The sequence below is a fragment of the Schistocerca nitens genome, unplaced genomic scaffold (assembly GCF_023898315.1).
Source record: "Schistocerca nitens isolate TAMUIC-IGC-003100 unplaced genomic scaffold, iqSchNite1.1 HiC_scaffold_528, whole genome shotgun sequence".
NCBI lineage: Eukaryota > Metazoa > Arthropoda > Insecta > Orthoptera > Acrididae > Schistocerca > Schistocerca nitens.
The window spans coordinates 3,961,558-4,033,646 of NW_026046061.1; positions in this window are offsets into that span (position 1 = coordinate 3,961,558).

A 72,089-nucleotide genomic window follows, 5' to 3' on the forward strand; every position below is an offset into this window, starting at 1 on the left:
AGGACTTATAACAGCCTACCTGTGACCGTAGGCATAAAAAAAAGATTAATTAAGAAACAATTGTTTTTATTCAAAGTGGTCAATTAGATTATTTCTCGATTTAAATGAACTCTTGTAAATATTAGTATGTAAATCAACTTGTAAACACCGTGTGATGTTATGAAGCGAGAATTTCTTTTAATACACCGTTCACGCAGACGCTCACCACAGTGCAAGTGAAGTTTTAAAGTTCGACGATTTTCAGTGGCAGTATTCTACTGCACCATATGTGTGAAAACTTCGTTGATGTGTGTAGTGTGTAATAATCAGTGTCATTACACACATGCAGCTGCAGCGGTAGCTACCACTTACCTGTGAATCCGTAACTGGATAGTGGACAGGAAGTGATGTGAGGCAGTTTCGGTGGCAGAAGCTCCCTCCAGCAATCTAAAAACCACAAAGCCACGATCCGCCGAACAAAAGCGACGCACGGCACCTCAAGCGCGAAATCAACGCTCTGCAAGAAAGCTCCGGTCACGTGCGCGCGCATAGACTGAAATTCAAGATTGCTCGCAACAGTGGAGGCTGACAGCCACCACGTGACGAAATAATGTAAACGTTCAACCGCCAACACGGTTGCTGTGCGCTACATTCTGTAGCAAAAACATTCACACCCAGTACTGAAAACATTTTGTATGTATCATAAACCTTCCGAGAGACTCTAAGATAGAGAAGTTAACGTAATTAGCATAATGACTGATTGTACACAGAGACAAGTCACAAGGTCACCTCTAAACAATGTTGAAATGTAAACTTTAACGAGAGGTCACGATACGAATGAAAATAAGCACACGAAAATACGGCAAAGGATCCGATCCTTCCTATATCCCATCCCACATGTATATAAAATTAGTTTTGTAAGCTATTCTAATATAAGATATTTTATCTGTTTCATATGTGAAATAATTCGGAGAGCCACACTCGAGCCCTGAAAGTGAAAGATATGGACTTCCTTGTCGAAGCCATCACCTGTGGCCGCTCTACAATCCACGTCTATCATAAATAGTGTATGTGCGACGAAAATAAATGTATAATTAAGTGCGACAACGGACAAGGCAATCAATCGACAAGACGATGACAATATAATGAATACAGTCAAAACAGAAAGTTGTGTACCAGTTGTGATAGTCAAATTACTTTTGCAACGATGAAAATTGATGAGTGACTCTATTTCCTTATAAATTTTGTAAATATGTGTACTTATAGCCTTAACTTTAAGAATCATAAAAAAAAAAAGACTGAATCCATGCAAACACTGACAGAAAAACAGAACAAATTCACAATGATCCACCGTCAGTAATTACAAATTGAAACGTTAATTCTTTTATTATAGAATGAATATGAAATGAGACTTTTAATAACCTGTATGTTACACCCGAAAATTACAAATATTCCAATGGGCATGAGGATGAAAGTAATACCTTCGGTATTCCTTCCCTCCTCATGGGAGGCAGTGTAATATTAGTAATTTTCGCCTCACAAACATTAATATACGCTCAATAGTAAACGCCTGATGGCCTAAAGTTATTGAACAATTGTAAAGTAAAAGAAATGAACCATCGCATAGCAGCGACACAATCTATTATTCTTTATCTTTGCCGTTCTTGCGCGGTGCCAGTAAATCTCTATGTACATGTATCGATTAATGGTGTAAAAAAGAATTCTGTTGTTTCAAGACAAATGAGGCTTTTGGCGCCTCACCTTTTACTGTTTGTATTCCATGAGAGGCGGACGCGGACTTGCTGCGTTCCGCAACTGTATTTTATATTTTATGTGAAAATAATGAGTGAATATGCTAATTGTTATTTTTTTCAATCAGAAAACATGTAGTTTCTTGTAACTGATATCGAACAGACAGCATCAAGAGGACATTTTGACTGTTATGTATAAAGTATTTAACCACAATGGTCATCTATTGTAATTTAATATGAAAAGGTACGTAGCATTAAAAAAAAACGTGTGTTAAAGATAAGTGTGCTTATTTTCGTAAATTAACCTTGATGATTCCATCTCCTTTCTGAATGATAATTATTGTTTGTGTTACTTCATCACCAGAAATTACGATCACGCTGATGGGCCGAACGCAGCATGAGGCAGAAGGAACATTATCGTTTTCCTATTATTTCTGAACCAATTTTTTTTGGTGTAGTGTTGCATTTCTTTTAAAGTCTATAAATCTTCTGGTCCCTTAGTGTTGATCCGGGTATGACTACATCGCGACTATAAAAATACACAGAAATGATAATGTTTCTTCCGAGCGATCTCAAATATATATATCAATATGCTGCTCTTATTCAGGTATTTAATGGTCAACGTATGTTATTTTAATAGCGTAATAAATCCCTGATTCTGTTGCCAAGTGGCCCACCAAAAATATTCACTTTTTCGACATTAAAAAAAAGTAACAATTCTTTTTATTTTCGTCCCCCCAAGAGCAACGCTACACCACTCAAACCACAAACTCTTAGAAGATTCACTCTTCTTGTACTTAAGTCGGCATTGTGCTTTTTATATTCCATTCAGATGTGATTTCTGTGTTTCATCGTCAATGTGAAGGTCCAAGGGATACAGTAAACCTGCACTGGTGCATCGGAATCTAATACTGGTCTCCCAGGAGCCGCTCAATTAACAAACTCTTAGAAGACTCACTCTTCTTGTACTTAAGTTGGCATTGTTCCTTTTATATTCAATTCAGATGTGATTTCTGTCTTTCATCGTCAATGTGTAGGTCCAAGGGTTACAGCAAACCTGCACTGGTGCATCGGAATCCAATACTGGTCTCCCAGGAGCTACTCAAGGCACAAACTCTTAGAAGATTCACTCTTCTTGTACTTATGTCGGCATTGTGCTTTTATGTCAAATTCCGATGCGATATCTGTGTTTCATCGTCAATGGTTAGGTCCAAGGGATACAGTAAACCTACACTGGTGCATCGGAATCCAATACTGGTCTCCCAGGAACCGCTCAAAGCACAAACTCTTAGAAGATTCACTCTTCTTGTACTTAAGTCGGCATTGTGCCTTTTATATTCATTCCGATGCGATTTCTGGGCTTCATCGTCAATGTGAAGGTCCAAGGGATACAGTAAACCTGCACTGGTGCATCGGAATCTAATACTGGTCCCCAGGAGCCGCTCAAAGCACAAATTCTTTGAAGATTCACTCTTCTTGTACTTAAGTCGGCATTGTGCCTTTTATATTCAATTCCGATCCCATTTCTGTGTTTCATGGTCAATGTGAAGGTCCAAGGGATACAGTAAACCATTACTGGTGCATCGGAATCGAATACTGGTCTCCCAGGAGCCACTCAAACCACAAACTGTTAGAAGACTCACTCTTCTTGTATTTAATTCGGCATTGTGCCTTTTATATTCAATTCCGATGCGATTTCTGTGTTTCATCGTCAATGTGAAGGTCCAAGGGATACAGTAAACCTGCACTGGTGCATCGGAATCCAATACTGGTCTCCGACGAGCCGCTCAATCCACAAACTCTTAGAAGATTCACTCTTCTTGTACTTAAGTCGGCATTGTGCTTTTTGTATTCGATTCCGATGCGATTTCTGTGTTTCATCGTCAATGTGAAGGTCCAAGGGATACAGTAAACCTGCACTGTTGCATCTGAATCCAATACTGGTCTCCCAGGAGCCGCTCAAACCACAAACTCTTAGAAGATTCACTCTTCATGTACTTAAGTCGGCATTGTGCCTTTTATATTCATTCCGATGCCATTTCTGGGCTTCATCGTCAATGTGAAGGTCCAAGGGATACAGAAAACCTGCACTGGTGCATCGGAATCTAATACTGGTCCCCAGGAGCCGCTCAAACCACAGATTCTTAGAAGATTCACTCTTCTTGTACTTAAGTCGGCATTGTGCCTTTTATATTCAATTCCGATCCGATTTCTGTGTTTCATCGTCAATGTGAAGGTCCAAGGGATACAGTAAACCTGCACTGGTGCATCGGAATCTAATACTGGTCTCCCAGGAGACGCTTAAAGCACAAACTGTTAGAAGACTCACTCTTCTTGTACTTAAGTCGGCATTGTGCCTTTTATATTCAATTCCGATGCGATATCTGTGTTTCATCGTCAATGTGAAGGTCCAAGGGATACATTAAACCATTACTGGTGCATCGGAATCCAATACTGGTCTCCCAGGAGCCACTCAAACCACAAACTCTTAGAAGATTCACTCTTCTTGTACTTAAGTCGGCATTGTGCCTTTTATATTCAATTCAGATGTGATTTCTGTGTTTCATCGTCAATGTGAAGGTCCAAGGGATACAGTAAACCTGCACTGGTGCATCGGAATCTAATACTGGTCTCCCAGGAGCCGCTCAAAGAACAAACTCTTAGAAGACTCACTCTTCTTGTACTTAAGTCGGCATTGTTCCTTTTATATTCAATTCAGATGTGATTTCTGTCTTTCATCGTCAATGTGTAGGTCCAAGGGTTACAGCAAACCTGCACTGGTGCATCGGAATCCAATACTGGTCTCCCAGGAGCTGCTCAAGGCACAAACTCTTAGAAGATTCACTCTTCTTGTACTTAAGTCGGCATTGTGCTTTTATATCAAATTCTGATGCGATATCTGTGTTTCATCGTCAATGGTTAGGTCCAAGGGATACAGTAAACCTACACTGGTGCATCGGAATCCAATACTGGTCTCCCAGGAACCGCTCAAAGCACAAACTCTTAGAAGATTCACTCTTCTTGTACTTAAGTCGGCATTGTGCCTTTTATATTCATTCCGATGCGATTTCTGGGCTTCATCGTCAATGTGAAGGTCCAAGGGATACAGTAAACCTGCACTGGTGCATCGGAATCTAATACTGGTCCCCAGGAGCCGCTCAAAGCACAAATTCTTAGAAGATTCACTCTTCTTGTACTTAAGTCGGCATTGTGCCTTTTATATTCTATTCCGATCCCATTTCTGTGTTTCATCGTCAATGTGAAGGTCCAAGGGATACAGTAAACCATTACTGGTGCATCGGAATCGAATACTGGTCTCCCAGGAGCCACGCAAAACACTTACTGTTAGAAGACTCACTCTTCTTGTATTTAATTCGGCATTGTGGCTTTTATATTCAATTCCGATGCGATTTCTGTGTTTCATCGTCAATGTGAAGGTCCAAGGGATACAGTAAACCTGCACTGGTGCATCGGAATCCAATACTGGTCTCCCAGGAGCCACTCAAACCACAAACTGTTAGAAGACTCACTCTTCTTCTTTTAATTCGGCATTGTGCCTTTTATAATCAATTCCGATGCGATTTCTGTGTTTCATCGTCAATGTGAAGGTCGAAGGGATACAGTAAACCTTAACTGGTGCATCGGAATCCAATACTGGTCTCCCAGGAGCCGCTCAAAGCACAAACTCTTAGAAGATTCACTCTTCTTGTACTTAAGTCGGCATTGTGCCTTTTATATTCATTCCGATGCGATTTCTGGGCTTCATCGTCAATGTGAAGGTCCAAGGGATACAGTAAACCTGCACTGGTGCATCGGAATCTAATACTGGTCCCCAGGAGCCGTTCAAAGCACAAATTCTTAGAAGATTCACTCTTCTTGTACTTAAGTCGGATTGTACCTTTTATATTCAATCCCGATGCGATTTCTGTGTTTCATCGACAATGTGAAGGTCCAAGGGATACAGTAAAAGTGCACTGGTGCAGCGGAATCTAATACTGGTCTCCAAGGAGCCGCTCAAAGCACAAAGTCTAAGAAGATTCACTCTTCTTGTACCTAAGTCGGCATTGTGCGTTTTATATTCAATTCCGATGCGATTTCTGTGTTTCATCGTCAATGTGAAGGTCCAAGGGATACAGTAAACCTGCACTGGTGCATCGGAATCCAATACTGGTCTCCCAGGAGCCGCTCAAACCACGAACACTTAGAAGATTCACTCTTCTTGTATATAAGTCGGCATTGTGCCTTTTATATTCAACTCCGACGCGATTTCTGTGTTTCATCGTCAATGTGAAGGTCCAAGGGATACAGTAAACCTGCACTGGTGGGCGCATCGGAATCCAATACTGGTCTCCCAGGAGCCGCCCAAAGCACAAACTCTTAGAAGATTCACTCTTCTTGTACTTAAGTCGAAATCGTGCCTTTTATATTCAATTCCGATGCGATTTCTGCGTTTCATCGTCAATGTGAAGGTCCAAGGGATACAGTAAACCTGCACTGGTGCATCGGAATCCAATATTGGTCTCCCGGGAGCCGCTCAAATCACAAACTCTTAGAAGACTCACTCATCTTGTACTTAAGTCGGCATTGTGCCTTTTATTTTCAATTCCGATGCGATTTCTGTGTTTCATCGTCAATGTGAAGGTCCAAGGGATACAGTAAACCTGCACTGGTGCATCGGAATCCAATACTGGTCTCCCAGGAGCCGCTCAAAACACAAACTCTTAGAAGATTCACTCTTCTTGTACTTAAGTTGGCATTGTGCTTTTTATATTCAATTCCGATGCGATTTCTGTGTTTCATCGTCAATGTGAAGGTCCAAGGGATACAGTAATCCTGCACTGGTGCATCGGAATCCAATATGGTCTCCAGCAGCCGCTCAAAACACAAACTCTTAGAAGACTTACTCTTTTTGATTTAAGTCGGCATAGTGCCCTTTATATTCAATTCCGATGCGATTTCTATGTTTCATCGTCAATGTGAAGGTCCAAGGGATACAGTAAACCTTCACTGGTGCATCGGAATCCAATACTGGTCTCCCAGGAGCCGCTCAAACCACAAACTCTTAGAAGATTCACTCTTCCTGTACGTAAGTCGGCATTGTTTCTTTTATATTCAATTCCGATTCGATTTCTGTATTTCATCGTTAATGGGAAGGTCCAAGGGATTCAGTAAACCTGCACTGGTGCATCGGAATCTAATACTGGTCTCCCAGGAGCCGCTCAAATCACAAACTATTAGAAGACTCACTCTTCTTGTACTTACGACAGCATTGTGCGTTTCATATTAAATTCCGATGCGATTTCTGTGTTTCATCTTCAATGTGAAGGTCCAAGGGATGCAGTAGACCTGCCCTGGTGCATGGGAATCCAATACTGGTCTCCCAGGAGCCGCTTAAACCACAGACTCTTAGAAGAATCACTCTTCTTGTACATAAGTCGGCATTGTGCCTTTTATGTTAAATTCGGATGCGATTTATGTGTTTCATCGTCAATGTGAAGGTCCAAGAGATATAGTAAACCTGCACTGGTGCATCGGAATCCAATACTGGTCTCCCAGGAGCCGCTCAAAGCACAAACTCTTACAAGATTCACTCTTCTTGTACTTAAGTCTGCATTGTGCCTTTTATATTCAATTCCGATGCGATTTCTGTGTTTCATCGTCAATGTGAAGGTCCAAGGGATACAGTAAACCTGCACTGGTGCATCGGAATCTAATACTGGTCTCCCAGGAGCCGCTCAAAGCACAAACTCTTAGAAGACTCACTCATCTTGTACTTAAGTCGGCATTGTGCCTTTTATATTCAATTCCGATGCGATTTCTGTGTTTCATCGTCAATGTGAAGGTCCAAGGGATACAGTAAGCGTGCACTGGTGCAACGGAATCCAATACTTGTTTCCCAGGAGCCGCTCAAACCACAAATTCTTAGAAGATTCACTCTTCTTGTACTTATGTCGGCATTGTGCCTTTTACATTCAATTCCGATGCGATTTCTGTGTTTCATCGTCAATGTGAAGGTCCAAGGGATACAGTAAACCTGCACTGGTGCATCGGAATCCAATACTGGTCTCCCGGGAGCCGCTTAAAGCACAAACTCTTAGAGGATTCACTCTTGTTGTACTTAAGTCGGCGTTGTGCCTTTTATGTTGAATTGTGATGCGATTTATGTGTTTCATCGTCAATGTGAAGGTCCAAGGGATACAGTAAACCTGCACTGGTGCATCGGAATCCAATACTGGTCTCCCAGGAGCCACTCAAACCACAAACTGTTAGAAGACTCACTCTTCTTCTTTTAATTCGGCATTGTGCCTTTTATATTCAATTCCGATGCGATTTCTGTGTTTCATCGTCAATGTGAAGGTCGAAGGGATACAGTAAACCTTAACTGGTGCATCGGAATCTAATAGTGGTCTCCCAGGAGCCGCTCAAAGCACAAACTCTTAGAAGATTCACTCTTCTTGTACTTAAGTCGGCATTGTGCCTTTTATATTCATTCCGATGCGATTTCTGGGCTTCATCGTCAATGTGAAGGTCCAAGGGATACAGTAAACCTGCACTGGTGCATCGGAATCTAATACTGGTCCCCAGGAGCCGTTCAAAGCACAAATTCTTAGAAGATTCACTCTTCTTGTACTTAAGTCGGATTGTACCTTTTATATTCAATCCCGATGCGATTTCTGTGTTTCATCGACAATGTGAAGGTCCAAGGGATACAGTAAAAGTGCACTGGTGCAGCGGAATCTAATACTGGTCTCCAAGGAGCCGCTCAAAGCACAAAGTCTAAGAAGATTCACTCTTCTTGTACTTAAGTCGGCATTGTGCGTTTTATATTCAATTCCGATGCGATTTCTGTGTTTCATCGTCAATGTGAAGGTCCAAGGGATACAGTAAACCTGCACTGGTGCATCGGAATCCAATACTGGTCTCCCAGGAGCCGCTCAAACCACAAACACTTAGAAGATTCACTCTTCTTGTATATAAGTCGGCATTGTGCCTTTTATATTCAACTCCGACGCGATTTCTGTGTTTCATCGTCAATGTGAAGGTCCAAGGGATACAGTAAACCTGCACTGGTGGGCGCATCGGAATCCAATACTGGTCTCCCAGGAGCCGCCCAAAGCACAAACTCTTAGAAGATTCACTCTTCTCGTACTTAAGTCGAAATCGTGCCTTTTATATTCAATTCCGATGCGATTTCTGCGTTTCATCGTCAGTGTGTTGGTCCAAGGGATACAGTAAACCTGCACTGGTGCATCGGAATCCAATACTGGTCTCCCAGGAGCCGCTCAAAGCACAAACTCTTAGAAGATTCACTCTTCTTGATTTAAGTCGGCATAGTGCCTTTTATATTCAATTCCGATGCGATTTCTGTCTTTCATCGTCAATGTGAAGGTCCAAGGGATACAGTAAACCTGCACTGGTGCATCGGAATCCAATATTGGTCTCCCGGGAGCCGCTCAAATCACAAACTCTTAGAAGACTCACTCATCTTGTACTTAAGTCGGCATTGTGCCTTTTATTTTCAATTCCGATGCGATTTCTGTGTTTCATCGTCAATGTGAAGGTCCAAGGGATACAGTAAACCTGCACTGGTGCATCGGAATCCAATACTGGTCTCCCAGGAGCCGCTCAAAACACAAACTCTTAGAAGATTCACTCTTCTTGTACTTAAGTTGGCATTGTGCTTTTTATATTCAATTCCGATGCGATTTCTGTGTTTCATCGTCAATGTGAAGGTCCAAGGGATACAGTAAACCTGCACTGGTGCATCGGAATCCAATATGGTCTCCCAGCAGCCGCTCAAAACACAAACTCTTAGAAGACTTACTCTTTTTGATTTAAGTCGGCATAGTGCCCTTTATATTCAATTCCGATGCGATTTCTATGTTTCATCGTCAATGTGAAGGTCCAAGGGATACAGTAAACCTTCACTGGTGCATCGGAATCCAATACTGGTCTCCCAGGAGCCGCTCAAACCACAAACTCTTAGAAGATTCACTCTTCCTGTACGTAAGTCGGCATTGTTTCTTTTATATTCAATTCCGATGCGATTTCTGTATTTCATCGTTAATGGGAAGGTCCAAGGGATTCAGTAAACCTGCACTGGTGCATCGGAATCTAATACTGGTCTCCCAGGAGCCGCTCAAGGAACAAACTCTTACAAGATTCACTCTTCTTGTACTTAAGTCGGAATTGTGCCTTTTATATTCAATTCCGATGCGATTTCTGTGTTTCATCGTCAATGTGAAGGACCAAGGGATACAGTAAACCTGCACTGGTGCATCGGAATCCATTACTGGTCTCCCAGGAGCCGCTCAAACCACAAACTCTTAGACGATTCACTCTTCTTGTACTTAAGTCGGCATTGTGCCTTTTATATTCAACTCCGACGCGATTTCTGTGTTTCATCGTCAATGTGAAGGTCCAAGGGATACAGTAAACCTGCACTGGTAGGCGCATCGGAATCCAATACTGGTCTCCCAGGAGCGGCTCAAAGCACAAACTCTTAGAAGATTCACTCTTCTTGTACTTAAGTCGGCATCGTGCCTTTTATATTCAATTCCGATGCGATTTCTGCGTTTCATCGTCAATGTGAAGGTCCAAGGGATACAGTAAACCTGCACTGGTGCATCGGGATCCAATATGGTCTCCCAGCAGCCGCTCAAAACACAAACTCTTAGAAGACTTACTCTTTTTGATTTAAGTCGGCATAGTGCCTTTTATATTCAATTCCGATGCGATTTCTTTCGTCGTTAATGTGAAGGTCCAAGGGATACAGTAAACCTGCACTGGTGCATCGGAATCCAATACTTGTCTCCCAGGAGCCGCTCAAAGCACAAACTCTTACAAGATTCACTCTTCTTGTACTTAAGTCGGTATTGTGCCTTTTATATTCAATTCCGATGCGATTTCTGTGTTTCATCGTCAATGTGGAGGTCCAAAGGATACAGTAAACGTGCACTGGTGCATCGGAATCTGATACTGGTCTCCCAGGAGCCGCTCAAATCACAAACTATTAGAAGACTCACTCTTCTTGTACTTACGACAGCATTGTGCGTTTCATATTAAATTCCGATGCGATTTCTGTGTTTCATCTTCAATGTGAAGGTCCAAGGGATGCAGTAGACCTGCCCTGGTGCATGGGAATCCAATACTGGTCTCCCAGGAGCCGCTTAAACCACAGACTCTTAGAAGAATCACTCTTCTTGTACATAAGTCGGCATTGTGCCTTTTATGTTAAATTCGGATGCGATTTATGTGTTTCATCGTCAATGTGAAGGTCCAAGAGATATAGTAAACCTGCACTGGTGCATCGGAATCCAATACTGGTCTCCCAGGAGCCGCTCAAAGCACTAACTCTTACAAGATTCACTCTTCTTGTACATAAGTCTGCATTGTGCCTTTTATATTCAATTCCGATGCGATTTCTGTGTTTCATCGTCAATGTGAAGGTCCAAGGGATACAGTAAACCTGCACTGGTGCATCGGAATCTAATACTGGTCTCCCAGGAGCCGCTCAAAGCACAAACTCTTAGAAGACTCACTCATCTTGTACTTAAGTCGGCATTGTGCCTTTTATATTCAATTCCGATGCGATTTCTGTGTTTCATCGTCAATGTGAAGGTCCAAGGGATACAGTAAGCGTGCACTGGTGCATCGGAATCCAAAACTTGTCTCCCAGGAGCCGCTCAAACCACAAACTCTTAGAAGATTCACTCTTCTTGTACTTAAGTCGGCATTGTGCCTTTTACATTCAATTCCGATGCGATTTCTGTGTTTCATCGTCAATGTGAAGGTCCAAGGGATACAGTAAACCTGCACTGGTGCATCGGAATCCAATACTGGTCTCCCGGGAGCCGCTTAAAGCACAAACTCTTAGAGGATTCACTCTTGTTGTACTTAAGTCGGCGTTGTGCCTTTTATGTTGAATTGCGATGCGATTTATGTGTTTCATCGTCAATGTGAAGGTCCAAGGGATACAGTAAACCTGCACTGGTGCATCGGAATCCAATACTGGTCTCCGACGAGCCGCTCAATCCACAAACTCTTAGAAGATTCACTCTTCTTGTACTTAAGTCGGCATTGTGCCTTTTACATTCAATTCCGATGCGATATCTGTGTTTCATCGTCAATGTTAAGGTCCAAGGGATACAGTAAACCTGCACTGGTGCATCGGAATCTATTAGTGGTCTCCCAGGAGCCGCTCAAAGCACAAAATCTTAGAAGATTCACTCTTCTTGTACTTAAGTCGGCATTGTGCCTTTTATATTCAATTCCGATGCGATATCTGTGTTTCATCGTCAATGTGAAGGTCCAAGGGATACAGTAAATCTGCACTGGTGCATCGGAATCCAATACTGGTCTCCCAGGAGCCGCTCAAAGCACAAACTCTTAGAAGACTCACTCTTCATGTCCTTAAGTCGGCATTGTGCCTTTTATATTCAATTCCGATGCGATTTCTGTGTTTCATCGTCAATGTGAAGGTCCAAGGGATACAGTAAACCTGCACTGGTGCATCTGAATCCAATACTGGTCTCCCAGGAGCCGCTCAAACCACAAACTCTTAGAAGATTCACTCTTCCTCGTACTTAAGTCGGCATTGTGTCTTTTGTATTCAATTCCGATGCGATTTCTGTGTTTCATCGCCAATGTGAAGGTCCAAGGGATACAGTAAACCTGCACTGGTGCATCGGAATCCAATACTGGTCTCCGACGAGCCGCTCAATCCACAAACTCTTAGAAGATTCACTCTTCTTGTACTTAAGTCGGCATTGTGCCTTTTATATTCAATTCCGATGCGATATCTGTGTTTCATCGTCAATGTGAAGGTCCAAGGGATACAGTAAACCTGCACTGGTGCATCGGAAACCAATACTGGTCTCCCAGGAGCCGCTCAAAGCACAAACTCTTAGAGGATTCACTCTTGTTGTACTTAAGTCGGCATAGTGCCTTTTGTATTCAATTCCGATGCGATTTCTGTGTTTCATCGTCAATGTGAAGGTCCAAGGGATACAGTAAACCTGCACTGGTGCATCGGAATCCAATACTGGTCTGCCAGGAGCCGCTCAAAGCACAAACCCTTAGAAGACTCACTCTTCATGAGCTTAAGTCGGCATTGTGCCTTTTATATTCAATTCCGATGCGATTTCTGTGTTTCATCGTCAATGTGAAGGTCCAAGGGATACAGTAAACCTGCACTGGTGCATCTGAATCCAATACTGGTCTCCCAGGAGCCGCTCAAACCACAAACTCTTAGAAGGTTCACTCTTCTTGTACTTAAGTCGGCATTGTGCCTTTTGTATTCAATTCCGATGCGATTTCTGTGTTTCATCGTCAATGTGAAGGTCCAAGCGATACAGTAAACCTGCACTGGTGCATCGGAATCCAATACTGGTCTCCCGGGAGCCGCTTAAAGCACAAACTCTTAGAGGATTCACTCTTGTTGTACTTAAGTCGGCGTTGTGCCTTTTATGTTGAATTGCGATGCGATTTATGTGTTTCATCGTCAATGTGAAGGTCCAAGGGATACAGTTAACCTGCACTGGTGCATCGGGATCCAATACTTGTCTCCCAGGAGCCGCTCAAAGCACAAACTCTTAGAAGACTCACTCATCTTGTACTTAAGTCGGCATTGTGCCTTTTACATTCAATTCCGATGCGATTTCTGTGTTTCATCGTCAATGTGAAGGTCCAAGGGATACAGTAAGCGTGCACTGGTGCATCGGAATCCAATACTTGTCTCCCAGGAGCCGCTCAAACCACAAATTCTTAGAAGATTCACTCTTCTTGTACTTAAGTCGGCATTGTGCCTTTTACATTCAATTCCGATGCGATTTCTGTGTTTCGTCGTCAATGTGAAGGTCCAAGGGATACAGTAAACCTGCACTGGTGCATCGGAATCCAATACTGGTCTCCCGGGAGCCGCTTAAAGCACAAACTCTTAGAGGATTCACTCTTGTTGGACTTAAGTCGGCGTTGTGCCTTTTATGTTGAATTGCGATGCGATTTATGTGTTTCATCGTCAATGTGAAGGTCCAAGGGATACAGTAAACCTGCACTGGTGCATCGGAATCCAATACTGGTCTCCGACGAGCCGCTCAATCCACAAACTCTTAGAAGATTCACTCTTCTTGTACTTATGTCGGCATTGTGCCTTTTACATTCAATTCCGATGCGATATCTGTGTTTCATCGTCAATGTGAAGGTCCAAGGGATACAGTAAACCTGCACTGGTGCATCGGAATCTATTAGTGGTCTCCCAGGAGCCGCTCAAAGCACAAAATCTTAGAAGATTCACTCTTCTTGTACTTAAGTCGGCATTGTGCCTTTTATATTCAATTCCGATGCGATATCTGTGTTTCATCGTCAATGTGAAGGTCCAAGGGATACAGTAAATCTGCACTGGTGCATCGGAATCCAATACTGGTCTCCCAGGAGCCGCTCAAAGCACAAACTCTTAGAAGACTCACTCTTCATGTCCTTAAGTCGGCATTGTGCCTTTTATATTCAATTCCGATGCGATTTCTGTGTTTCATCGTCAATGTGAAGGTCCAAGGGATACAGTAAACCTGCACTGGTGCATCTGAATCCAATACTGGTCTCCCAGGAGCCGCTCAAACCACAAACTCTTAGAAGATTCACTCTTCCTCGTACTTAAGTCGGCATTGTGTCTTTTGTATTCAATTCCGATGCGGTTTCTGTGTTTCATCGCCAATGTGAAGGTCCAAGGGATACAGTAAACCTGCACTGGTGCATCGGAATCCAATACTGGTCTCCGACGAGCCGCTCAATCCAGAAACTCTTGCACTTAAGTCGGCATTGTGCCTTTTATATTCAATTCCGATGCGATATCTGTGTTTCATCGTCAATGTGAAGGTCCAAGGGATACAGTAAACCTGCACTGGTGCATCGGAATCCAATACTGGTCTCCCAGGAGCCGCTCAAAGCACAAACTCTTAGATGACTCACTCTTCATGTCCTTAAGTCGGCATTGTGCCTTTTATATTCAATTCCGATGCGATTTCTGTATTTCATCGTCAATGTGAAGGTCCAAGGGATACAGTAAACCTGCACTGGTGCATCTGAATCCAATACTGGTCTCCCAGGAGCCGCTCAAACCACAAACTCTTAGAAGATTCACTCTTCCTCGTACTTAAGTCGGCATTGTGCCTTTTGTATTCAATTCCGATGCGATTTCTGTGTTTCATCGCCAATGTGAAGGTCCAAGGGATACAGTAAACCTGCACTGGTGCATCGGAATCCAATACTGGTCTCCGACGAGCCGCTCAATCCACAAACTCTTGTACTTAAGTCGGCATTGTGCCTTTTATATTCAATTCCGATGCGATATCTGTGTTTCATCGTCAATGTGAAGGTCCAAGGGATACAGTAAACCTGCACTGGTGCATCGGAAACCAATACTGGTCTCCCAGGAGCCGCTCAAAGCACAAACTCTTAGAGGATTCACTCTTGTTGTACTTAAGTCGGCATAGTGCCTTTTGTATTCAATTCCGATGCGATTTCTGTGTTTCATCGTCAATGTGAAGGTCCAAGGGATACAGTAAACCTGCACTGGTGCATCGGAATCCAATACTGGTCTGCCAGGAGCCGCTCAAAGCACAAACCCTTAGAAGACTCACTCTTCATGAGCTTAAGTCGGCATTGTGCCTTTTATATTCAATTCCGATGCGATTTCTGTGTTTCATCGTCAATGTGAAGGTCCAAGGGATACAGTAAACCTGCACTGGTGCATCTGAATCCAATACTGGTCTCCCAGGAGCCGCTCAAACCACAAACTCTTAGAAGATTCACTCTTCTTGTACTTAAGTCGGCATTGTGTATTTTGTATTCAATTCCGATGCGATATCTGTGTTTCATCGTCAATGTGAAGGTCCAAGCGATACAGTAAACCTGCACTGGTGCATCGGAATCCAATACTGGTCTCCCAGGAGCCGCTCAAACCACAAACTCTTATAAGGTTCACTCTTCTTGTACTTAAGTCGGCATTGTGCCTTTTATATTCAAATCCGATGCGATTTATGTGTTTCATCGTCAATGTGAAGGTCCAAGCTATACAGTAAACCTGCACTGGTGCATCGGAAATCAGTACTGGTCTCCCAGGAGCCGCTCAAAGCACAAACTCTTAGAAGATTCACTCTTCCTGTACTTAAGTCGGCATTGTGCCTTTTATATTCAATTCCGATGCGATTTCTGTGTTTCATCGACACTGTGAAGGTCCAAGGGATACAGTAAACCTGCACTGGTGCATCGGAATCCAATACTGGTCTCCCATGAGACGCTCAAAGCACAAACTCTTAGAAGGCTCACTCTTCTTGTACTAAAGTCGGCAATGTGCATTTTATATACAATTCCGACGCGATTTCTGTGTTTCATCGTCAATGTGAAGGTATAAGGGATACAGTAAACGTGCACTGGAGCATCGGAATCCAATACTGATCTCCCAGGAGCCGCTCAAAGCACAAACTCTTAAAGGATTCACTCTTGTTGTACTTAAGTCGGCATTGTTCCTTTTATGTTAAATTCCGATGCGATTTCTGTGTTTCATCGTCAATGTGAAGGTCCAAGGGATACAGTAAACCTGCACTGGTGCATCGGAATCCAATACTGGTCTCCGACGAGCCGCTCAATCCACAAACTCTTGTACTTAAGTCGGCATTGTGCCTTTTATATTCAATTCCGATGCGATATCTGTGTTTCATCGTCAATGTGAAGGTCCAAGGGATACAGTAAACCTGCACTGGTGCATCGGAATCCAGTACTGGTCTCCCAGGAGACGCTCAAAGCACGAACTCTTAGAAGATTCACTCTTCTTGTACTTAAGTCGGCATTGTGCCTTTTAAATTCAATTCCGATGCGATTTCTGTGTTTCATCGTCAAAGTGAAGGTCCAAGGGATACAGTAAACCTGCACTGGTGCATCGGAATCCCACACTGGTCTTCCAGGAGCCGCGCAAACCACAAACTCTTAGAAGATTCACTCTTCTTGTACTTAAGTCGGCATTGTGCATTTTATATTCAATTCCGATACGATTTCTGTGTTTCATCGTCAATGTGAAGGTCCAAGGGATACAGTAAACCTGCACTGGTGCATCGGAATCCAATACTGGTCTCCCAGGAGCCGCTCAAAGCACAAACTCTTAGAGGATTCACTCTTGTTGTACTTAAGTCGGCATTGTGCCTTTTATGTTAAATTCCGATGCGATTTCTGTGTTTCATCGTCAATGTGAAGGCCCAAGGGATACAGTAAACCTGCACTGGTGCATCGGAATCCAATACTGGTCTCCGACGAGCCGCTCAATCCACAAACTCTTAGAAGATTCACTCTTCTTGTACTTAAGTCGGCATTGTGCTTTTTGTATTCAATTCCGATGCGATTTCTGTGTTTCATCGTCAATGTGAAGGTCCAAGGGATACAGTAAACCTGCACTGTTGCATCTGAATCCAATACTGGTCTCCCAGGAGCCGCTCAAAGCACAAACTCTTAGAAGATTCACTCTTCATGTACTTAAGTCGGCATTGTGACTTTTATATTCAATTCCGATGCGATTTCTGTGTTTCATCGTCAAAGTGAAGGTCAAAGGGATACAGTTAACCTGCACTGGTGCATCGGAATCCAATACTGGTCTCCCAGGAGCCGCTCAAACCACAAAATCTTAGGAGATCCACTCTTCTTGTACTTAAGTCGGCATTGTGCTTTTTATATTCATTTCCGATATTTTTTTCTGTGTTTCATTCTCAATGTGAAGGTCCAAGGAATACAGTAAACCTACACTGGTGCATCGGAATCCAATACTGGTCTCCCAGGAGCCGCTCAAAGCACAAACTCTAAGAAGATTCATTCTTCTTGTACATAAGTCCTCATTGTGCCTTTTATATTCAATTCCGATGCGATTTCTGTGTTTCATCATCAATGTGAAGGTCCAAGGTATATAGTAAACCTGCACTGGTGCATCGCAATCTAATACTGGTGTCCCAGGAGCCGCTCAAAGCAAAACTCGTACAAGATTCAGTCTTCTTGTACTTAAGTCGGCATTGTGCCTTTTATATTCAATTCCGATGCGATTTCTGTGTTTCATCGTCAAAGTGAAGGTCCAGGGGATACAGTAAACCTGCACTGGTGCATCGGAATCCAATACTGGTCGTCCAGGAGCCGCTCAAACCACAAACTCTTAGAAGATTCACTCTCCTTGTACTTAAGTCGGCATTGTGCCTTTTATATTCAATTCCGATGCGATTTCTGAGTTTCATAGTGAATGTGAAGGTCCAAGGGATACAGTAAACCTGCACTGGTGCATCGGAATCCAATACTGGTCTCCGACGAGCCGCTCAATCCACAAACTCTTAGAAGATTCACTCTTCTTGTACTTAAGTCGGCATTGTGCCTTTTGTATTCAATTCCGATGCGATTTCTGTGTTTCATCGTCAATGTGAAGGTCCAAGGGATAAAGTAAACCTGCACTGTTGCGTCGGAATCCAATACTGGTCTCCCAGGAGCCGCTCAAACCACAAACTCTTAGAAGATTCACTCTTCTTGTACTTAAGTCGGCATTGTGCCTTTTATATTTAATTCCGATGCGATTTCTGTGTTTCATCGTCATAGTGAAGGTCAAAGGGATACAGTAAACCTGCACTGGTGGGCGCATCGGAATCCAATACTGGTCTCCCAGGAGCCGCTCAAAGCACAAACTTTTAGAAGATTCACTCTTCTTGTACATAAGTCGGCATCGTGCCTTTTATATTCAATTCCGATGCGATTTCTGTGTTTCATCGTCAATGTGAAGGTCCAAGGGATACAGTAAACCTGCACTGGTGCATCGGAATCCAATACTGGTCTCCCAGGAGCCGCTTAAACCACAAACTCTTAGGAGATCCACTCTTCATGTACTTAAGTCGGCATTGTGCTTTTTATATTCAATTCCGATATTTTTTTCTGTGTTTCATCGTCAATGTGAAGTTCCAAGGGATACATTAAACTCGCACTGGTCCATCGGAAACCAATACTGGTCTCCCAGGAGCCGCTCAAACCACAAACTCTTAGGAGATTCACTATTCTTGTACTTAAGTCGGCATTGTGCCTTTTATATTCAATTCCGATATTTTTTTCTTTGTTTCAACGTCAATGTGAAGGTCCAAGGGATACAGTAAACCTGCACTGGTGCATCGGAATCTAGTAATACTGGTGTCCCAGGAGCCGCTCAAACCACAAACTCTTAGAAGATTCACTCTTCTTGTACGTAAGTCGGCATTGTGCCTTTTATATTCAATTCCGATGCGATTTCTGTGTTTCATCGTCAATGGGAAGGTCCAAGGGATTCAGTAAACCTGCACTGGTGCATCGGAAACTAATACTGGTCTCCCAGGAGCCGCTCAAGGGACAAACTCTTACAAGATTCACTCCTCTTGTACTTAAGTCGGAATTGTGCCTTTTATATTCAATTCCGATGCGATTTCTGTGTTTCACCGACAATGTGAAGGTCCAAGGGATACAGTAAACCTGCACTGGTGCATCGGAATCCAATACTGGTCTCCCAGGAGCCGCTCAAAGCACAAACTCTTAGAGGATTCACTCTTGTTGTACTTAAGTCGGCATTGTGCCTTTTATGTTAAATTCCGATGCGATTTCTGTGTTTCATCGTCAATGTGAAGGTCCAAGTGATACAGTAAACCTGCACTGGTGCATTGGAATCCAATACTGGTCTCCGACGAGCCGCTCAATCCACAAACTCTTAGAAGATTCACTCTTCTTGTACTTAAGTCGGCATTGTGCTTTTTGTATTCAATTCCGATGCGATTTCTGTGTTTCATCGTCAATGTGAAGGTCCAAGGGATACAGTAAACCTGCACTGTTGCATCTGAATCCAATACTGGTCTCCCAGGAGCCGCTCAAAGCACAAACTCTTAGAAGATTCACTCTTCATGTACTTAAGTCGGCATTGTGACTTTTATATTCAATTCCGATGCGATTTCTGTGTTTCATCGTCAAAGTGAAGGTCAAAGGGATACAGTTAACCTGCACTGGTGCATCGGCCCAAACCACAAAATCTTAGGAGATCCACTCTTCTTGTACTTAAGTCGGCATTGTGCTTTTTATATTCATTTCCGATATTTTTTTCTGTGTTTCATTGTCAATGTGAAGGTCCAAGGAATACAGTAAACCTACACTGGTGCATCGGAATCCAATACTAGTCTCCCAGGAGCCGCTCAAACCACAAACTCTAAGAAGATTCATTCTTCTTGTACATAAGTCCTCATTGTGCCTTTTATATTCAATTCCGATGCGATTTCTGTGTTTCATCATCAATGTGAAGGTCCAAGGTATATAGTAAACCTGCACTGGTGCATCGCAATCTAATACTGGTGTCCCAGGAGCCGCTCAAAGCAAAACTCGTAGAAGATTCAGTCTTCTTGTACTTAAGTCGGCATTGTGCCTTTTATATTCAATTCCGATGCGATTTGTGTGTTTCATCGTCAAAGTGAAGGTCCAAGGGATACAGTAAACCTGCACTGGTGCATCGGAATCCAATACTGGTCGCCCAGGAGCCGCTCAAACCACAAACTCTTAGAAGATTCACTCTCCTTGTACTTAAGTCGGCATTGTGCCTTTTATATTCAATTCCGATGCGATTTCTGTGTTTAATCGTCAATGTGAAGGTCCAAGGGATACAGTAAACCTGCACTGGTGCATCGGAATCCAAAACTGGTCTCCCAGGAGCCGCTCAAAGCACAAACTCTTAGAAGACTCACTCTTCTTGTACTTAAGTCGGCATTGTGCCTTTTGTATTCAATTCCGATGCGATTTCTGTGTTTCATAGTCAATGTGAAGGTCCAAGGGATACAGTAAACCTGCACTGGTGCATCGGAATCCAATACTGGTATCCCAGGAGCCGCTCAAACCACAAACTCTTAGAAGACTCACTCTTCTTGTACTTAAGTCGGCATTGTGCCTTTTATATTCAATTCCGATACGATTTCTGTGTTTCATCGACAATGTGAAGGTCCAAGGGATACAGTAAGCCTGCACTGGTGCATCGGAATCCAATACTAGTCTCCCAGGAGCCGCTCAAACCACAAACTCTTAGAAGACTCACTCTTCTTGTACTTAAGTCGGCATTGTGCCTTTTGTATTCAATTCCGATGCGATTTCTGTGTTTCATAGTCAATGTGAAGGTCCAAGGGATACAGTAAACCTGCACTGGTGCATCGGAATCCAATACTGGTCTCCGACGAGCCGCTCAATCCACAAACTCTTAGAAGATTCACTCTTCTTGTACTTAAGTCGGCATTGTGCCTTTTGTATTCAATTCCGATGCGATTTCTGTGTTTCATCGTCAATGTGAAGGTCCAAGGGATACAGTAAGCCTGCACTGATGCATCGGAATCCAATACTGGTCTCCCAGGAGCCGCTCAAACCACAAACTCTTAGAAGATTCACTCTTCTTGTACTTAAGTCGGCATTGTGCCTTTTATATTCAATTCCGATGCGATTTCTGTGTTTCATCGTCATAGTGAAGGTCAAAGGGATACAGTAAACCTGCACTGGTGCATCGGAATCCAATATTGGTCTCCCAGGAGCCGCTCAAACCACAAACTCTTAGAAGATTCACTCTTCTTGTACTTAAGTCGGCATTGTGCCTTTTATATTCAATTCCGACGCGATTTCTGTGTTTCATCGTCAATGTGAAGGTCCAAGGGATACAGTAAACCTGCACTGGTGGGCGCATCGGAATCCAATACTGGTCTCCCAGGAGCCGCTCAAAGCCCAAACTTTTGGAAGATTCACTCTTCTTGTACATAAGTCAGCATCGTGCCTTTTATATTCAATTCCGATGCGATTTCTGTGTTTCATCGTCAATGTGAAGGTCCAAGGGATACAGTAAACCTGCACTGGTGCATCGGAATCCAATACTGGTCTCCGACGAGTCGCTCAATCCACAAACTCTTAGAAGATTCACTCTTCTTGTACTTAAGTCGGCATTGTGCTTTTTGTATTCAATTCCGATGCGATTTCTGTGTTTCATCGTCAATGTGAAGGTCCAAGGGATACAGTAAACCTGCACTGTTGCATCTGAATCCAATACTGGTCTCCCAGGAGCCGCTCAAAGCACAAACTCTTAGAAGATTCACTCTTCATGTACTTAAGTCGGCATTGTGACTTTTATATTCAATTCCGATGCGATTTCTGTGTTTCATCGTCAAAGTGAAGGTCAAAGGGATACAGTTAACCTGCACTGGTGCATCGGAATCCAATACTGGTCTCCCAGGAGCCGCTCAAACCACAAAATCTTAGGAGATCCACTCTTCTTGTATTTAAGTCGGCATTGTGCTCTTTATATTCATTTCCAATATTTTTTTCTGTGTTTCATTCTCAATGTGAAGGTCCAAGGAATACAGTAAACCTACACTGGTGCATCGGAATCCAATACTGGTCGCCCAGGAGCCGCTCAAACCACAAACTCTTAGAAGATTCACTCTTCTTGTACTTAAGTCGGCATTGTGATTTTTGTATTCAATTCCGATACGATTTCTGTGTTTCATCGACAATGTGAAGGTCCAAGGGATACAGTAAGCCTGCACTGGTGCATCGGAATCCAATACTAGTCTCCCAGGAGCCGCTCAAACCACAAACTCTTAGAAGACTCACTCTTCTTGTACTTAAGTAGGCATTGTGCCTTTTGTATTCAATTCCGATGCGATTTCTGTGTTTCATAGTGAATGTGAAGGTCCAAGGGATACAGTAAACCTGCACTGGTGCATCGGAATCCAATACTGGTCTCCGACGAGCCGCTCAATCCACAAACTCTTAGAAGATTCACTCTTCTTGTACTTAAGTCGGCATTGTGCCTTTTGTATTCAATTCCGATGCGATTTCTGTGTTTCATCGTCAATGTGAAGGTCCAAGGGATACAGTAAACCTGCACTGTTGCATAGGAATCCAATACTGGTCTCCCAGGAGCCGCTCAAACCACAAACTCTTAGAAGATTCACTCTTCTTGTACTTAAGTCGGCATTGTGCCTTTTATATTTAATTCCGATGCGATTTCTGTGTTTCATCGTCATAGTGAAGGTCAAAGGGATACAGTAAACCTGCACTGGTGCATCGGAATCCAATACTGGTCTCCCAGGAGCCGCTCAAACCACAAACTCTTAGAAGATTCACTCTTCTTGTACTTAAGTCGGCATTTTGCGTTTTATATTCAATTCCGACGCAATTTCTGTGTTTCATCGTCAATGTGAAGGTCCAAGGGATACAGTAAACCTGCACTGGTGGGCGCATCGGAATCCAATACTGGTCTCGCAGGAGCCGCTCAAAGCACAAACTTTTAGAAGATTCACTCTTCTTGTACATAAGTCGGCATCGTGCCTTTTATATTCAATTCCGATGCGATTTCTGTGTTTCATCGTCAATGTGAAGGTCCAAGGGATACAGTAAACCTGCACTGGTGCATCGGAATCCAATACTGGTCTCCCAGGAGCCGCTTAAACAACAAACTCTTAGGAGATCCACTCTTCATGTACTTAAGTCGGCATTGTGCTTTTTATATTCAATTCCGATATTTTTTTCTGTGTTTCATCGTCAATGTGAAGGTCCAAGGGATACAGTAAACTCGCACTGGTGAATCGGAAACCAATAGTGGTCTCCCAGGAGCCGCTCAAACCACAAACTCTTAGGAGATTCACTATTCTTGTACTTAAGTCGGCATTGTGCCTTTCATATTCAATTCCGATATTTTTTTCTTTGTTTCAACGTCAATGTGAAGGTCCAAGGGATACAGTAAGCCTGCACTGGTGCATCGGAATCCAACACTGGTCTTCCAGGAGCCGCGCAAACCACAAACTCTTAGAAGATTCACTCTTCTTGTACTTAAGTCGGCATTGTGCATTTTATATTCAATTCCGATACGATTTCTGTGTTTCATCGTCAATGTGAAGGTCCAAGGGATACAGTAAACCTGCACTGGTGCATCGGAATCCAATACTGGTCTCCCAGGAGCCGCTCAAAGCACAAACTCTTAGAGGATTCACTCTTGTTGTACTTAAGTCGGCATTGTGCCTTTTATGTTAAATTCCGATGCGATTTCTGTGTTTCATCGTCAATGTGAAGGTCCAAGGGATACAGTAAACCTGCACTGGTGCATCGGAATCCAATACTGGTCTCCGACGAGCCGCTCAATCCACAAACTCTTAGAAGATTCACTCTTCTTGTACTTAAGTCGGCATTGTGCTTTTTGTATTCAATTCCGATGCGATTTCTGTGTTTCATCGTCAATGTGAAGGTCCAAGGGATACAGTAAACCTGCACTGGTGCATTGGAATCCAATACTGGTCTCCGACGAGCCGCTCAATCCACAAACTCTTAGAAGATTCACTCTTCTTGTACTTAAGTCGGCATTGTGCTTTTTGTATTCAATTCCGATGCGATTTCTGTGTTTCATCGTCAATGTGAAGGTCCAAGGGATACAGTAAACCTGCACTGTTGCATCTGAATCCAATACTGGTCTCCCAGGAGCCGCTCAAAGCACAAACTCTTAGAAGATTCACTCTTCATGTACTTAAGTCGGCATTGTGACTTTTATATTCAATTCCGATGCGATTTCTGTGTTTCATCGTCAAAGTGAAGGTCAAAGGGATACAGTTAACCTGCACTGGTGCATCGGAATCCAATACTGGTCTCCCAGGAGCCGCTCAAACCACAAAATCTTAGGAGATCCACTCTTCTTGTACTTAAGTCGGCATTGTGCTTTTTATATTCATTTCCGATATTTTTTTCTGTGTTTCATTGTCAATGTGAAGGTCCAAGGAATACAGTAAACCTACACTGGTGCATCGGAATCCAATACTAGTCTCCCAGGAGCCGCTCAAACCACAAACTCTAAGAAGATTCATTCTTCTTGTACATAAGTCCTCATTGTGCCTTTTATATTCAATTCCGATGCGATTTCTGTGTTTCATCATCAATGTGAAGGTCCAAGGTATATAGTAAACCTGCACTGGTGCATCGCAATCTAATACTGGTGTCCCAGGAGCCGGTCAAAGCAAAACTCGTAGAAGATTCAGTCTTCTTGTACTTAAGTCGGCATTGTGCCTTTTATATTCAATTCCGATGCGATTTGTGTGTTTCATCGTCAAAGTGAAGGTCCAAGGGATACAGTAAACCTGCACTGGTGCATCGGAATCCAATACTGGTCGCCCAGGAGCCGCTCAAACCACAAACTCTTAGAAGATTCACTCTCCTTGTACTTAAGTCGGCATTGTGCCTTTTATATTCAATTCCGATGCGATTTCTGTGTTTAATCGTCAATGTGAAGGTCCAAGGGATACAGTAAACCTGCACTGGTGCATCGGAATCCAATACTGGTCTCCCAGGAGCCGCTCAAAGCACAAACTCTTAAAAGACTCACTCTTCTTGTACTTAAGTCGGCATTGTGCCTTTTGTATTCAATTCCGATGCGATTTCTGTGTTTCATAGTCAATGTGAAGGTCCAAGGGATACAGTAAACCTGCACTGGTGCATCGGAATCCAATACTGGTATCCCAGGAGCCGCTCAAACCACAAACTCTTAGAAGACTCACTCTTCTTGTACTTAAGTCGGCATTGTGCCTTTTATATTTAATTCCGATATGATTTCTGTGTTTCATCGACAATGTGAAGGTCCAAGGGATACAGTAAGCCTGCACTGGTGCATCGGAATCCAATACTAGTCTCCCAGGAGCCGCTCAAACCACAAACTCTTAGAAGACTCACTCTTCTTGTACTTAAGTCGGCATTGTGCCTTTTGTATTCAATTCCGATGCGATTTCTGTGTTTCATAGTCAATGTGAAGGTCCAAGGGATACAGTAAACCTGCACTGGTGCATCGGAATCCAATACTGGTCTCCGACGAGCCGCTCAATCCACAAACTCTTAGAAGATTCACTCTTCTTGTACTTAAGTCGGCATTGTGCCTTTTGTATTCAATTCCGATGCGATTTCTGTGTTTCATCGTCAATGTGAAGGTCCAAGGGATACAGTAAACCTGCACTGATGCATCGGAATCCAATACTGGTCTCCCAGGAGCCGCTCAAACCACAAACTCTTAGAAGATTCACTCTTCTTGTACTTAAGTCGGCATTGTGCCTTTTATATTCAATACAGATGCGATTTCTGTGTTTCATCGTCATAGTGAAGGTCAAAGGGATACAGTAAACCTGCACTGGTGCATCGGAATCCAATACTGGTCTCCCAGGAGCCGCTCAAACCACAAACTCTTAGAAGATTCACTCTTCTTGTACTTAAGTCGGCATTGTGCTTTTTATATTCAATTCCGATATTTTTTTCTGTGTTTCATCGTCAATGTGAAGGTCCAAGGGATACAGTAATCTCGCACTGGTGCATCGGAAACCAATACTGGTCTCCCAGGAGCCGCTCAAACCACAAACTCTTAGGAGATTCACTATTCTTGTACTTAAGTCGGCATTGTGCCTTTTATATTCAATTCCGATATTTTTTTCTTTGTTTCAACGTCAATGTGAAGGTCCAAGGGATACAGTAAACCTGCACTGTAGCATCGGAATCTAGTAATACTGGTGTCCCAGGAGCCGCTCAAAACACAAACTCATAGAAGATTCACTCTTCTTGTACTTAAGTCGGCATTGTGCCTCTTATATTCAATTCCGATGCGATTTCTGTGTTTCATCGTCAACGTGAAGGTCCAAGGGGTACTGTAAACCTGCACTGGTGCATCGGAATCTAATACTGGTCTCCCAGGAGCTGCTCAAGGCACAAACTCTTAGAAGATTCACTCTTCTTGTACTTAATTCGGCATTGTGTCCTTTATATTCAATTCCGATGCGATTTCTATGTTTCATCGTCAATGTGAAGGTCCAAGGGATACAGTAAACCTTCACTGGTGCATCGGAATCCAATACTGGTCTCCCAGGAGCCGCTAAAACCACAAACTCTTAGAAGATTCACTCTTCTTGTACGTAAGTCGGCATTGTGCCTTTTATATTCAAGTCCGATGCGATTTCTGTGTTTCATCGTCAATGGGAAGGTCCAAGGGATTCAGTAAACCTGCACTGGTGCATCGGAATCTAATACTGGTCTCCCAGGAGCCGCTCAAGGGACAAACTCTTACAAGATTCACTCCTCTTGTACTTAAGTCGGAATTGTGCCTTTTATATTCAATTCCGATGCGATTTCTGTGTTTCATCGTCAATGTGAAGGTCCAAGGGATACAGTAAACCTGCACTGGTGCATCGGAATCCAACACTGGTCTTCCAGGAGCCGCGCAAACCACAAACTCTTAGAAGATTCACTCTTCTTGTACTTAAGTCGGCATTGTGCATTTTATATTCAATTCCGATACGATTTCTGTGTTTCATCGTCAATGTGAAGGTCCAAGGGATACAGTAAACCTGCACTGGTGCATCGGAATCCAATACTGGTCTCCCAGGAGCCGCTCAAAGCACAAACTCTTAGAGGATTCACTCTTGTTGTACTTAAGTCGGCATTGTGCCTTTTATGTTAAATTCCGATGCGATTTCTGTGTTTCATCGTCAATGTGAAGGTCCAAGGGATACAGTAAACCTGCACTGGTGCATCGGAATCCAATACTGGTTTCCGACGAGCCGCTCAATCAACAAACTCTTAGAAGATTCACTCTTCTTGTACTTAAGTCGGCATTGTGCTTTTTGTATTCAATTCCGATGCGATTTCTGTGTTTCATCGTCAATGTGAAGGTCCAAGGGATACAGTAAACCTGCACTGGTGCATTGGAATCCAATACTGGTCTCCGACGAGCCGCTCAATCCACAAACTCTTAGAAGATTCACTCTTCTCGTACTTAAGTCGGCATTGTGCTTTTTGTATTCAATTCCGATGCGATTTCTGTGTTTCATCGTCAATGTGAAGGTCCAAGGGATACAGTAAACCTGCACTGTTGCATCTGAATCCAATACTGGTCTCCCAGGAGCCGCTCAAAGCACAAACTCTTAGAAGATTCACTCTTCATGTACTTAAGTCGGCATTGTGACTTTTATATTCAATTCCGATGCGATTTCTGTGTTTCATCGTCAAAGTGAAGGTCAAAGGGATACAGTTAACCTGCACTGGTGCATCGGAATCCAATACTGGTCTCCCAAGAGCCGCTCAAACCACAAAATCTTAGGAGATCCACTCTTCTTGTACTTAAGTCGGCATTGTGCTTTTTATATTCATTTCCGATATTTTTTTCTGTGTTTCATTGTCAATGTGAAGGTCCAAGGAATACAGTAAACCTACACTGGTGCATCGGAATCCAATACTAGTCTCCCAGGAGCCGCTCAAACCACAAACTCTAAGAACATTCATTCTTCTTGTACATAAGTCCTCATTGTGCCTTTTATATTCAATTCCGATGCGATTTCTGTGTTTCATCATCAATGTGAAGGTCCAAGGTATATAGTAAACCTGCACTGGTGCATCGCAATCTAATACTGGTGTCCCAGGAGCCGGTCAAAGCAAAACTCGTAGAAGATTCAGTCTTCTTGTACTTAAGTCGGCATTGTGCCTTTTATATTCAATTCCGATGCGATTTGTGTGTTTCATCGTCAAAGTGAAGGTCCAAGGGATACAGTAAACCTGCACTGGTGCATCGGAATCCAATACTGGTCGCCCAGGAGCCGCTCAAACCACAAACTCTTAGAAGATTCACTCTCCTTGTACTTAAGTCGGCACTGTGCCTTTTATATTCAATTCCGATGCGATTTCTGTGTTTAATCGTCAATGTGAAGGTCCAAGGGATACAGTAAACCTGCACTGGTGCATCGGAATCCAATACTGGTCTCCCAGGAGCCGCTCAAAGCACAAACTCTTAAAAGACTCACTCTTCTTGTACTTAAGTCGGCATTGTGCCTTTTGTATTCAATTCCGATGCGATTTCTGTGTTTCATAGTCAATGTGAAGGTCCAAGGGATACAGTAAACCTGCACTGGTGCATCGGAATCCAATACTGGTATCCCAGGAGCCGCTCAAACCACAAACTCTTAGAAGACTCACTCTTCTTGTACTTAAGTCGGCATTGTGCCTTTTATATTCAATTCCGATATGATTTCTGTGTTTCATCGACAATGTGAAGGTCCAAGGGATACAGTAAGCCTGCACTGGTGCATCGGAATCCAATACTAGTCTCCCAGGAGCCGCTCAAACCACAAACTCTTAGAAGACTCACTCTTCTTGTACTTAAGTCGGCATTGTGCCTTTTGTATTCAATTCCGATGCGATTTCTGTGTTTCATAGTCAATGTGAAGGTCCAAGGGATACAGTAAACCTGCACTGGTGCATCGGAATCCAATACTGGTCTCCGACGAGCCGCTCAATCCACAAACTCTTAGAAGATTCACTCTTCTTGTACTTAAGTCGGCATTGTGCCTTTTGTATTCAATTCCGATGCGATTTCTGTGTTTCATCGTCAATGTGAAGGTCCAAGGGATACAGTAAGCCTGCACTGATGCATCGGAATCCAATACTGGTCTCCCAGGAGCCGCTCAAACCACAAACTCTTAGAAGATTCACTCTTCTTGTACTTAAGTCGGCATTGTGCCTTTTATATTCAATTCCGATGCGATTTCTGTGTTTCATCGTCATAGTGAAGGTCAAAGGGATACAGTAAACCTGCACTGGTGCATCGGAATCCAATACTGGTCTCCCAGGAGCCGCTCAAACCACAAACTCTTAGAAGATTCACTCTTCTTGTACTTAAGTCGGCATTGTGCCTTTTATATTCAATTCCGACGCGATTTCTGTGTTTCATCGTCAATGTGAAGGTCCAAGGGATACAGTAAACCTGCACTGGTGGGCGCATCGGAATCCAATACTGGTCTCCCAGGAGCCGCTCAAAGCACAAACTTTTGGAAGATTCACTCTTCTTGTACATAAGTCAGCATCGTGCCTTTTATATTCAATTCCGATGCGATTTCTGTGTTTCATCGTCAATGTGAAGGTCCAAGGGATACAGTAAACCTGCACTGGTGCATCGGAATCCAATACTGGTCTCCCAGGAGCCGCTCAAACCACAAACTCTTAGGAGATCCACTCTTCATGTACTTAAGTCGGCATTGTGCTTTTTATATTCAATTCCGATATTTTTTTCTGTGTTTCATCGTCAATGTGAAGGTCCAAGGGATACAGTAATCTCGCACTGGTGCATCGGAAACCAATACTGGTTTCCCAGGAGCCGCTCAAACCACAAACTCTTAGGAGATTCACTATTCTTGTACTTAAGTCGGCATTGTGCCTATTATATTCAATTCCGATATTTTTTTCTTTGTTTCAACGTCAATGTGAAGGTCCAAGGGATACAGTAAACCTGCACTGTAGCATCGGAATCTAGTAATACTGGTGTCCCAGGAGCCGCTCAAAACACAAACTCATAGAAGATTCACTCTTCTTGTACTTAAGTCGGCATTGTGCCTTTTATATTCAATTCCGATGCGATTTCTGTGTTTCATCGTCAACGTGAAGGTCCAAGGGGTACTGTAAACCTGCACTGGTGCATCGGAATCTAATACTGGTCTCCCAGGAGCTGCTCAAGGCACAAACTCTTAGAAGTTTCACTCTTCTTGTACTTAATTCGGCATTGTGTCCTTTATATTCAATTCCGATGCGATTTCTATGTTTCATCGTCAATGTGAAGGTCCAAGGGATACAGTAAACCTTCACTGGTGCATCGGAATCCAATACTGGTCTCCCAGGAGCCGCTAAAACCACAAACTCTTAGAAGATTCACTCTTCTTGTACGTAAGTCGGCATTGTGCCTTTTATATTCAAGTCCGATGCGATTTCTGTGTTTCATCGTCAATGGGAAGGTCCAAGGGATTCAGTAAACCTGCACTGGTGCATCGGAATCTAATACTGGTCTCCCAGGAGCCGCTCAAGGGACAAACTCTTACAAGATTCACTCCTCTTGTACTTAAGTCGGAATTGTGCCTTTTATATTCAATTCCGATGCGATTTCTGTGTTTCATCGACAATGTGAAGGTCCAAGGGATACAGTAAACCTGCACTGGTGCATCGGAATCCAATACTGGTCTCCCAGGAGCCGCTCAAACCACAAACTCTTAGAAGATTCACTCTTCTTGTACTTAATTCGCCATTGTGCCCTTTATATTCAATTCCGATGCGATTTCTATGTTTCATCGTCAATGTGAAGGTCCGAGGGATACAGTAAACCTTGACTGGTGCATCGGAATCCAATACTGGTCTCCCAGGAGCCGCTCAAACCACAAACTCTTAGAAGATTCACTCTTCTTGTACGTAAGTCGGCATTGTGCCTTTTATATTCAATTCCGATGCGATTTCTGTATTTCATCGTTAATGGGATGGTCCAAGGGATTCAGTAAACCTGCACTGGCGCATCGGAATCTAATACTGGTCTCCCAGGAGCCGCTCAAGGAACAAACTCTTACAAGATTCACTCTTCTTGTACTTTAGTCGGAATTGTGCCTTTTATATTCAATTCCGATGCGATTTCTGTGTTTCATCGTCAATGTGAAGGTCCAAGGGATACAGTAAACCTGCACTGGTGCATCGGAATCCAATACTGGTCTCCCAGGAACCGCTCAATTCCCAAACTCTTAGAAGACTCTCTCTTCTTGTACTTAAGTCGACATTGCGCCTTTGATATTCAATTCCGATGCGATTTCTGTGTTTCATCGTCAATGTGAAGGTCCAAGGGATACAGTAAACCTGCACTGGTGCATCGAAATCCAATACTGGTCTCCCAGGAGCCGCTCAAATCACAAACTCTTAGAAGACTCACTCTTCTTGTACTTAAGTCGACATTGTGCCTTTTATATTCAACTCCGACGCGATTTCTGTGTTTCATCGTCAATGTGAAGGTCCAAGGGATACAGTAAACCTGCACTGGTGGGCGCATCGGAATCCAATACTGGTCTCCCAGGAGCCGCTCACAGCACAATCTCTTAGAAGACTCACTCTTCTTGTACGTAAGTTGGCATTGGGCCTTTTATATTCAATTCCGATGCGATTTCTGTGTTTCATCGTCAATGGGAAGGTCCAAGGGATTCAGTAAACCTGCACTGGTGCATCGGAATTTAATACTGGTCTCCCAGGAGCCGCTCAAGGGACAAACTCTTACAAGATTCACTCTTCTTGTACTTAAGTCGGAATTGTGCCTTTTATATTCAATTCCGATGCGATTTCTGTGTTTCATTGTCAATGTGAAGGTCCAAGGGATACAGTAAACCTGCACTGGTTCATCGGAATCCAATACTGGTCTCCCAGGAGCCGCTCAAAACACAAACTCTTAGATGATTCACTCTTCTTGTACTTAAGTCGACATTGTACCTTTTATTTTCAATTCCGATGCGATTTCTGTGTTTCATCGTCAATGTGAAGGTCCAAGGGATACAGTAAACCTGCACTGGTGCATCGGAATCCAATACTGGTCACCCAGGAGCCGCTCAAATCACAAACTCATAGAAGACTCACTCTTCTTGTACTTAAGTCGACATTGTGCCTTTTATATTCAATTCCGATGCGATTTCTGTGTTTCATCGTCAATGTGAAGGTCCAAGGGATACAGTAAACCTGCACTGGTGCATCGGAATCCAATACTGGTCTCCCAGGAACCGCTCAAATCACAAACTCTTAGAAGACTCACTCTTCTTGTACTTAAGTCGACATTGTGCCTTTTATATTCAACTCCGACGCGATTTCTGTGTTTCATCGTCAATGTGAAGGTCCAAGGGATATAGTAAACCTGCACTGGTGGGCGTATCGGAATCCAATACTGGTCTCCCAGGAGCCGCTTAAAGCACAAACTCTTAGAAGACTCACTCTTCTTGTACTTAAGTCGGCATCGTGCCTTTTATATTCAATTCCGATGCGATTTCTGTGTTTCATCGTCAATGTGAAGGTCCAAGGGATACAGTAAACCTGCACTGCTGCATCGGAATCCAATACTGGTCTCCCAGGAGCCGCTCAAATCACAAACTCTTAGAAGACTCACTCTTCTTGTACTTAAGTCAACATTGTGCCTTTTATATTCAATTCCGATGCGATTTCTGTGTTTCATCGTCAATGTGCAGGTCCAAGGGATACAGTAAACCTGCACTGGTGCATCGGAATCCAATACTGGTCTCCCAGGAGCCGCTCAAATCACAAACTCTTAGAAGACTCACTCTTCTTGTACTTAAGTCGGCATTGTGCCTTTTATATTCAATTCCGATATGATTTCTGTGTTTCATCGACAATGTGAAGGTCCAAGGGATGCAGTAAGCCTGCACTGGTGCATCGGAATCCAATACTAGTCTCCCAGGAGCCGCTCAAACCACAAACTCTTAGAAGACTCACTCTTCTTGTACTTAAGTCGGCATTGTGCCTTTTGTATTCAATTCCGATGCGATTTCTGTGTTTCATAGTCAATGTGAAGGTCCAAGGGATACAGTAAACCTGCACTGGTGCATCGGAATCCAATACTGGTCTCCGACGAGCCGCTCAATCCACAAACTCTTAGAAGATTCACTCTTCTTGTACTTAAGTCGGCATTGTGCCTTTTGTATTCAATTCCGATGCGATTTCTGTGTTTCATCGTCAATGTGAAGGTCCAAGGGATACAGTAAACCTGCACTGATGCATTGGAATCTAATACTGGTCTCCCAGGAGCCGCTCAAACCACAAACTCTTAGAAGATTCACTCTTCTTGTACTTAAGTCGGCATTGTGCCTTTTATATTCAATACAGATGCGATTTCTGTGTTTCATCGTCATAGTGAAGGTCAAAGGGATACAGTAAACCTGCACTGGTGCATCGGAATCCAATACTGGTCTCCCAGGAGCCGCTCAAACCACAAACTCTTAGAAGATTCACTCTTCTTGTACTTAAGTCGGCATTGTGCCTTTTATATTCAATTCCGACGCGATTTCTGTGTTTCATCGTCAATGTGAAGGTCCAAGGGATACAGTAAACCTGCACTGGTGGGCGCATCGGAATCCAATACTGGTCTCCCAGGAGCCGCTCAAAGCACAAACTTTTGGAAGATTCACTCTTCTTGTACATAAGTCAGCATCGTGCCTTTTATATTCAATTCCGATGCGATTTCTGTGTTTCATCGTCAATGTGAAGGTCCAAGGGATACAGTAAACCTGCACTGGTGCATCGGAATCCAATACTGGTCTCCCAGGAGCCGCTCAAACCACAAACTCTTAGGAGATCCACTCTTCATGTACTTAAGTCGGCATTGTGCTTTTTATATTCAATTCCGATATTTTTTTCTGTGTTTCATCGTCAATGTGAAGGTCCAAGGGATACAGTAATCTCGCACTGGTGCATCGGAAACCAATACTGGTCTCCCAGGAGCCGCTCAAACCACAAACTCTTAGGAGATTCACTATTCTTGTACTTAAGTCGGCATTGTGCCTATTATATTCAATTCCGATATTTTTTTCTTTGTTTCAACGTCAATGTGAAGGTCCAAGGGATACAGTAAACCTGCACTGTAGCATCGGAATCTAGTAATACTGGTGTCCCAGGAGCCGCTCAAACCACAAACTCATAGAAGATTCACTCTTCTTGTACTTAAGTCGGCATTGTGCCTTTTATATTCAATTCCGATGCGATTTCTGTGTTTCATCGTCAACGTGAAGGTCCAAGGGGTACTGTAAACCTGCACTGGTGCATCGGAATCTAATACTGGTCTCCCAGGAGCTGCTCAAGGCACAAACTCTTAGAAGATTCACTCTTCTTGTACTTAATTCGGCATTGTGTCCTTTATATTCAATTCCGATGCGATTTCTATGTTTCATCGTCAATGTGAAGGTCCAAGGGATACAGTAAACCTTCACTGGTGCATCGGAATCCAATACTGGTCTCCCAGGAGCCGCTAAAACCACAAACTCTTAGAAGATTCACTCTTCTTGTACGTAAGTCGGCATTGTGCCTTTTATATTCAAGTCCGATGCGATTTCTGTGTTTCATCGTCAATGGGAAGGTCCAAGGGATTCAGTAAACCTGCACTGGTGCATCGGAATCTAATACTGGTCTCCCAGGAGCCGCTCAAGGGACAAACTCTTACAAGATTCACTCCTCTTGTACTTAAGTCGGAATTGTGCCTTTTATATTCAATTCCGATGCGATTTCTGTGTTTCATCGACAATGTGAAGGTCCAAGGGATACAGTAAACCTGCACTGGTGCATCGGAATCCAATACTGGTCTCCCAGGAGCCGCTCACAACACAAACTCTTAGAAGATTCACTCTTCTTGTACTTAATTCGCCATTGTGCCCTTTATATTCAATTCCGATGCGATTTCTATGTTTCATCGTCAATGTGAAGGTCCGAGGGATACAGTAAACCTTGACTGGTGCATCGGAATCCAATACTGGTCTCCCAGGAGCCGCTCAAACCACAAACTCTTAGAAGATTCACTCTTCTTGTACGTAAGTCGGCATTGTGCCTTTTATATTCAATTCCGATGCGATTTCTGTATTTCATCGTTAATGGGATGGTCCAAGGGATTCAGTAAACCTGCACTGGCGCATCGGAATCTAATACTGGTCTCCCAGGAGCCGCTCAAGGAACAAACTCTTACAAGATTCACTCTTCTTGTACTTTAGTCGGAATTGTGCCTTTTATATTCAATTCCGATGCGATTTCTGTGTTTCATCGTCAATGTGAAGGTCCAAGGGATACAGTAAACCTGCACTGGTGCATCGGAATCCAATACTGGTCTCCCAGGAACCGCTCAATTCCCAAACTCTTAGAAGACTCTCTCTTCTTGTACTTAAGTCGACATTGCGCCTTTGATATTCAATTCCGATGCGATTTCTGTGTTTCATCGTCAATGTGAAGGTCCAAGGGATACAGTAAACCTGCACTGGTGCATCGAAATCCAATACTGGTCTCCCAGGAGCCGCTCAAATCACAAACTCTTAGAAGACTCACTCTTCTTGTACTTAAGTCGACATTGTGCCTTTTATATTCAACTCCGACGCGATTTCTGTGTTTCATCGTCAATGTGAAGGTCCAAGGGATACAGTAAACCTGCACTGGTGGGCGCATCGGAATCCAATACTGGTCTCCCAGGAGCCGCTCACAGCACAATCTCTTAGAAGACTCACTCTTCTTGTACGTAAGTTGGCATTGGGCCTTTTATATTCAATTCCGATGCGATTTCTGTGTTTCATCGTCAATGGGAAGGTCCAAGGGATTCAGTAAACCTGCACTGGTGCATCGGAATTTAATACTGGTCTCCCAGGAGCCGCTCAAGGGACAAACTCTTACAAGATTCACTCTTCTTGTACTTAAGTCGGAATTGTGCCTTTTATATTCAATTCCGATGCGATTTCTGTGTTTCATTGTCAATGTGAAGGTCCAAGGGATACAGTAAACCTGCACTGGTTCATCGGAATCCAATACTGGTCTCCCAGGAGCCGCTCAAAACACAAACTCTTAGATGATTCACTCTTCTTGTACTTAAGTCGACATTGTACCTTTTATTTTCAATTCCGATGCGATTTCTGTGTTTCATCGTCAATGTGAAGGTCCAAGGGATACAGTAAACCTGCACTGGTGCATCGGAATCCAATACTGGTCACCCAGGAGCCGCTCAAATCACAAACTCATAGAAGACTCACTCTTCTTGTACTTAAGTCGACATTGTGCCTTTTATATTCAATTCCGATGCGATATCTGTGTTTCATCGTCAATGTGAAGGTCCAAGGGATACAGTAAACCTGCACTGGTGCATCGGAATCCAATACTGGTCTCCCAGGAACCGCTCAAATCACAAACTCTTAGAAGACTCACTCTTCTTGTACTTAAGTCGACATTGTGCCTTTTATATTCAACTCCGACGCGATTTCTGTGTTTCATCGTCAATGTGAAGGTCCAAGGGATATAGTAAACCTGCACTGGTGGGCGTATCGGAATCCAATACTGGTCTCCCAGGAGCCGCTCAAAGCACAAACTCTTAGAAGACTCACTCTTCTTGTACTTAAGTCGGCATCGTGCCTTTTATATTCAATTCCGATGCGATTTCTGTGTTTCATCGTCAATGTGAAGGTCCAAGGGATACAGTAAACCTGCACTGCTGCATCGGAATCCAATACTGGTCTCCCAGGAGCCGCTCAAATCACAAACTCTTAGAAGACTCACTCTTCTTGTACTTAAGTCAACATTGTGCCTTTTATATTCAATTCCGATGCGATTTCTGTGTTTCATCGTCAATGTGCAGGTCCAAGGGATACAGTAAACCTGCACTGGTGCATCGGAATCCAATACTGGTCTCCCAGGAGCCGCTCAAATCACAAACTCTTAGAAGACTCACTCTTCTTGTACTTAAGTCGACATTGTGCCTTTTATATTCAACTCCGACGCGATTTCTGTGTTTCATCGTCAATGTGAAGGTCCAAGGGATACAGTAAACCTGCACTGGTGCATCGGAATCCAATACTGGTCTCCCAGGAGCCGCTCAAATCACAAACTCTTAGAAGACTCACTCTTCTTGTACTTAAGTCGACATTGTGCCTTTTATATTCAACTCCGATGCGATTTCTGTGTTTCATCGTCAATGTGAAGGTCCAAGGGATACAGTAAACCTGCACTGGTGCATCGGAATCCAATACTGGTCTCCCAGGAGCCGCTCAAAGCACAAACTCTTAGAAGACTCACTCTTCTTGTACGTAAGTCGGCATTGTGCTTTTTATATTCAATTCCGATGCGATTTCTGTGTTTCATCGTCAATGGGATGGTCCAAGGGATTCAGTAAACCTGCACTGGTGCATCGGAATCTAATACTTGTCTCCCAGGAGCCGCTCAAGGGACAAACTCTTACAAGATTCACTCTTCTTGTACTTAAGTCGGAATTGTGCCTTTTATATTCAATTCCGATGCGATTTCTGTGTTTCATCGTCAATGTGAAGGTCCAAGGGATACAGTAAACCTGCACTGGTGCATCGGAATCCAATACTGGTCTCCCAGGAGGCGCTCAAATCACAAACTATTAGAAGACTCACTCTTCTTGTACTTAAGTCGGCATCGTGCCTTTTATATTCAATTCCGATGCGATTTCTGTGTTTCATCGTCAATGTGAAGGTCCAAGGGATACAGTAAACCTGCACTGGTGCATCGGAATCCAATACTGGTCTCCCAGGAGCCGCTCAAATCACAAACCCTTAGAAGACTCACTCTTCTTGTACTTAAGTCGGCATCGTGCCTTTTATATTCAACTCCGACGCGATTCCTGTGTTTCATCGTCAATGTGAAGTTCCAAGGGATTCAGTAAACCTGCACTGGTGCATCGGAATCCAATACTGGTCTCCCAGGAGCCGCTCAAACCACAAACTCTTAGAAGATTCACTCTTCTTGTACTTAAGTCGACATTGTGCCTTTTATATTCAACTCCGACGCGATTTCTGTGATTCATCGTCAATGTGAAGGTCCAAGGGATACAGTAAACCTGCACTGGTGGGTGCATCGGAATACAATACTGGTCTCCCAGGAGCCGCTCAAAGCACAATCTCTTAGAAGACTCACTCTTCTTGTACGTAAGTTGGCATTGGGCCTTTTATATTCAATTCCGATGCGATTTCTGTGTTTCATCGTCAATGGGAAGGTCCAAGGGATTCAGTAAACCTGCACTGGTGCATCGGAATTTAATACTGGTCTCCCAGGAGCCGCTCAAGGGACAAACTCTTACAAGATTCACTCTTCTTGTACTTAAGTCGGAATTGTGCCTTTTATATTCAATTCCGATGCGATTTCTGTTTTTCATCGTCAATGTGAAGGTCAAAGGGATACAGTAAACCTGCACTGGTGCATGGGAATCCAATACTGGTCTCCCAGGAGCCGCTCAAATCACAAACTCTTAGAAGACTCACTCTTTTTGTACTTAAGTCGACATTGTGCCTTTTATATTCAACTCCGACGCGATTTCTGTTTTTCATCGTCAATGTGAAGGTCCAAGGGATACAGTAAACCTGCACTGCTGGGCGCATCGGAATCCAATACTGGTCTCCCAGGAACCGCTGAAAGCACAAACTCTTAGAAGACTCACTATTCTTGTACTTAAGTCGGCATCGTGCCTTTTATATTCAATTCCGATGCGATTTCTGTGTTTCATCGTCAATGTGAAGGTCCAAGGGATACAGTAAACCTGCACTGCTGCTTCGGAATCCAATACTGGTCTCCCAGGAGCCGCTCAAATCACAAACTCTTAGAAGACTCACTCTTCCTGTACTTAAGTCGACATTGTGCCTTTTATATTCAATTCCGATGCGATTTCTGTGTTTCATCGTCAATGTGAAGGTCCACGGGATACAGTATACCTGCACTGGTGCATCGGAATCCAATACTGGTCTCCCAGGAGCCGCTCAAATCACAAACTCTTAGAAGACTCACTCTTCTTGTACTTAAGTCGACATTGGGCCTTTTATATTCAACTCCGACGCGATTTCTGTGTTTCATCGTCAATGCGAAGGTCCAAGGGATACAGTAAACCTGCACTGGTGCATCGGAATCCAATACTGGTCTCCCAGGAGCCGCTCAAAGCACAAACTCTTAGAAGACCCACTCTTCTTGTACGTAAGTCGGCATTGTGCCTTTTATATTCAATTCCGATACGATTTCTGTGTTTCATCGTCAATGGGATGGTCCAAGGGATTCAGTAAACCTGCACTGGTGCATCGGAATCTAATACTTGTCTCCCAGGAGCCGCTCAAGGGACAAACTCTTACAAGATTCACTCCTCTTGTACTTAAGGCGGAATTGTGCCTTTTATATTCAATTCCGATGCGATTTCTGTGTTTCATCGTCAATGTGAAGGTCCAAGGGATACAGTAAACCTGCACTGGTGCATCGGAATCCAATACTGGTCTCCCAGGAGGCGCTCAAATCACAAACTATTAGAAGACTCACTCTTCTTGTACTTAAGTCGGCATCGTGCCTTTTATATTCAATTCCGATGCGATTTCTGTGTTTCATCGTCAATGTGAAGGTCCAAGGGATACAGTAAACCTGCACTGGTGCATCGGAATCCAATACTGGTCTCCCAGGAGCCGCTCAGATCACAAACTCTTAGAAGACTCACTCTTCTTGTACTTAAGTCGGCATCGTGCCTTATATATTCAACTCCGACGCGATTCCTGTGTTTCATCGTCAATGTGAAGTTCCAAGGGATACAGTCAACCTGCACTGGTGCATCGGAATCCAATAATGGTCTCCCAGGAGAAGCTCAAATCACAAACTCTTAGAAGATTCACTCTTCTTGTACTTAAGTCGGCATCGTGCCTTATATATTCAACTCCGACGCGATTCCTGTGTTTCATCGTCAATGTGAAGGTCCAAGGGATACAGTAAACCTGCACTGGTGCATCGGAATCCAATACTGGTCTCCCAGGAGCCGCTCAAATCACAAACTCTTGGAAGACTCACTCATCTTGTACTTAAGTCGGCATTGTGCCTTTTATATTCAATTCCGATGCGATTTCTGTGTTTCATCGTCAATGTGAAGGTCCAAGGGATACAGTAAACCTGCACTGGTGCATCGGAATCCAATACTGGTCTCCCAGGAGCTGCTCAAAGCACAAATTCTTAGAAGATTCACTCTTCTTGTACTTAAGTCGGTATTGTGCCTTTTATATTCAATTCCGATGCGATTTCTGTGTTTCATCGTCAATGTGGAGGTCCAAGGGATACAGTAAACGTGCACTGGTGCATCGGAATCTGATACTGGTCTCCCAGGAGCCGCTCAAAGCACAAACTGTTAGCAGACTCACTCTTCTTGTACTTCCGACAGCATTGTGCCTTTCATATTAAATTCCGATGCGATTTCTGTGTTTCATCGTCAATGTGAAGGTCCAAGGGATACAGTAGACCTGCCCTGGTGCATGGGAATCCAATACTAGTCTCCCAGGAGCCGCTTGAACCACAAACTCTTAGAAGATTCACTCTTCTTGTACATAAGTCGGCATTGTGCCTTTTATGTTAAATTCCGATGCGAATTCTGTGTTTCATCGTCAATGTGAAGGTCCAAGGGATACAGTAAACCTGCACTGGTGCATCGGAATCCAATACTGGTCTCCCAGGAGCCGCTCAAAGCGCAAACTCTTAGAAGACTCACTCTTCTTGTACGTAAGTCGGCATTGTGCCTTTTATATTCAAATCCGATGCGATTTCTGTGATTCATCGTCAATGGGATGGTCCAAGGGATTCAGTAAACCTGCACTGGTGCATCGGAATCTAATACATGTCTCCCAGGAGCCGCTCAAGGGACAAACTCTTACAAGATTCACTCTTCTTGTACTTAAGTCGGAATTGTGCCTTTTATATTCAATTCCGATGCGATTTCTGTGTTTCATCGTCAATGTGAAGGTCCAAGGGGTACAGTAAACCTGCACTGGTGCATCGGAATCCAATACTGGTCTCCCAGGAGCCGCTCAAATCACAAACTCTTAGAAGACTCACTCTTCTTGTACGTAAGTCGGCATTGTGCCTTTTATATTCAATTCCGATGCGATTTCTGTGATTCATCGTCAATGGGATGGTCCAAGGGATTCAGTAAACCTGCACTGGTGCATCGGAATCTAATACTTGTCTCCCAGGAGCCGCTCAAGGGACAAACTCTTACAAGATTCACTCTTCTTGTACTTAAATCGGCATCGTGCCTTTTATATTCAATTCGGATGCGATTTCTGCGTTTAATTGTCAATGTGAAGGTCCAAGGGATTCAGTAAACCTGCACTGGTGCATCGGAATCCTATACTGGTCTCCCAGGAGCCGCTCAAAGCACAAACTCTTAGAAGACTTACTCTTCTTGACTTAAGACGGTATAGTGCCTTTTATATTCAATTCCGATATGATTTCTGTCTTTCATCGTCAATGTGAAGGTCCAAGGGATACAGTAAACCTGCACTGGTGCATCGGAATCCAATACTGGTCTCCCAGGAGCCGCTCAAATCACAAACTCTTGGAAGACTCACTCATCTTGTACTTAAGTCGGCATTGTGCCTTTTATATTCAATTCCGATGCGATTTCTGTGTTTGATCGTCAATGTGAAGGTCCAAGGGATACAGTAAACCTGCACTGGTGCATCGGAATCCAATACAGGTCTCCCAGGAGCTGCTCAAAGCACAAATTCTTAGAAGATTCACTCTTCTTGTACTTAAGTCGGTATTGTGACTTTTATGTTAAATTCCGATGCGATTTCTGTGATTCATCGTCAATGGGATGGTCCAAGGGATTCAGTAAACCTGCACTGGTGCATCGGAATCTAATACTTGTCTCCCAGGAGCCGCTCAAGGGACAAACTCTTACAAGATTCACTCTTCTTGTACTTAAGTCGGAATTGTGCCTTTTATATTCAACTCCGACGCGATTCCTGTGTTTCATCGTCAATGAGAAGTTCCAAGGGATACAGTAAACCTGCACTGGTGCATCGGAATCCAATACTGGTCTCCCAGGAGCCGCTCAAATCACAAACTCTTAGAAGATTCACTCTTCTTGTACTTAAATCGGCATCGTGCCTTTTTTATTCAATTCGGATGCGATTTCTGCGTTTAATTGTCAATGTGAAGGTCCAAGGGATTCAGTAAACCTGCACTGGTGCATCGGAATCCTATACTGGTCTCCCAGGAGCCGCTCAAAGCACAAACTCTTAGAAGACTTACTCTTCTTGACTTAAGACGGTATAGTGCCTTTTATATTCAATTCCGATATGATTTCTGTCTTTCATCGTCAATGTGAAGGTCCAAGGGATACAGTAAACCTGCACTGGTGCATCGGAATCCAATACTGGTCTCCCAGGAGCCGCTCAAATCACAAACACTTGGAAGACTCACTCATCTTGTACTTAAGTCGGCATTGTGCCTTTTATATTCAATTCCGATGCGATTTCTGTGTTTGATCGTCAATGTGAAGGTCCAAGGGATACAGTAAACCTGCACTGGTGCATCGGAATCCAATACAGGTCTCCCAGGAGCTGCTCAAAGCACAAATTCTTAGAAGATTCACTCTTCTCGTACTTAAGTCGGTATTGTGCCTTTTATATTCAATTCCGATGCGATTTCTGTGTTTCATCGTCAATGTGGAGGTCCAAGGGATACAGTAAACGTGCACTGGTGCATCGGAATCTGATACTGGTCTCCCAGGAGCCGCTCAAAGCACAAACTGTTAGAAGACTCACTCTTCTTGTACTTCCGACAGCATTGTGCCTTTCATATTAAATTCCGATGCGATTTCTGTGTTCCATCGTCAATGTGAAGGTCCAAGGGATACAGTAGACCTGCCCTGGTGCATGGGAATCCAATACTGGTCTCCCAGGAGCCGCTTGAACCACAAACTCTTAGAAGATTCACTCTTCTTGTACATAAGTCGGCATTGTGCCTTTTATGTTAAATTCCGATGCAATTTCTGTGTTTCATCGTCAATGTGAAGGTCCAAGAGATATAGTAAACCTGCACTGGTGCATCGGAATCCAATACTGGTCTCCCAGGAGCCGCTCAAAGCACAAACTCTTACAAGATTCACTCTTCTTGTACTTAAGCTGGCATTGTGCCTTTTATATTCAATTCCGATACGATTTCTATGTTTCATCGTCAATGTGAAGGTCCAAGGGATACAGTAAACCTGCACTGGTGCATCGGAATCTAATACTGGTCTCCCAGGAGCCGCTGAAACCTCAAACTCTTAGAAGATTCACTCTTCTTGTATTAAGTCGGTATTGTGCCTTTTATATTCAATTCCGATGCGATTTCTGTGTTTCATCGTCAATGTGGAGGTCCAAGGGATACAGTAAACGTGCACTGGTGCATCGGAATCTGATACTGGTCTCCCAGGAGCCGCTCAAAGCACAAACTGTTAGAAGACTCACTCTTCTTGTACTTACGACAGCATTGTGCCTTTCATATTAAATTCCGATGCGATTTCTGTGTTTCATCGTCAATCTGAAGGTCCAAGGGATACAGTAGACCTGCCCTGGTGCTTGGGAATCCAACTCTGGTCTCCCAGGATCCGCTCAAACCACAAACTCTTAGAAGATTCACTCTTCTTGTACATAAGTCGGCATTGTGCCTTTTATGTTAAGTTCCGATGCGATTTCTGTGTTTCATTGTCAATGTGAAGCTCCAAGAGATATAGTAAACCTGCACTGGTGCATCGGAATCCAATACTGGTCTCCCAGGAGCCGCTCAAAGCACAAACTCTTACAAGATTCACTCTTCTTGTACTTAAGTGGGCATTGTGCTTTTATATTGAATTCCGATGCGATTTCTGTGTTTCATCGTCAATGTGAAGGTCCAAGGGATACAGTAAACCTGCACTGGTGCATCGGAATCTAATACTGGTCTCCCAGGAGCCGCTGAAACCACAAACTCTTAGAAGATTCACTCTTATTATACTTAAGTCGGCATTGTGCCTTATATATTCAATTCCGATGCGATTTCTGTGTTTCATCGTCAATGTGAAGGTCCAAGGGATACAGTAAACCTGCACTGGTGCATCGGAATCCAATACTGGTCTCCCAGGAGCCGCTCAAACCAAAAAACTGTTAGAAGACTTACTCTTCTTGTACTTAAGTCGGCATTGTGTCTTTTATATTCAATTCCGATGCGATTTCTGTGTTTCATCGTCAATGTGAAGGTCCAAGGGATACAGTAAACCTGCACTGGTGCATCGGAATCCAATACTGGTCTCCCAGGAGCCGCTCAAAGCACAAACTCTTAGAAGACTCACTCTTCTTGTACTTAAGTCGGCATTGTGCCTTTTATATTCAATTCTGATGCGATTTCTGTGTTTCATCGTCAATGTGAAGGTCCAAGGGATACAGTAAGCCTGCACTGGTGCATCGGAATCCAATACTGGTCCCCCAGGAGCCGCTCAAACCACAAACTCTTAGAAGATTCACTCTTCTTGTACTTAAGTCGGTATTGTGCCTTTTATATTCAATTCCGATGTGATTTCTGTGTTTCATCGTCAATGTGAAGGTCCAAGGGATACAGTAAACATGCACTGGTGCATCGGAAATCAGTACTGGTCTCCCAGGAGCCGCTCAATGCACAAACTCTTAGAAGATTCATTCTTCCTGTACTTAAGTCGGAATTGTGCCTTTTATATTCAATTCCGATGCGATTTCTGTGTTTCATCGTCAATGTGAAGGTCCAAGGGATACAGTAAACCTGCACTGGTGCATCGGAATCCAATACTGGTCTCCCATGAGCCGCTCAAAGCACAAACTCTTAGAAGACTCACTGTTCTTGTACTAAAGTCGGCATTGTGCATTTTATATTCAATTCCGACGCGATTTCTGTGTTTCATCGTCAATGTGAAGGTCCAAGGGATACAGTAAACCTGCACTGGTGCATCGGAATCCAATACTGGTCTCCCAGGAGCCGCTCAAACCACAAACTCTTAGAAGATTCACTCTTCTTGTACTTAAGTCGGCATTGTGCCTTTTATATTCAATTCCGATGCGATTTCTGTGTTTCATCGTCAATGTGAAGGTCCAAGGGATACAGTAAACCTACACTCCTGCATCGGAATCCAAAACTTGTCTCCCAGGAGCCGCTCAAAGCACAAACTCTTAGAGGATTCACTCTTGTTGTACTTATGTCGGCATTGTGCCTTTTATGTTAAATTCCGATGCGATTTCTGTGTTTCATCATCAATGTGAAGGTCCAAGGGATACAGTAAACCTGCACTGGTGCATCGGAATCCAATACTGGTCTCCGACGAGCCGCTCAATCCACAAACTCTTAGAAGATTCACTCTTCTTGTACTTAAGTCGGCATTGTGCCTTTTGTATTAAATTCCGATGCGATTTCTGTGTTTCATCGTCAATGTGAAGGCCCAAGGGATACAGTAAACCTGCACTGTTGCATCGGAATCCAATACTGGTCTCCCAGGAGCCGCTCAAATCACAAACTCTTGGAAGACTCACTCATCTTGTACTTAAGTCGGCATTGTGCCTTTTATATTCAATTCCGATGCGATTTCTGTGTTTCATCGTCAATGTGAAGGTCCAAGGGATACAGTAAACCTGCACTGGTGCATCGGAATCCAATACTGGTCTCCCAGGAGCCGCTCAAAGCACAAATTCTTAGAAGATTCACTCCTCTTGTACTTAAGTCGGTATTGTGCCTTTTATATTCAATTCCGATGCGATTTCTGTGTTTCATCGTCAATGTGGAGGTCCAAGGGATACAGTAAACCTACACTCCTGCATCGGAATCCAATACTTGTCTCCCAGGAGCCGCTCAAAGCACAAACTCTTAGAGGATTCACTCTTGTTGTACTTAAATCGGCATCGTGCCTTTTATATTCAATTCGGATGCGATTTCTGCGTTTAATCGTCAATGTGAAGGTCCAAGGGATACAGTAAACCTGCACTGGTGCATCGGAAACCTATACTGGTCTCCCAGGAGCCGCTCAAAGCATAAACTCTTAGAAGACTTACTCTTCTTGACTTAAGTCGGCATAGTGCCTTTTATGTTCAATTCCGATGCGATTTCTGTCTTTCATCGTCAATGTGAAGGTCCAAGGGATACAGTAAACCTGCACTGGTGCATCGGAATCCAATACTGGTCTCCCAGGAGCCGCTCAAATCACAAACTCTTGGAAGACTCACTCATCTTGTACTTAAGTCGGCATTGTGCCTTTTATATTCAATTCCGATGCGATTTCTGTGTTTCATCGTCAATGTGAAGGTCCAAGGGATACAGTAAACCTGCACTGGTGCATCGGAATCCAATACTGGTCTCCCAGGAGCTGCTCAAAGCACAAATTCTTAGAAGATTCACTCTTCTTGTACTTAAGTCGGTATTGTGCCTTTTATATTCAATTCCGATGCGATTTCTGTGTTTCATCGTCAATGTGGAGGTCCAAGGGATACAGTAAACGTGCACTGGTGCATCGGAATCTGATACTGGTCTCCCAGGAGCCGCTCAAAGCACAAACTGTTAGAAGACTCACTCTTCTTGTACTTCCGACAGCATTGTGCCTTTCATATTAAATTCCGATGCGATTTCTGTGTTTCATCGTCAATGTGAAGGTCCAAGGGATACAGTAGACCTGCCCTGGTGCATGGGAATCCAATACTGGTCTCCCAGGAGCCGCTTGAACCACAAACTCTTAGAAGATTCACTCTTCTTGTACATAAGTCGGCATTGTGCCTTTTATGTTAAATTCCGATGCGATTTCTGTGTTTCATCGTCAATGTGAAGTTCCAAGAGATATAGTAAACCTGCACTGGTGCATCGGAATCCAATACTGGTCTCCCAGGAGCCGCTCAAAGCACAAACTCTTACAAGATTCACTCTTCTTGTACTTAAGCGGGCATTGTGCCTTTTATATTCAATTCCGATGCGATTTCTGTGTTTCATCGTCAATGTGAAGGTCCAAGGGATACAGTAAACCTGCACTGGTGCATCGGAATCTAATACTGGTCTCCCAGGAGCCGCTGAAACCTCAAGCTCTTAGAAGATTCACTCTTCTTGTACTTAAGTCGGTATTGTGCCTTTTATATTCAATTCCGATGCGATTTCTGTGTTTCATCGTCAATGTGGAAGTCCAAGGGATACAGTAAACGTGCACTGGTGCATCGGAATCTGATACTGGTCTCCCAGGAGCCGCTCAAAGCACAAACTGTTAGAAGACTCACTCTTCTTGTACTTCCGACAGCATTGTGCCTTTCATATTAAATTCCGATGCGATTTCTGTGTTCCATCGTCAATGTGAAGGTCCAAGGGATACAGTAGACCTGCCCTGGTGCATGGGAATCCAATACTGGTCTCCCAGGAGCCGCTTGAACCACAAACTCTTAGAAGATTCACTCTTCTTGTACATAAGTCGGCATTGTGCCTTTTATGTTAAATTCCGATGCAATTTCTGTGTTTCATCGTCAATGTGAAGGTCCAAGAGATATAGTAAACCTGCACTGGTGCATCGGAATCCAATACTGGTCTCCCAGGAGCCGCTCAAAGCACAAACTCTTACAAGATTCACTCTTCTTGTACTTAAGCTGGCATTGTGCCTTTTATATTCAATTCCGATACGATTTCTATGTTTCATCGTCAATGTGAAGGTCCAAGGGATACAGTAAACCTGCACTGGTGCATCGGAATCTAATACTGGTCTCCCAGGAGCCGCTGAAACCTCAAACTCTTAGAAGATTCACTCTTCTTGTACTTAAGTCGGTATTGTGCCTTTTATATTCAATTCCGATGCGATTTCTGTGTTTCATCGTCAATGTGGAGGTCCAAGGGATACAGTAAACGTGCACTGGTGCATCGGAATCTGATACTGGTCTCCCAGGAGCCGCTCAAAGCACAAACTGTTAGAAGACTCACTCTTCTTGTACTTACGACAGCATTGTGCCTTTCATATTAAATTCCGATGCGATTTCTGTGTTTCATCGTCAATCTGAAGGTCCAAGGGATACAGTAGACCTGCCCTGGTGCTTGGGAATCCAACTCTGGTCTCCCAGGATCCGCTCAAACCACAAACTCTTAGAAGATTCACTCTTCTTGTACATAAGTCGGCATTGTGCCTTTTATGTTAAGTTCCGATGCGATTTCTGTGTTTCATTGTCAATGTGAAGCTCCAAGAGATATAGTAAACCTGCACTGGTGCATCGGAATCCAATACTGGTCTCCCAGGAGCCGCTCAAAGCACAAACTCTTACAAGATTCACTCTTCTTGTACTTAAGTGGGCATTGTGCTTTTATATTGAATTCCGATGCGATTTCTGTGTTTCATCGTCAATGTGAAGGTCCAAGGGATACAGTAAACCTGCACTGGTGCATCGGAATCTAATACTGGTCTCCCAGGAGCCGCTGAAACCACAAACTCTTAGGAGATTCACTCTTATTATACTTAAGTCGGCATTGTGCCTTATATATTCAATTCCGATGCGATTTCTGTGTTTCATCGTCAATGTGAAGGTCCAAGGGATACAGTAAACCTGCACTGGTGCATCGGAATCCAATACTGGTCTCCCAGGAGCCGCTCAAACCAAAAAACTGTTAGAAGACTTACTCTTCTTGTACTTAAGTCGGCATTGTGTCTTTTATATTCAATTCCGATGCGATATCTGTGTTTCATCGTCAATGTGAAGGTCCAAGGGATACAGTAAACCTGCACTGGTGCATCGGAATCCAATACTGGTCTCCCAGGAGCCGCTCAAAGCACAAACTCTTAGAAGACTCACTCTTCTTGTACTTAAGTCGGCATTGTGCCTTTTATATTCAATTCCGATGCGATTTCTGTGTTTCATCGTCAATGTGAAGGTCCAAGGGATACAGTAAGCCTGCACTGGTGCATCGGAATCCAATACTGGTCCCCCAGGAGCCGCTCAAACCACAAACTCTTAGAAGATTCACTCTTCTTGTACTTAAGTCGGTATTGTGCCTTTTATATTCAATTCCGATGTGATTTCTGTGTTTCATCGTCAATGTGAAGGTCCAAGGGATACAGTAAACATGCACTGGTGCATCGGAAATCAGTACTGGTCTCCCAGGTGCCGCTCAATGCACAAACTCTTAGAAGATTCACTCTTCCTGTACTTAAGTCGGAATTGTGCCTTTTATATTCAATTCCGATGCGATTTCTGTGTTTCATCGTCAATGTGAAGGTCCAAGGGATACAGTAAACCTGCACTGGTGCATCGGAATCCAATACTCGTCTCCCATGAGCCGCTCAAAGCACAAACTCTTAGAAGACTCACTCTTCTTGTACTAAAGTCGGCATTGTGCATTTTATATTCAATTCCGACGCGATTTCTGTGTTTCATCGTCAATGTGAAGGTCCAAGGGATACAGTAAACCTGCACTGGTGCATCGGAATCCAATACTGGTCTCCCAGGAGCCGCTCAAACCACAAACTCTTAGAAGATTCACTCTTCTTGTACTTAAGTCGGCATTGTGCCTTTTATATTCAATTCCGATGCGATTTCTGTGTTTCATCGTCAATGTGAAGGTCCAAGGGATACAGTAAACCTACACTCCTGCATCGGAATCCAAAACTTGTCTCCCAGGAGCCGCTCAAAGCACAAACTCTTAGAGGATTCACTCTTGTTGTACTTATGTCGGCATTGTGCCTTTTATGTTAAATTCCGATGCGATTTCTGTGTTTCATCGTCAATGTGAAGGTCCAAGGGATACAGTAAACCTGCACTGGTGCATCGGAATCCAATACTGGTCTCCGACGAGCCGCTCAATCCACAAACTCTTAGAAGATTCACTCTTCTTGTACTTAAGTCGGCATTGTGCCTTTTGTATTAAATTCCGATGCGATTTCTGTGTTTCATCGTCAATGTGAAGGCCCAAGGGATACAGTAAACCTGCACTGTTGCATCGGAATCCAATACTGGTCTCCCAGGAGCCGCTCAAATCACAAACTCTTGGAAGACTCACTCATCTTGTACTTAAGTCGGCATTGTGCCTTTTATATTCAATTCCGATGCGATTTCTGTGTTTCATCGTCAATGTGAAGGTCCAAGGGATACAGTAAACCTGCACTGGTGCATCGGAATCCAATACTGGTCTCCCAGGAGCTGCTCAAAGCACAAATTCTTAGAAGATTCACTCTTCTTGTACTTAAGTCGGTATTGTGCCTTTTATATTCAATTCCGATGCGATTTCTGTGTTTCATCGTCAATGTGGAGGTCCAAGGGATACAGTAAACCTACACTCCTGCATCGGAATCCAATACTTGTCTCCCAGGAGCCGCTCAAAGCACAAACTCTTAGAGGATTCACTCTTGTTGTACTTAAATCGGCATCGTGCCTTTTATATTCAATTCGGATGCGATTTCTGCGTTTAATCGTCAATGTGAAGGTCCAAGGGATACAGTAAACCTGCACTGGTGCATCGGAATCCTATACTGGTCTCCCAGGAGCCGCTCAAAGCATAAACTCTTAGAAGACTTACTCTTCTTGACTTAAGTCGGCATAGTGCCTTTTATGTTCAATTCCGATGCGATTTCTGTCTTTCATCGTCAATGTGAAGGTCCAAGGGATACAGTAAACCTGCACTGGTGCATCGGAATCCAATACTGGTCTCCCAGGAGCCGCTCAAATCACAAACTCTTGGAAGACTCACTCATCTTGTACTTAAGTCGGCATTGTGCCTTTTATATTCAATTCCGATGCGATTTCTGTGTTTCATCGTCAATGTGAAGGTCCAAGGGATACAGTAACCCTGCACTGGTGCATCGGAATCCAATACTGGTCTCCCAGGAGCTGCTCAAAGCACAAATTCTTAGAAGATTCACTCTTCTTGTACTTAAGTCGGTATTGTGCCTTTTATATTCAATTCCGATGCGATTTCTGTGTTTCATCGTCAATGTGGAGGTCCAAGGGATACAGTAAACGTGCACTGGTGCATCGGAATCTGATACTGGTCTCCCAGGAGCCGCTCAAAGCACAAACTGTTAGAAGACTCACTCTTCTTGTACTTCCGACAGCATTGTGCCTTTCATATTAAATTCCGATGCGATTTCTGTGTTTCATCGTCAATGTGAAGGTCCAAGGGATACAGTAGACCTGCCCTGGTGCATGGGAATCCAATACTGGTCTCCCAGGAGCCGCTTGAACCACAAACTCTTAGAAGATTCACTCTTCTTGTACATAAGTCGGCATTGTGCCTTTTATGTTAAATTCCGATGCGATTTCTGTGTTTCATCGTCAATGTGAAGGTCCAAGAGATATAGTAAACCTGCACTGGTGCATCGGAATCCAATACTGGTCTCCCAGGAGCCGCTCAAAGCACAAACTCTTACAAGATTCACTCTTCTTGTACTTAAGCGGGCATTGTGCCTTTTATATTCAATTCCGATGCGATTTCTGTGTTTCATCGTCAATGTGAAGGTCCAAGGGATACAGTAAACCTGCACTGGTGCATCGGAATCTAATACTGGTCTCCCAGGAGCCGCTGAAACCTCAAGCTCTTAGAAGATTCACTCTTCTTGTACTTAAGTCGGTATTGTGCCTTTTATATTCAATTCCGATGCGATTTCTGTGTTTCATCGTCAATGTGGAGGTCCAAGGGATACAGTAAACGTGCACTGGTGCATCGGAATCTGATACTGGTCTCCCAGGAGCCGCTCAAAGCACAAATTGTTAGAAGACTCACTCTTCTTGTACTTACGACAGCATTGTGCCTTTCATATTAAATTCCGATGCGATTTCTGTGTTTCATCGTCACTCTGAAGGTCCAAGGGATACAGTAGACCTGCCCTGGTGCTTGGGAATCCAACTCTGGTCTCCCAGGATCCGCTCAAACCACAAACTCTTAGAAGATTCACTCTTCTTGTACATAAGTCGGCATTGTGCCTTTTATGTTAAGTTCCGATGCGATTTCTGTGTTTCATCGTCAATGTGAAGCTCCAAGAGATATAGTAAACCTGCACTGGTGCATCGGAATCCAATACTGGTCTCCCAGGAGCCGCTCAAAGCACAAACTCTTACTAGATTCACTCTTCTTGTACTTAAGTGGGCATTGTGCTTTTATATTGAATTCCGATGCGATTTCTGTGTTTCATCGTCAATGTGAAGGTCCAAGGGATACAGTAAACCTGCACTGGTGCATCGGAATCTAATACTGGTCTCCCAGGAGCCGCTGAAACCACAAACTCTTAGAAGATTCACTCTTATTGTACTTAAGTCGGCATTGTGCCTTATATATTCAATTCCGATGCGATTTCTGTGTTTCATCGTCAATGTGAAGGTCCAAGGGATACAGTAAACCTGCACTGGTGCATCGGAATCCAATACTGGTCTCCCAGGAGCCGCTCAAACCAAAAAACTGTTAGAAGACTTACTCTTCTTGTACTTAAGTCGGCATTGTGTCTTTTATATTCAATTCCGATGCGATTTCTGTGTTTCATCGTCAATGTGAAGGTCCAAGGGATACAGTAAACCTGCACTGGTGCATCGGAATCCAATACTGGTCTCCCAGGAGCCGCTCAAAGCACAAACCCTTAGAAGACTCACTCTTCTTGTACTTAAGTCGGCATTGTGCCTTTTATATTCAATTCCGATGCGATTTCTGTGTTTCATCGTCAATGTGAAGGTCCAAGGGATACAGTAAGCCTGCACTGGTGCATCGGAATCCAATACTGGTCCCCCAGGAGCCGCTCAAACCACAAACTCTTAGAAGATTCACTCTTCTTGTACTTAAGTCGGTATTGTGCCTTTTATATTCAATTCCGATGCGATTTCTGTGTTTCATCGTCAATGTGAAGGTCCAAGGGATACAGTAAACATGCACTGGTGCATCGGAAATCAGTACTGGTCTCCCAGGAGCCGCTCAATGCACAAACTCTTAGAAGATTCACTCTTCCTGTACTTAAGTCGGAATTGTGCCTTTTATATTCAATTCCGATGCGATTTCTGTGTTTCATCGTCAATGTGAAGGTCCAAGGGATACAGTAAACCTGCACTGGTGCATCGGAATCCAATACTGGTCTCCCATGAGCCGCTCAAAGCACAAACTCTTAGAAGACTCACTCTTCTTGTACTAAAGTCGGCATTGTGCATTTTATATTCAATTCCGACGCGATTTCTGTGTTTCATCGTCAATGTGAAGGTCCAAGGGATACAGTAAACCTGCACTGGTGCATCGGAATCCAATACTGGTCCCCCAGGAGCCGCTCAAACCACAAACTCTTAGAAGATTCACTCTTCTTGTACTTAAGTCGGCATTGTGCCTTTTATATTCAATTCCGATGCGATTTCTGTGTTTCATCGTCAATGTGAAGGTCCAAGGGATACAGTAAACCTACACTCCTGCATCGGAATCCAAAACTTGTCTCCCAGGAGCCGCTCAAAGCACAAACTCTTAGAGGATTCACTCTTGTTGTACTTATGTCGGCATTGTGCCTTTTATGTTAAATTCCGATGCGATTTCTGTGTTTCATCGTCAATGTGAAGGTCCAAGGGATACAGTAAACCTGCACTGGTGCATCGGAATCCAATACTGGTCTCCGACGAGCCGCTCAATCCACAAACTTTTAGAAGATTCACTCTTCTTGTACTTAAGTCGGCATTGTGCCTTTTGTATTAAATTCCGATGCGATTTCTGTGTTTCATCGTCAATGTGAAGGCCCAAGGGATACAGTAAACCTGCACTGTTGCATCGGAATCCAATACTGGTCTCCCAGGAGCCGCTCAAATCACAAACTCTTGGAAGACTCACTCATCTTGTACTTAAGTCGGCATTGTGCCTTTTATATTCAATTCCGATGCGATTTCTGTGTTTCATCGTCAATGTGAAGGTCCAAGGGATACAGTAAACCTGCACTGGTGCATCGGAATCCAATACTGGTCTCCCAGGAGCCGCTCAAAGCACAAATTCTTAGAAGATTCACTCCTCTTGTACTTAAGTCGGTATTGTGCCTTTTATATTCAATTCCGATGCGATTTCTGTGTTTCATCGTCAATGTGGAGGTCCAAGGGATACAGTAAACCTACACTCCTGCATCGGAATCCAATACTTGTCTCCCAGGAGCCGCTCAAAGCACAAACTCTTAGAGGATTCACTCTTGTTGTACTTAAATCGGCATCGTGCCTTTTATATTCAATTCGGATGCGATTTCTGCGTTTAATCGTCAATGTGAAGGTCCAAGGGATACAGTAAACCTGCACTGGTGCATCGGAAACCTATACTGGTCTCCCAGGAGCCGCTCAAAGCATAAACTCTTAGAAGACTTACTCTTCTTGACTTAAGTCGGCATAGTGCCTTTTATGTTCAATTCCGATGCGATTTCTGTCTTTCATCGTCAATGTGAAGGTCCAAGGGATACAGTAAACCTGCACTGGTGCATCGGAATCCAATACTGGTCTCCCAGGAGCCGCTCAAATCACAAACTCTTGGAAGACTCACTCATCTTGTACTTAAGTCGGCATTGTGCCTTTTATATTCAATTCCGATGCGATTTCTGTGTTTCATCGTCAATGTGAAGGTCCAAGGGATACAGTAAACCTGCACTGGTGCATCGGAATCCAATACTGGTCTCCCAGGAGCTGCTCAAAGCACAAATTCTTAGAAGATTCACTCTTCTTGTACTTAAGTCGGTATTGTGCCTTTTATATTCAATTCCGATGCGATTTCTGTGTTTCATCGTCAATGTGGAGGTCCAAGGGATACAGTAAACGTGCACTGGTGCATCGGAATCTGATACTGGTCTCCCAGGAGCCGCTCAAAGCACAAACTGTTAGAAGACTCACTCTTCTTGTACTTCCGACAGCATTGTGCCTTTCATATTAAATTCCGATGCGATTTCTGTGTTTCATCGTCAATGTGAAGGTCCAAGGGATACAGTAGACCTGCCCTGGTGCATGGGAATCCAATACTGGTCTCCCAGGAGCCGCTTGAACCACAAACTCTTAGAAGATTCACTCTTCTTGTACATAAGTCGGCATTGTGCCTTTTATGTTAAATTCCGATGCGATTTCTGTGTTTCATCGTCAATGTGAAGTTCCAAGAGATATAGTAAACCTGCACTGGTGCATCGGAATCCAATACTGGTCTCCCAGGAGCCGCTCAAAGCACAAACTCTTACAAGATTCACTCTTCTTGTACTTAAGCGGGCATTGTGCCTTTTATATTCAATTCCGATGCGATTTCTGTGTTTCATCGTCAATGTGAAGGTCCAAGGGATACAGTAAACCTGCACTGGTGCATCGGAATCTAATACTGGTCTCCCAGGAGCCGCTGAAACCTCAAGCTCTTAGAAGATTCACTCTTCTTGTACTTAAGTCGGTATTGTGCCTTTTATATTCAATTCCGATGCGATTTCTGTGTTTCATCGTCAATGTGGAAGTCCAAGGGATACAGTAAACGTGCACTGGTGCATCGGAATCTGATACTGGTCTCCCAGGAGCCGCTCAAAGCACAAACTGTTAGAAGACTCACTCTTCTTGTACTTCCGACAGCATTGTGCCTTTCATATTAAATTCCGATGCGATTTCTGTGTTCCATCGTCAATGTGAAGGTCCAAGGGATACAGTAGACCTGCCCTGGTGCATGGGAATCCAATACTGGTCTCCCAGGAGCCGCTTGAACCACAAACTCTTAGAAGATTCACTCTTCTTGTACATAAGTCGGCATTGTGCCTTTTATGTTAAATTCCGATGCAATTTCTGTGTTTCATCGTCAATGTGAAGGTCCAAGAGATATAGTAAACCTGCACTGGTGCATCGGAATCCAATACTGGTCTCCCAGGAGCCGCTCAAAGCACAAACTCTTACAAGATTCACTCTTCTTGTACTTAAGCTGGCATTGTGCCTTTTATATTCAATTCCGATACGATTTCTATGTTTCATCGTCAATGTGAAGGTCCAAGGGATACAGTAAACCTGCACTGGTGCATCGGAATCTAATACTGGTCTCCCAGGAGCCGCTGAAACCTCAAACTCTTAGAAGATTCACTCTTCTTGTACTTAAGTCGGTATTGTGCCTTTTATATTCAATTCCGATGCGATTTCTGTGTTTCATCGTCAATGTGGAGGTCCAAGGGATACAGTAAACGTGCACTGGTGCATCGGAATCTGATACTGGTCTCCCAGGAGCCGCTCAAAGCACAAACTGTTAGAAGACTCACTCTTCTTGTACTTACGACAGCATTGTGCCTTTCATATTAAATTCCGATGCGATTTCTGTGTTTCATCGTCAATCTGAAGGTCCAAGGGATACAGTAGACCTGCCCTGGTGCTTGGGAATCCAACTCTGGTCTCCCAGGATCCGCTCAAACCACAAACTCTTAGAAGATTCACTCTTCTTGTACATAAGTCGGCATTGTGCCTTTTATGTTAAGTTCCGATGCGATTTCTGTGTTTCATTGTCAATGTGAAGCTCCAAGAGATATAGTAAACCTGCACTGGTGCATCGGAATCCAATACTGGTCTCCCAGGAGCCGCTCAAAGCACAAACTCTTACAAGATTCACTCTTCTTGTACTTAAGTGGGCATTGTGCTTTTATATTGAATTCCGATGCGATTTCTGTGTTTCATCGTCAATGTGAAGGTCCAAGGGATACAGTAAACCTGCACTGGTGCATCGGAATCTAATACTGGTCTCCCAGGAGCCGCTGAAACCACAAACTCTTAGGAGATTCACTCTTATTATACTTAAGTCGGCATTGTGCCTTATATATTCAATTCCGATGCGATTTCTGTGTTTCATCGTCAATGTGAAGGTCCAAGGGATACAGTAAACCTGCACTGGTGCATCGGAATCCAATACTGGTCTCCCAGGAGCCGCTCAAACCAAAAAACTGTTAGAAGACTTACTCTTCTTGTACTTAAGTCGGCATTGTGTCTTTTATATTCAATTCCGATGCGATATCTGTGTTTCATCGTCAATGTGAAGGTCCAAGGGATACAGTAAACCTGCACTGGTGCATCGGAATCCAATACTGGTCTCCCAGGAGCCGCTCAAAGCACAAACTCTTAGAAGACTCACTCTTCTTGTACTTAAGTCGGCATTGTGCCTTTTATATTCAATTCCGATGCGATTTCTGTGTTTCATCGTCAATGTGAAGGTCCAAGGGATACAGTAAGCCTGCACTGGTGCATCGGAATCCAATACTGGTCCCCCAGGAGCCGCTCAAACCACAAACTCTTAGAAGATTCACTCTTCTTGTACTTAAGTCGGTATTGTGCCTTTTATATTCAATTCCGATGTGATTTCTGTGTTTCATCGTCAATGTGAAGGTCCAAGGGATACAGTAAACATGCACTGGTGCATCGGAAATCAGTACTGGTCTCCCAGGTGCCGCTCAATGCACAAACTCTTAGAAGATTCACTCTTCCTGTACTTAAGTCGGAATTGTGCCTTTTATATTCAATTCCGATGCGATTTCTGTGTTTCATCGTCAATGTGAAGGTCCAAGGGATACAGTAAACCTGCACTGGTGCATCGGAATCCAATACTCGTCTCCCATGAGCCGCTCAAAGCACAAACTCTTAGAAGACTCACTCTTCTTGTACTAAAGTCGGCATTGTGCATTTTATATTCAATTCCGACGCGATTTCTGTGTTTCATCGTCAATGTGAAGGTCCAAGGGATACAGTAAACCTGCACTGGTGCATCGGAATCCAATACTGGTCTCCCAGGAGCCGCTCAAACCACAAACTCTTAGAAGATTCACTCTTCTTGTACTTAAGTCGGCATTGTGCCTTTTATATTCAATTCCGATGCGATTTCTGTGTTTCATCGTCAATGTGAAGGTCCAAGGGATACAGTAAACCTACACTCCTGCATCGGAATCCAAAACTTGTCTCCCAGGAGCCGCTCAAAGCACAAACTCTTAGAGGATTCACTCTTGTTGTACTTATGTCGGCATTGTGCCTTTTATGTTAAATTCCGATGCGATTTCTGTGTTTCATCGTCAATGTGAAGGTCCAAGGGATACAGTAAACCTGCACTGGTGCATCGGAATCCAATACTGGTCTCCGACGAGCCGCTCAATCCACAAACTCTTAGAAGATTCACTCTTCTTGTACTTAAGTCGGCATTGTGCCTTTTGTATTAAATTCCGATGCGATTTCTGTGTTTCATCGTCAATGTGAAGGCCCAAGGGATACAGTAAACCTGCACTGTTGCATCGGAATCCAATACTGGTCTCCCAGGAGCCGCTCAAATCACAAACTCTTGGAAGACTCACTCATCTTGTACTTAAGTCGGCATTGTGCCTTTTATATTCAATTCCGATGCGATTTCTGTGTTTCATCGTCAATGTGAAGGTCCAAGGGATACAGTAAACCTGCACTGGTGCATCGGAATCCAATACTGGTCTCCCAGGAGCTGCTCAAAGCACAAATTCTTAGAAGATTCACTCTTCTTGTACTTAAGTCGGTATTGTGCCTTTTATATTCAATTCCGATGCGATTTCTGTGTTTCATCGTCAATGTGGAGGTCCAAGGGATACAGTAAACCTACACTCCTGCATCGGAATCCAATACTTGTCTCCCAGGAGCCGCTCAAAGCACAAACTCTTAGAGGATTCACTCTTGTTGTACTTAAGTCGGCATTGTGCCTTTTATATTCAATTCCGATGCGATTTCTGTGTTTCATCGTCAATGTGAAGGTCCAAGGGATACAGTAAGCCTGCACTGGTGCATCGGAATCCAATACTGGTCCCCCAGGAGCCGCTCAAACCACAAACTCTTAGAAGATTCACTCTTCTTGTACTTAAGTCGGTATTGTGCCTTTTATATTCAATTCCGATGTGATTTCTGTGTTTCATCGTCAATGTGAAGGTCCAAGGGATACAGTAAACATGCACTGGTGCATCGGAAATCAGTACTGGTCTCCCAGGTGCCGCTCAATGCACAAACTCTTAGAAGATTCACTCTTCCTGTACTTAAGTCGGAATTGTGCCTTTTATATTCAATTCCGATGCGATTTCTGTGTTTCATCGTCAATGTGAAGGTCCAAGGGATACAGTAAACCTGCACTGGTGCATCGGAATCCAATACTCGTCTCCCATGAGCCGCTCAAAGCACAAACTCTTAGAAGACTCACTCTTCTTGTACTAAAGTCGGCATTGTGCATTTTATATTCAATTCCGACGCGATTTCTGTGTTTCATCGTCAATGTGAAGGTCCAAGGGATACAGTAAACCTGCACTGGTGCATCGGAATCCAATACTGGTCTCCCAGGAGCCGCTCAAACCACAAACTCTTAGAAGATTCACTCTTCTTGTACTTAAGTCGGCATTGTGCCTTTTATATTCAATTCCGATGCGATTTCTGTGTTTCATCGTCAATGTGAAGGTCCAAGGGATACAGTAAACCTACACTCCTGCATCGGAATCCAAAACTTGTCTCCCAGGAGCCGCTCAAAGCACAAACTCTTAGAGGATTCACTCTTGTTGTACTTATGTCGGCATTGTGCCTTTTATGTTAAATTCCGATGCGATTTCTGTGTTTCATCGTCAATGTGAAGGTCCAAGGGATACAGTAAACCTGCACTGGTGCATCGGAATCCAATACTGGTCTCCGACGAGCCGCTCAATCCACAAACTCTTAGAAGATTCACTCTTCTTGTACTTAAGTCGGCATTGTGCCTTTTGTATTAAATTCCGATGCGATTTCTGTGTTTCATCGTCAATGTGAAGGCCCAAGGGATACAGTAAACCTGCACTGTTGCATCGGAATCCAATACTGGTCTCCCAGGAGCCGCTCAAATCACAAACTCTTGGAAGACTCACTCATCTTGTACTTAAGTCGGCATTGTGCCTTTTATATTCAATTCCGATGCGATTTCTGTGTTTCATCGTCAATGTGAAGGTCCAAGGGATACAGTAAACCTGCACTGGTGCATCGGAATCCAATACTGGTCTCCCAGGAGCTGCTCAAAGCACAAATTCTTAGAAGATTCACTCTTCTTGTACTTAAGTCGGTATTGTGCCTTTTATATTCAATTCCGATGCGATTTCTGTGTTTCATCGTCAATGTGGAGGTCCAAGGGATACAGTAAACCTACACTCCTGCATCGGAATCCAATACTTGTCTCCCAGGAGCCGCTCAAAGCACAAACTCTTAGAGGATTCACTCTTGTTGTACTTAAATCGGCATCGTGCCTTTTATATTCAATTCGGATGCGATTTCTGCGTTTAATCGTCAATGTGAAGGTCCAAGGGATACAGTAAACCTGCACTGGTGCATCGGAATCCTATACTGGTCTCCCAGGAGCCGCTCAAAGCATAAACTCTTAGAAGACTTACTCTTCTTGACTTAAGTCGGCATAGTGCCTTTTATGTTCAATTCCGATGCGATTTCTGTCTTTCATCGTCAATGTGAAGGTCCAAGGGATACAGTAAACCTGCACTGGTGCATCGGAATCCAATACTGGTCTCCCAGGAGCCGCTCAAATCACAAACTCTTGGAAGACTCACTCATCTTGTACTTAAGTCGGCATTGTGCCTTTTATATTCAATTCCGATGCGATTTCTGTGTTTCATCGTCAATGTGAAGGTCCAAGGGATACAGTAACCCTGCACTGGTGCATCGGAATCCAATACTGGTCTCCCAGGAGCTGCTCAAAGCACAAATTCTTAGAAGATTCACTCTTCTTGTACTTAAGTCGGTATTGTGCCTTTTATATTCAATTCCGATGCGATTTCTGTGTTTCATCGTCAATGTGGAGGTCCAAGGGATACAGTAAACGTGCACTGGTGCATCGGAATCTGATACTGGTCTCCCAGGAGCCGCTCAAAGCACAAACTGTTAGAAGACTCACTCTTCTTGTACTTCCGACAGCATTGTGCCTTTCATATTAAATTCCGATGCGATTTCTGTGTTTCATCGTCAATGTGAAGGTCCAAGGGATACAGTAGACCTGCCCTGGTGCATGGGAATCCAATACTGGTCTCCCAGGAGCCGCTTGAACCACAAACTCTTAGAAGATTCACTCTTCTTGTACATAAGTCGGCATTGTGCCTTTTATGTTAAATTCCGATGCGATTTCTGTGTTTCATCGTCAATGTGAAGGTCCAAGAGATATAGTAAACCTGCACTGGTGCATCGGAATCCAATACTGGTCTCCCAGGAGCCGCTCAAAGCACAAACTCTTACAAGATTCACTCTTCTTGTACTTAAGCGGGCATTGTGCCTTTTATATTCAATTCCGATGCGATTTCTGTGTTTCATCGTCAATGTGAAGGTCCAAGGGATACAGTAAACCTGCACTGGTGCATCGGAATCTAATACTGGTCTCCCAGGAGCCGCTGAAACCTCAAGCTCTTAGAAGATTCACTCTTCTTGTACTTAAGTCGGTATTGTGCCTTTTATATTCAATTCCGATGCGATTTCTGTGTTTCATCGTCAATGTGGAGGTCCAAGGGATACAGTAAACGTGCACTGGTGCATCGGAATCTGATACTGGTCTCCCAGGAGCCGCTCAAAGCACAAACTGTTAGAAGACTCACTCTTCTTGTACTTACGACAGCATTGTGCCTTTCATATTAAATTCCGATGCGATTTCTGTGTTTCATCGTCACTCTGAAGGTCCAAGGGATACAGTAGACCTGCCCTGGTGCTTGGGAATCCAACTCTGGTCTCCCAGGATCCGCTCAAACCACAAACTCTTAGAAGATTCACTCTTCTTGTACATAAGTCGGCATTGTGCCTTTTATGTTAAGTTTGGATGCGATTTCTGTGTTTCATCGTCAATGTGAAGCTCCAAGAGATATAGTAAACCTGCACTGGTGCATCGGAATCCAATACTGGTCTCCCAGGAGCCGCTCAAAGCACAAACTCTTACTAGATTCACTCTTCTTGTACTTAAGTGGGCATTGTGCTTTTATATTGAATTCCGATGCGATTTCTGTGTTTCATCGTCAATGTGAAGGTCCAAGGGATACAGTAAACCTGCACTGGTGCATCGGAATCTAATACTGGTCTCCCAGGAGCCGCTGAAACCACAAACTCTTAGAAGATTCACTCTTATTGTACTTAAGTCGGCATTGTGCCTTATATATTCAATTCCGATGCGATTTCTGTGTTTCATCGTCAATGTGAAGGTCCAAGGGATACAGTAAACCTGCACTGGTGCATCGGAATCCAATACTGGTCTCCCAGGAGCCGCTCAAACCAAAAAACTGTTAGAAGACTTACTCTTCTTGTACTTAAGTCGGCATTGTGTCTTTTATATTCAATTCCGATGCGATTTCTGTGTTTCATCGTCAATGTGAAGGTCCAAGGGATACAGTAAACCTGCACTGGTGCATCGGAATCCAATACTGGTCTCCCAGGAGCCGCTCAAAGCACAAACCCTTAGAAGACTCACTCTTCTTGTACTTAAGTCGGCATTGTGCCTTTTATATTCAATTCCGATGCGATTTCTGTGTTTCATCGTCAATGTGAAGGTCCAAGGGATACAGTAAGCCTGCACTGGTGCATCGGAATCCAATACTGGTCCCCCAGGAGCCGCTCAAACCACAAACTCTTAGAAGATTCACTCTTCTTGTACTTAAGTCGGTATTGTGCCTTTTATATTCAATTCCGATGCGATTTCTGTGTTTCATCGTCAATGTGAAGGTCCAAGGGATACAGTAAACATGCACTGGTGCATCGGAAATCAGTACTGGTCTCCCAGGAGCCGCTCAATGCACAAACTCTTAGAAGATTCACTCTTCCTGTACTTAAGTCGGAATTGTGCCTTTTATATTCAATTCCGATGCGATTTCTGTGTTTCATCGTCAATGTGAAGGTCCAAGGGATACAGTAAACCTGCACTGGTGCATCGGAATCCAATACTGGTCTCCCATGAGCCGCTCAAAGCACAAACTCTTAGAAGACTCACTCTTCTTGTACTAAAGTCGGCATTGTGCATTTTATATTCAATTCCGACGCGATTTCTGTGTTTCATCGTCAATGTGAAGGTCCAAGGGATACAGTAAACCTGCACTGGTGCATCGGAATCCAATACTGGTCCCCCAGGAGCCGCTCAAACCACAAACTCTTAGAAGATTCACTCTTCTTGTACTTAAGTCGGCATTGTGCCTTTTATATTCAATTCCGATGCGATTTCTGTGTTTCATCGTCAATGTGAAGGTCCAAGGGATACAGTAAACCTACACTCCTGCATCGGAATCCAAAACTTGTCTCCCAGGAGCCGCTCAAAGCACAAACTCTTAGAGGATTCACTCTTGTTGTACTTATGTCGGCATTGTGCCTTTTATGTTAAATTCCGATGCGATTTCTGTGTTTCATCGTCAATGTGAAGGTCCAAGGGATACAGTAAACCTGCACTGGTGCATCGGAATCCAATACTGGTCTCCGACGAGCCGCTCAATCCACAAACTTTTAGAAGATTCACTCTTCTTGTACTTAAGTCGGCATTGTGCCTTTTGTATTAAATTCCGATGCGATTTCTGTGTTTCATCGTCAATGTGAAGGCCCAAGGGATACAGTAAACCTGCACTGTTGCATCGGAATCCAATACTGGTCTCCCAGGAGCCGCTCAAATCACAAACTCTTGGAAGACTCACTCATCTTGTACTTAAGTCGGCATTGTGCCTTTTATATTCAATTCCGATGCGATTTCTGTGTTTCATCGTCAATGTGAAGGTCCAAGGGATACAGTAAACCTGCACTGGTGCATCGGAATCCAATACTGGTCTCCCAGGAGCTGCTCAAAGCACAAATTCTTAGAAGATTCACTCTTCTTGTACTTAAGTCGGTATTGTGCCTTTTATATTCAATTCCGATGCGATATCTGTGTTTCATCGTCAATGTGGAGGTCCAAGGGATACATTAAACCTACACTCCTGCATCGGAATCCAATACTTGTCTCCCAGGAGCCGCTCAAAGCACAAACTCTTAGAGGATTCACTCTTGTTGTACTTAAATCGGCATCGTGCCTTTTATATTCAATTCGGATGCGATTTCTGCGTTTAATCGTCAATGTGAAGGTCCAAGGGATACAGTAAACCTGCACTGGTGCATCGGAATCCTATACTGGTCTCCCAGGAGCCGCTCAAAGCATAAACTCTTAGAAGACTTACTCTTCTTGACTTAAGTCGGCATAGTGCCTTTTATGTTCAATTCCGATGCGATTTCTGTCTTTCATCGTCAATGTGAAGGTCCAAGGGATACAGTAAACCTGCACTGGTGCATCGGAATCCAATACTGGTCTCCCAGGAGCCGCTCAAATCACAAACTCTTGGAAGACTCACTCATCTTGTACTTAAGTCGGCATTGTGCCTTTTATATTCAATTCCGATGCGATTTCTGTGTTTCATCGACAATGTGAAGGTCCAAGGGATACAGTAAACCTGCACTGGTGCATCGGAATCCAATACTGGTATCCCAGGAGCTGCTCAAAGCACAAATTCTTAGAAGATTCACTCTTCTTGTACTTAAGTCGGTATTGTGCCTTTTATATTCAATTCCGATGCGATTTCTGTGTTTCATCGTCAATGTGGAGGACCAAGGGATACAGTAAACGTGCACTGGTGCATCGGAATCTGATACTGGTCTCCCAGGAGCCGCTCAAAGCACAAACTGTTAGAAGACTCACTCTTCTTGTACTTCCGACAGCATTGTGCCTTTCATATTAAATTCCGATGCCTTATCTGTGTTTCATCGTCAATGTGAAGGTCCAAGGGATACAGTAGACCTGCCCTGGTGCATGGGAATCCAATACTAGTCTCCCAGGAGCCGCTTGAACCACAAACTCTTAGAAGATTCACTCTTCTTGTACATAAGTCGGCATTGTGCCTTTTATGTTAAATTCCGATACGATTTCTGTGTTTCATCGTCAATGTGAAGGTCCAAGAGATATAGTAAACCTGCACTGGTGCATCGGAATCCAATACTGGTCTCCCAGGAGCCGCTTGAACCACAAACTCTTAGAAGATTCACTCTTCTTGTACATAAGTCGGCATTGTGCCTTTTATGTTAAATTCCGATGCGAATTCTGTGTTTCATCGTCAATGTGAAGGTCCAAGGGATACAGTAAACCTGCACTGGTGCATCGGAATCCAATACTGGTCTCCCAGGAGCCGCTCAAAGCACAAACTCTTAGAAGACTCACTCTTCTTGTACGTAAGTCGGCATTGTGCCTTTTATATTCAATTCCGATGCGATTTCTGTGATTCATCGTCAATGGGATGGTCCAAGGGATTCAGTAAACCTGCACTGGTGCATCGGAATCTAATACTTGTCTCCCAGGAGCCGCTCAAGGGACAAACTCTTACAAGATTCACTCTTCTTGTACTTAAGTCGGAATTGTGCCTTTTATATTCAATTCCGATGCGATATCTGTGTTTCATCGTCAATGTGAAGGTCCAAGGGATACAGTAAACCTGCACTGGTGCATCGGAATCCAATACTGGTCTCCCAGTAGGCGCTCAAATCACAAACTATTAGAAGACTCACTCTTCTTGTACTTAAGTCGGCATCGTGCCTTTTATATTCAATTCCGATGCGATTTCTGTGTTTCATCGTCAATGTGAAGGTCCAAGGGATACAGTAAACCTGCACTGGTGCATCGGAATCCAATACTGGTCTCCCAGGAGCCGCTCAAATCACAATCTCTTAGAAGACTCACTCTTCTTGTACTTAAGTCGGCATCGTGCCTTTTATATTCAACTCCGACGCGATTCCTGTGTTTCATCGTCAATGTGAAGTTCCAAGGGATACAGTAAACCTGCACTGGTGCATAGGAATCCAATAATGGTCTCCCAGGAGCCGCTCAAATCACAAACTCTTAGAAGATTCACTCTTCTTGTACTTAAATCGGCATCGTGCCTTTTATATTCAATTCCGATGCGATTTCTGCGTTTCATCGTCAATGTGAAGGTCCAAGGGATACAGAAACCTGCACTGGTGCATCGGAATCCAATACTGGTCTCCCAGGAGCCGCTCAAACCACAAATTCTTAGAAGATTCACTCTTCTTGTACTTAAATCGGCATCGTGCCTTTTATATTCAATTCGGATGCGATTTCTGCGTTTAATTGTCAATGTGAAGGTCCAAGGGATTCAGTAAACCTGCACTGGTGCATCGGAATCCTATACTGGTCTCCCAGGAGCCGCTCAAAGCACAAACTCTTAGAAGACTTACTCTTCTTGACTTAAGACGGCATAGTGCTTTTTATATTCAATTCCGATGCGATTTCTGTCTTTCATCGTCAATGTGAAGGTCCAAGGGATACAGTAAACCTGCACTGGTGCATCGGAATCCAATACTGGTCTCCCAGGAGCCGCTCAAATCACAAACTCTTGGAAGACTCACTCATCTTGTACTTAAGTCGGCATTGTGCCTTTTATATTCAATTCCGATGCGATTTCTGTGTTTGATCGTCAATGTGAAGGTCCAAGGGATACAGTAAACCTGCACTGGTGCATCGGAATCCAATACTGGTCTCCCAGGAGCTGCTCAAAGCACAAATTCTTAGAAGATTCACTCTTCTTGTACTTAAGTCGGTATTGTGCCTTTTATATTCAATTCCGATGCGATTTCTGTGTTTCATCTTCAATGTGGAGGTCCAAGGGATACAGTAAACGTGCACTGGTGCATCGGAATCTGATACTGGTCTCCCAGGAGCCGCTCAAAGCACAAACTGTTAGAAGACTCACTCTTCTTGTACTTCCGACAGCATTGTGCCTTTCATATTAAATTCCGATGCGATTTCTGTGTTTCATCGTCAATGTGAAGGTCCAAGGGATACAGTAGACCTGCCCTGGTGCATGGGAATCCAATACTGGGCTCCCAGGAGCCGCTTGAACCACAAACTCTTAGAAGATTCACTCTTCTTGTACATAAGTCGGCATTGTGCCTTTTATGTTAAATTCCGATGCGATTTCTGTGTTTCATCGTCAATGTGATGGTCCAAGAGATATAGTAAACCTGCACTGGTGCATCGGAATCCGATACTGGTCTCCCAGGAGCCGCTCAAAGCACAAACTCTTACAAGATTCACTCTTCTTGTACTTAAGCGGGCATTGTGCCTTTTATATTCAATTCCGATGCGATTTCTGTGTTTCATCGTCAATGTGAAGGTCCAAGGGATACAGTAAACCTGCACTGGTGCATCGGAATCTAATACTGGTCTCCCAGGAGCCGCTGAAACCTCAAACTCTTAGAAGATTCACTCTTCTTGTACTTAAGTCGGTATTGTGCCTTTTATATTCAATTCCGATGCGATTTCTGTGTTTCATCGTCAATGTGGAGGTCCAAGGGATACAGTAAACGTGCACTGGTGCATCGGAATCTGATACTGGTCTCCCAGGAGCCGCTCAAAGCACAAACTGTTAGAAGACTCACTCTTCTTGTACTTACGACAGCATTGTGCCTTTCATATTAAATTCCGATGCGATTTCTGTGTTTCATCGTCAATCTGAAGGTCCAAGGGATACAGTAGACCTGCCCTGGTGCTTGGGAATCCAACTCTGGTCTCCCAGGATCCGCTCAAACCACAAACTCTTAGAAGATTCACTCTTCTTGTACATAAGTCGGCATTGTGCCTTTTATGTTAAGTTCCGATGCGATTTCTGTGTTTCATCGTCAACGTGAAGCTCCAAGAGATATAGTAAACCTGCACTGGTGCATCGGAATCCAATACTGGTCTCCCAGGAGCCGCTCAAAGCACAAACTCTTACAAGATTCGCTCTTCTTGTACTTAAGTGGGCATTGTGCTTTTATATTGAATTCCGATGCGATTTCTGTGTTTCATCGTCAATGTGAAGGTCCAAGGGATACAGTAAACCTGCACTGGTGCATCGGAATCTAATACTGGTCTCCCAGGAGCCGCTGAAACCACAAACTCTTAGAAGATTCACTCTTATTGTACTTAAGTCGGCATTGTGCCTTTTATATTCAATTCCGATGCGATTTCTGTGTTTCATCGTCAATGTGAAGGTCCAAGGGATACAGTAAACCTGCACTGGTGCATCGGAATCCAATACTGGTCTCCCAGGAGCCGCTCAAACCAAAAAACTGTTAGAAGACTTACTCTTCTTGTACTTAAGTCGGAATTGTGTCTTTTATATTCAATTCCGATGCGATTTCTGTGTTTCATCGTCAATGTGAAGGTCCAAGGGATACAGTAAACCTGCACTGGTGCATCGGAATCCAATACTGGTCTCCCAGGAGCCGCTCAAAGCACAAACTCTTAGAAGACTCACTCTTCTTGTACTTAAGTCGGCATTGTGCCTTTTATATTCAATTCCGATGCGATTTCTGTGTTTCATCGTCAATGTGAAGGTCCAAGGGATACAGTAAGCCTGCACTGGTGCATCGGTTCAAAATGGCTCTGAGCACTATGGGACTCAACTGCTGTGGTCATAAGTCCCCTAGAACTTAGAACTACTTAAACCTAACTAACCTAGGGACAGCACACAACACCCAGCCATCACGAGGCAGAGAAAATCTCTGACCCCGCCGGGAATCGAACCCGGGAACCCGGGCGTGGGAAGCGAAAACGCTACCGCACGACCACGAGATGCGGGCTGGTGCATCGGAATCCAATACTGGTCCCCCAGGAGCCGCTCAAACCACAAACTCTTAGAAGATTCACTCTTCTTGTACTTAAGTCGGTATTGTGCCTTTTATATTCAATTCCGATGCGATTTCTGTGTTTCATCGTCAATGTGAAGATCCAAGGGATACAGCAAACATGCACTGGTGCATCGGAAATCAGTACTGGTCTCCCAGGAGCCGCTCAATGCACAAACTCTTAGAAGATTCACTCTTCCTGTACTTAAGTCGGAATTGTGCCTTTTATATTCAATTCCGATGCGATTTCTGTGTTTCATCGTCAATGTGAAGGTCCAAGGGATACAGTAAACCTGCACTGGTGCATCGGAATCCAATACTGGTCTCCCAGGAGCCGCTCAAACCAAAAAACTGTTAGAAGACTTACTCTTCTTGTACTTAAGTCGGCATTGTGTCTTTTATATTCAATTCCGATGCGATTTCTGTGTTTCATCGTCAATGTGAAGGTCCAAGGGATACAGTAAACCTGCACTGGTGCATCGGAATCCAATACTGGTCTCCCAGGAGCCGCTCAAAGCACAAACTCTTAGAAGACTCACTCTTCTTGTACTTAAGTCGGCATTGTGCCTTTGATATTCAATTCCGATGCGATTTCTGTGTTTCATCGTCAATGTGAAGGTCCAAGGGATACAGTAAGCCTGCACTGGTGCATCGGAATCCAATACTGGTCCCCCAGGAGCCGCTCAAACCACAAACTCTTAGAAGATTCACTCTTCTTGTACTTAAGTCGGTATTGTGCCTTTTATATTCAATTCCGATGCGATTTCTGTGTTTCATCGTCAATGTGAAGGTCCAAGGGATACAGTAAACATGCACTGGTGCATCGGAAATCAGTACTGGTCTCCCAGGAGCCGCTCAATGCACAAACTCTTAGAAGATTCACTCTTCCTGTACTTAAGTCGGACTTGTGCCTTTTATATTCAATTCCGATGCGATTTCTGTGTTTCATCGTCAATGTGAAGGTCCAATGGATACAGTAAACCTGCACTGGTGCATCGGAATCCAATACTGGTCTCCCATGAGCCGCTCAAAGCACAAACTCTTAGAAGACTCACTCTTCTTGTACTAAAGTCGGAATTGTGCATTTTATATTCAATTCCGATGCGATTTCTGTGTTTCATCGTCAATGTGAAGGTCCAAGGGATACAGTAAACCTGCACTGTTGCATCGGAATCCAATACTGGTCTCCCAGGAGCCGCTCAAACCACAAACTCTTAGAAGATTCACTCTTCTTGTACTTAAGTCGGCATTGTGCCTTTTATAATCAATTCCGATGCGATTTCTGTGTTTCATCGTCAATGTGAAGGTCCAAGGGATACAGTAAACCTACACTCCTGCATCGGAATCCAATACTTGTCTCCGAGGAGCCGCTCAAAGCACAAACTCTTAGAGGATTCACTCTTGTTGTACTTATGTTGGCATTGTGCCTTTTATGTTAAATTCCGATGCGATTTCTGTGTTTCATCGTCAATGTGAAGGTCCAAGGGATACAGTAAACCTGCACTGGTGCATCGGAATCCAATACTGGTCTCCGACGAGCCGCTCAATCCACAAACTCTTAGAAGATTCACTCTCCTTGTACTTAAGTCGGCATTGTGCCTTTTGTATTCAATTCCGATGCGATTTCTGTGTTTCATCGTCAATGTGAAGGCCCAAGGGATACAGTAAACCTGCACTGTTGCATCGGAATCCAATACTGGTCTCCCAGGAGCCGCTCAAACCACAAACTCTTAGAAGATTCACTCTTCTTGTACTTAAGTGGGCATTGTGCCTTTTATATTCAATTCCGATGCGATTTCTGTGTTTCATCGTCAATGTGAAGGTCCAAGGGATACAGTAAACCTGCACTGGTGCATCGGAATCTAATACTGGTCTCCCAGGAGCCGCTGAAACCACAAACTCTTAGAAGATTCACTCTTCTTGTACTTAAGTCGGTATTGTGCCTTTTATATTCAATTCCGATGCGATTTCTGTGTTTCATCGTCAATGTGGAGGTCCAAGGGATACAGTAAACCTGCACTGGTGCATCGGAATCCAATACTGGTCTCCCAGGAGCCGCTCAAATCACAAACTCTTGGAAGACTCACTCATCTTGTACTTATGTTGGCATTGTGCCTTTTATATTCAATTCCGATGCGATTTCTGTGTTTCATCGTCAATGTGAAGGTCCAAGGGATACAGTAAACCTGCACTGGTGCATCGGAATCCAATACTGGTCTCCCAGGAGCCGCTCAAAGCACAAACTCTTAGAAGACTCACTCTTCTTGTACTTAAGTCGGCATTGTGCCTTTTATATTCAATTCCGATGCGATTTCTGTGTTTCATCGTCAATGTGAAGGTCCAATGGATACAGTAAACCTGCACTGGTGCATCGGAATCCAATACTGGTCTCCCATGAGCCGCTCAAAGCACAAACTCTTAGAAGACTCACTCTTCTTGTACTTAAGTCGGAATTGTGCATTTTATATTCAATTCCGATGCGATTTCTGTGTTTCATCGTCAATGTGAAGGTCCAAGGGATACAGTAAACCTGCACTGTTGCATCGGAATCCAATACTGGTCTCCCAGGAGCCGCTCAAACCACAAACTCTTAGAAGATTCACTCTTCTTGTACTTAAGTCGGCATTGTGCCTTTTATAATCAATTCCGATGCGATTTCTGTGTTTCATCGTCAATGTGAAGGTCCAAGGGATACAGTAAACCTACACTCCTGCATCGGAATCCAATACTTGTCTCCCAGGAGCCGCTCAAAGCACAAACTCTTAGAGGATTCACTCTTGTTGTACTTATGTTGGCATTGTGCCTTTTATGTTAAATTCCGATGCGATTTCTGTGTTTCATCGTCAATGTGAAGGTCCAAGGGATACAGTAAACCTGCACTGGTGCATCGGAATCCAATACTGGTCTCCGACGAGCCGCTCAATCCACAAACTCTTAGAAGATTCACTCTCCTTGTAGTTAAGTCGGCATTGTGCCTTTTGTATTCAATTCCGATGCGATTTCTGTGTTTCATCGTCAATGTGAAGGCCCAAGGGATACAGTAAACCTGCACTGTTGCATCGGAATCCAATACTGGTCTCCCAGGAGCCGCTCAAACCACAAACTCTTAGAAGATTCACTCTTCTTGTACTTAAGTGGGCATTGTGCCTTTTATATTCAATTCCGATGCGATTTCTGTGTTTCATCGTCAATGTGAAGGTCCAAGGGATACAGTAAACCTGCACTGGTGCATCGGAATCTAATACTGGTCTCCCAGGAGCCGCTGAAACCACAAACTCTTAGAAGATTCACTCTTCTTGTACTTAAGTCGGTATTGTGCCTTTTATATTCAATTCCGATGCGATTTCTGTGTTTCATCGTCAAT